The sequence below is a fragment of the Bos grunniens genome, chromosome 20, assembly GCF_055505025.1.
Source record: "Bos grunniens cultivar Pamir isolate PY7600 chromosome 20, Bosgru_T2T1.0, whole genome shotgun sequence".
NCBI classification, from domain to species: Eukaryota; Metazoa; Chordata; class Mammalia; order Artiodactyla; family Bovidae; genus Bos; species Bos grunniens.
Genome location: NC_141184.1, coordinates 47,343,567 through 47,415,655, shown reverse-complemented (window position 1 = coordinate 47,415,655; position 72,089 = coordinate 47,343,567). Strand labels below are relative to the sequence as shown.

The following is a 72,089-nucleotide window of genomic DNA, read 5'->3' as shown; positions in this document are numbered from 1 at the left end:
TTTATAATTCATGTTATCTTTTTATATGATATAAATCTCTGTATACTCTGAATGTATCCATAATGGTATTCCATATGCTTGATAGATAAATAAATAAGCTCTTACATCATCAACTATATTTATATAAGTAGAACATCATCAAGGAAACACAGAGGAAGTGTATATGCTAATAATAAATGTCCTTTGTGATAAATCATCTCAAATTCTCAAAATTCTTTTTGGAAAGAAGCAGAGCCTATAAAAGAATACATAAATTGGATAAAAACAAGATGTGTCACAAGCTTTTTTTTTTTAATCCAACAGTAACTAGGCAAATCAATGCTTAAATTAGCACAAAGTGGTGAAAATAAGACTTCCTAAATTGATTTTTCTATATATTTGCCTGGAGGCAGACACAGAGTAGGAGGAATTAGGTTGTTGCCAGACCTAAAGCACTTTTCTGAGCTCCATCAACTTCTATTAATGGGCAGTGACGCCATTCTGGCCCTGAGCCAGCCTCCCAAAGCACTTAGATTTGTTCAACAGGCTGGCTGGAGGCAGGCATTGATTGCATCAGAAACGTGGCACCATACACACACCACTGATTCAGGCCAAACACCTCCAAAGAGAACTGACTTCCTGTGACGCCAGCAGAGAACAAATGGCCATTGCCCAGGTGGCTTTGCAGCAAGGAGGGGCGAACAGCCAGAGGCCCCTCCCCAGGTCTCCACAGGGCCTCTGAGTCACAGCCGTGAACAGCCGACATAGACATTGACCCAAACAGCCTGGGTGACTTTAGTTCCATTTTATGTAGTTAATGTGTGGAACAGTGTGAACGTGTTAGCTGCTCAGTCGTGTATGACTCTTTGCGACCCCATGTAGCCCACCAGGCTCCCCTGTCATGTCCTTTCTCCAGGCAAGGATATTGGAGAAGGTAGTCATGCCCTCCTCCAGGGGATCTTCCTGACCCAGGGATCAAACCTGGGCCTCCCTCATTGCAAACAGATTCTTTACCATCTGAGCCACTAGGGAAGCCCTTAGTTAATGTGGTGAAGTCACAAATGTATTTTTAAAGGTACATTGCTTCTTCCTGAATTCCCTGCTTCCCCATCGTCCTAGACTCTGTTCAGTGGTTTGTCCCAGCATTAATTCCATCATGGCCTGTGCCTAAAGTGCTCCTAGGGTAGTGAAGGTCCCAGTGCTTCTAAGCCACCATGGTCCTGCATGCTACACATCCATATCCCATTAGGGTGTGAGAGAGAGGGAGAGAGGAAGGAGAAAGAGATGAAATAAATGCTTGATGTGCAGCAGGCTTCTTAGACCTGAAAAACTTACACATAGTCAATGAAATCGAGAGTCAAAGTCCTAAGTCCTCAAAGATTTTCAAATGCAGAGTGAAATGTATCTCTGAAAGGCTCAGGGAACAGAGAGAGGATGTTAGGGAGAAACAGAGGAAATCTGAATAAAGTATGAACTCTATAGTTAGTAATGCATCAATGCTGGTTTGTTAATTATTGCAAATATAACTTACTAGTGTAAAGTTTTAATAATAGGGGAAATTGGGTATTAAAGAAATTAAATTCTTTGGATTTAAAACTTCCAAAATAAAAGGCTCATGTAAAAATATATTTTAGAAATATAATATATGTAATATTTTATATGCTACAAATGTATTATATTTATATCTACAATAGATTTGCTTCAAAATAGTCTATAATCTAGGGATGGGGGGATATTGACAGGGGTATAGAGGAAACAAGACTGGCTATAGGGACTTCCTTGATGGTCCAGTGGTTACGAATCTGTACTCCCAGTGTAGGTGGCATGGGTTTTATCCCTGGTTGGGAACTAAGATCCCACATGCTACATGATATGGCCAAAAAAAAAAAAAAAAAAAAGATTGGCTATAACTTAATAATTGTTGAAATTGGGTGATGGATAAATGGATGGGTATATTATATTAATATTATCCTTTCTATTTTCATATATGTTTAAAACCCTCCATAATAATAAGATCAAAAATATACACCCTCATTAAATTGAGAACTTAGAAGAAGAAATATAAGGTATATGGACTTTAGTCCTGACCTCTTTTTTAAGTCCACAAGTGTATGCATAACTTGCAGCTGAAGAGTAGCATATTTTATTACTGCTAAAGAGTACGGGGTTCCTATTTTGTAGGGCAAGTCAATGGTATTGATTTGTGTCAAATCATGTGCTTCAGAGACTTCCCTTCCAGGGGGATGCATTATGTTAGGCTGACCCACCATCCCACCATCCCCTGTGAGCAATGGCAGACACTGCCTTCTCCAGACTGGTCAGAGCCAATGGAGCCATAGTTTTGGAAGGATATTTTTCTCCATGTGATGACAGAGTAGGCAGCTCAAGTTCTGAGTCTGATCTGGGTAAAAGTTCCTTAGTTATCTGTGACATGAAGTAGGAACTGATAAGTTCCTCTGCACTTTGCCTGCCACACCTCTACTGGTGCCAAAGCAGTACCATAAATAGGTGGTAGCCATTAGTAAGACAGTGCCCTGAATCCTTCCTTTGAGGGTACTGGTTAAGCTCCATCTCCTGCTCCTGCATCCCTCTTAAGTGAAAAGTACTAGCGGCTATCCAGGATCTCAAACAAGACGCCTGGGAGCCATTCATCCTTGACACCAGGATCTCCTTAATCTTCTAGAATCCAACCAGTTCCCAAGTTCTGAAGATTCCACCACCTTCTCTTCCCTCAAATCTATGCTCACCTCTCCATCCGTGCTGCCTGTTGGAAGTTCAGACTCAGTCTTGATCTCCTGAACTATTTCACGGTCTCCTACCCCATCTTCTATCCTTGCAACCTATTTTGAAGCTGCCATGAGGATGAGTACCATGACCATCTCACTCATTTTCTCGGAACCCCCTTGGTGGTGCCCCACCACCTTCAAGATAAAGATCTTGCCTCTTAGTTTGGAACACAAAATGGATTACAACTAGGCCTCTGCCTATCTCTGCTTCCTTTTATGCCCCATTCCTCCAAGTTCAACTGCTTGTAGTTCTCAGACTGTGCCAAGTGGTGCCACATCTCTTTGTGGCACAGATATAACTGTGCCATATCGCTTCAGCTTTGCTCCATGGTCATGCCTGTTTATACTTGTCCTCTCAGTAGAACTCCATATCTTTCAAGACTGAGTTTAAGCACCACCCCTAAAGAAAATTATCCTGATCAGGACCTGTCGTGGAGGCGAGTGTAGGGTAAACCCAGCCTACACTCCACTCGCCAAATTCCATGTTCTGGGGTAGGAAATACGTGATCCCAGAGGATGAGGCTCTAATTTACAAAAAGGTGTTGTATGTGCTGACTGCAACCCTCCTGCACAAGTGGAACCAACTATTCTGTCTTTCGCATTCCCCCAATACTCCCTATATAGCAGTCAACACTCACTGAACTTGTAGTTTAGTGGAGAGAGGTAAGACAGAGGTTTACCTTAGCCTACCTAGGGCAATGCCATCTCATTTCTGACTGGTAACTGCTGTACATAGCCCAGAGCCTGGCACATAATAAACAATCATTGAGTAAATGATACTATAAATAATGCACTAACTCAGAGAACTATATTGTTTTATATATTATGAGCATATTTGTTTAAGGCACAGTTTGCAAACAAGTAATGTGATAGCACATCAGAATTTTACATCTGATGAAGTGTGACCTGGTTCAGTGAGCCATGTTGGTGAATATCCAGCTCATGACTAATGATCTCAAGACCATCGTTAGCGGCATCCTCAGGAAGAGGCAGAGGCCACTGCTTGGAACCACCAGTCCCCAGCTCCCTTGCAGAAAGGCCAGTGCAGCCGGGAGGGCTCATAACAGGAGGCCTGTTGAAAACAAGCTGTGGTTTCACTCTATGTTTGGATTTCTGTACAGGGAAGGGCACTTCCTCTTGCGTTTGATAGAGCCAAATAACACATTCTGGGTGGAGAGGACTGTGGTTGTAAACCTCCTGTTGGACATAGGAAAAGGTAGCGGCATCCTCGAACTGGCTGAATACATAGCTTGGAACAAGAACTTGGGTGGCAGGCAACCAAGGAGTGCAGATGGCTTTTGCTGCATCATTTTCTGCTGGGATTGCAATATGAGGGAGGCTTTGTTGATTTGTGTATAGTCTGTTATGCTTGGCAATACCCTCTAGTTAGCACTGGTTGAATACTTGCTGGCTTGTGAATTCTTCGGGATAGAGGAGAATATAAAAATATCCCAAGGTTCTCCTTGTCTTCCCCTTGTTGCAGTTAACCTAGGGCAATGGGAAACAGAGAGCTGTGAACGCAGGCACTGTCTAGAGAAGTAGACAGACCACGAGTATGAGGGAAGCTGAGTCTTTGTCTGTTTCACTTCCATGATGGTATTTACCACCAAGGCTATTTTTGTCTATTTTAAGGAAGAAGAAAATCAGATCCTAGAAAAAAAATCCTATTTTGAAAAGCATTTCAGATTGGAAGTGGTGTCCAGGCTCTGGAGGGACAGAAACTCTGTCATAGATATGTCAGAGTTTCTGTCCCTCCAGAGCCTGGACACCACTTCCAATCTGATTCCCATTGAAGCACTACTGCAGGAAGAGGAAGAGATGGGCCTGACCAGCAGTTTCTCCAAGTGAAAGGCCCGCATGTGCTCCCCTCCTGGAACAGGCCGAGCAGGAAGCAGGAGGTGTGTGATGCGTAACATCGTGGGGGTCAGCAATTTGAAGGATGAAGAAATCTACTGTTTGTAATCCTCACCTTTCAGACGTATTTTCTTTATTCGAATCCCAGGAGCATCCATTTTTAATGAACTGATCTTTGGAAAAAACAAAACAAAAACACAAAAAAAGGCTAAGTTATAAATGAACTGTTTGGCTGCACTGTATGTCACTTTTGCTTATTGTCATGTGAACTTGGAAATTAAGGTTACTCGTATGCATAAAAATTCTAAATGAAAAAAAAAAAAAAAAAAGAAAAGCATTTCAAAAAAGCAGCAGGAAAAAAGAAAACTATTAAAGCCATATCTCTTGGAGAGAGAAATAAAAATTTGGATTTTGTTGGAAACAGTGTTCCCTCACCCAGTACTGTCAAATCCATAAAAATTGGAAGGGAAAAAAGTTTTTCTCAGTTTTTGCAAGCATAGGGCATTTATTCTCCATCTCATTTCTTAATCTGGCACTTTCTTTCTTCAAGTACCAAATCCAGTAAATGTTCTTTAAATGGAAAGAAAAAGAAAAGCATTAATGAATGCCAGAAAACAGTTTCCCAACTAGCCAGCCAAACCACAAATATCCAAAAATGTGATTTCATTTTGAATAATATAATGAAGAATATAAAAAAGAAATATAAAGAGAAGGGGGAAAATATATTCTAAACATCTAAAGGATTTCTAACTTCAGATTGTGCAGGAAAAACACATGAAGAGAAATAGCTAATCAATGATCGACAAAATTGAGATGATTACAGCAGTCAATGAATGCTAAACCCTCATAAGGGTTTAATCTGTCACCTACTCTGAGTTTCTAGAATTACATTCACATTCAGTGTCTGCATTTTCCTCAACTGTGAATGGAACCAAGGATGACAAGGAACCAACTGAGAAACTAAAGGTGGCATAATGTGAAGACATTAGTGTTAAAATCTGTGTTTTCTAAGCATCATTTCTTCCTCCAGGGAGGTGGAAAGGCTGCTGGTTATTGTTGTTTAGTTGCTCTGTCGTGTCCAACCCTTTGCGACCCCGTGGACTGTAGCCCACCAGGCTCTTCTATCCATGGGATTCTCCAGGCAAGAATACCAGAATGGATTGCTATTTCCTTCTCCAGGGGATCTTCCTGATCCAGGGATCAAACCTGCATCTCCTGCATTGGCAGGCGGATTCTTTACCACTGAGCCACCTGGGCAGCCCAAGGAGGCTGGTATAGGCTGACTTAAGTACACAAAGGATGGCCTCTACAGCCCTGAAACTGGGAACAGAAGCGAGATGATTCATAATGACTTTGGTAATTTCTCTAACCTGCTCCAGAGCCCAGGAAGGAAGGCTTAGACTCCTCATTTGTTTTCCCCAAACACCTGGGCACATCTCTCTTGTTGCCTCTAAACAGTTATTGTATTACAATGCCTTCCATATCTCCCTTGTTAGATTATGAACTTGAGAGCTAGAGTATCTTTATATCTCTGATGCCAAGTACAGTAGCTGGAACATAAGTTAATTTACACAATAGCTTCCTTTCTTTGAACTCAGGCCCCTTTAGTTCTGTCCTATGATTATATAATTATGTTTTAGTACTGGCACATAGGATGCATTATTTTTATATTTCATAACCAGAGAAACTGAGGTATGTACACCAACTACATCTAGATTGGTGTTTCTCCGACTTCAGTGTGCATGCAAAGCATCTGAGCCTCTTGTTAAATGTAGGTTCTGATTGAGCTGGACTAGGGAGGGGCCACGGAGAAAGCAATGGCATTCCACTCCAGTACTCTTGCCTGGAAAATCCCATGGATGGAGGAGCCTGGTGGGCTGCAGTCCATGGGGTCGCTAAGAGTCGGACACAACTGAGCGACTTCACTTTCACTGTTCACTTTCATGCACTGGAGAAAGGAATGGCAACCCACTTCAGTGTTCTTGCCTAGAGAATCCCAGGGACGGGGAAGCCTGGTGGACTGCCGTCTATGGGGTTGCACAGAGTCGGACACGACTGAAGCGACTTGGCAGCAGCAGCAGCAGGGAGGGGCCTGAGATCCTGCCTTTCTAGCAAGTTCTCAGGTGATGCCAATGCTCTTGGTCCACAAGATTGAGCCACGTGGAATTTACATTCTCTCCTGAAGTCCAGAAATGAGAGGCTGAGGGTGCTTTGGAAGTTCTGCTATGTTATCAGGGGCCCACGTTTCTTCCATCTGCTTTATTACCCTAGGTGTGCTTTTACAATTGATGCTTTCAAGTGGTGCTGGAGAAGACTCTTGAGAGTCCTTTGCACAGCAAGGAGATCAAACCAGTTAACCCTAAAGGAAATCAACCCTGAATATTCACCGGAAGGATTGCTACTGAAGCTGAAGCTCCAATACTTTGGCCACCTGATGCAAAGAACTGACTCATTGGAAAAGATCCTGATCCTGGGAAAGACAGAGAACTGAAGGTGAAGGGGCACCAGAGGATGAGATAGATAGCATCACTGATTCAATGGACATGAATTTGAGCAAACTCTGGGAGAAAATGGATGACAGAGGATCCTGGCGTGCTGCAGTCCATGGGGTAGCAAAGAGTCAGACATAACTTAGCAACTAAACAACAAGATGCCTTACAACCTCATGGTCTCCTCTTGTCTCAGGATGGCAGCTGCCACTCTGGCTATCATGTTAGAAGAGAAGAGGAAGAACCAAGAACCAAAAGGTGTATGGCTGGGTCAGTCCTTATATTAGAGTTTTTAGAAAGAGCCCCAATCAATAACCTTCACTGTTTAGGAAAAACTCACTTCTCCCTTGTGTTTCCCTTTCACTTTTACATTACTACCACACTCATAACACTTCTGATACAAGACATGTGAGGTTTTTTCCTCCCACATCAAGCAATTCTGTGCCACCAGCTGGGTGTCCTACAATTTAACTTGGTTTTGACACTATCTACCTGGAGATAGGGGCTTCCCAGGTGTCATTAGTTATAAAGAACCTGCCTGCCAATACAGGAGATGCAAGAAATGCAGGTTTGACCCCTGGGTTGGGAAGATCCCCTGGAGAAGGAAACAGCAACCCACTCCAGTATTCTTGCCTGGGAAATCCCATGGACAAGAGGAGCCGAGCGGGCTACAGTCCATAGGATCGCACAGAGTCGGACACAACTGAAGCAACTTAGCATGCACCTGGAGATAGCATCAAATTTTAGAAGGTAAGGGCTTGGCCCCACAAGACTGCTCATCTGCCCGATTCCCACACTTCAGATCCCAGTCCTAAGTCCAGGTTTTCACCTGTGCTTCTGACTAACTGGTTATAAATTGGAGGTTCCCATGCCCCCTTCCTCAGGTTCAGTTAATTTTCTAGAATGACTCACATGATTCAGGAAACCAATTTACTTACTAGATTATGAGTTTATTACAAAGGATCGTACTCAGAAACAGCCAGATGGAAGACGTATGTAGGACAAGATGTGGGGAAAGGGTCTTGGAATTGCTGTGCCCTCTTGAAACTGACCCAGGTTGGATTTATGTTGGTCTTTGAACAGGAAGGAAGCGGGCAGGGCACAGCCTTTAAAAGAATGACATAACCACGCACGCGTGCATGTTCAGCTACTTCAGTTGTGTTCAACTGTTTGTGTCCTTGTGGACTATATCCCGCCTTGCTCCTCTGTCCACAAGATTCTCTGGGCAAGAATACTGGAGTGGATGGCCATGCCCTCCCTCAGGGGACCTTCCTGACCCAGGGATTGACTCTGTGTTTCCTGTGTCTCCTGCATTGCTGGCAGATTCTTTACCTCCGAGCCACTGGGTAGCCATGTGTGTGTGTGTTAGTCGCTCAGTCGTGTCCAACTCTTTGTGACCCCATGGACTGTAGCCCGCCAGGCTTCTTTGTCCATGGGATTTTCCAGGCAAAAATACTGGAGTGGGTTGCCATTTCCTTCTCCACTGGGTAGCCATCAGTTCAGTTAAGTCGCTCAGTTGTGTCTGACTCTTTGCGACCCCATGAATCGCAGCACGCCAGGCCTCCCTGTCCACCACCAACTTCCAGAGTTTACTCAAATTCTTGTCCATCGGGTCAGTGATGCCATCCAGCCATCTCATCTTCTGTCATCCCCTTCTCCTCCTGCCCCCAATCCCTTCCAGCATCAAGGTCTTTTCCAATGAGTCAACTCTTTGTATGAGGTGGCCAAAGCTTCATTATTTAGGCTAAAGTTTCAGCTTTAGCATCAGTCCTTCCAATGAACACCCAGGACTTATCTCCTTTAGGATGGACTGGTTGGACCTCCTTGCAATCCAAGGGACTCTCAAGAGTCTTTGAGCATGACCAAAACTGGTTAGAACCAACTAGGTCCAAGATGGTGAAAGACTTGATTTCTAGTGGACCTTGAGCCTCATACACTCATTGTAATACATTAGCATAAGTTAAGTGACACATCCATCAACACCATGATAGTTCTGAGGCTGACCATCAAAGATCAAAAAGTGAGAGGTGGTCCAATTCCTGGAAATCTCCACCCCTTCCCCAAAATAGTTGGAATAATCCTCCTGATCATTAGTCTGTGAAATTTTGTTGTTTTCAGTCACTCAGACTCTTTGCGACCCCATGGACTGCAGCATGCCAGGCTTCCCTATGAAATTACCCAGCCCATAAAAACTAACCATGCCTTATTTCTAGGCCTTTCACTTTCTGAGCTGGTCTATGGAGTGTGTTTCTCTCTAAATAAATCCACTTCTTACCTACCACTTTGTCTCTCACTGAATTCTCTGTGAGATGAGATATCAAGAACCTAAGCTTCATTAAGTCCTAAGACCAAGTGTATGTCCTCAGTGAAAAGGCCATGGATTTGGGCTTCCTTGGTGGTCTAGTGATTAAGAATCTGCCTTGCAATGCAGGAGACATGGGTTCAATCCCTGATCCAGGAAGATCCCACATGCCACGAGGCAAATAACCCTGTGCACCACAACTACAGAGCCTATGTTCCACAACTACTGAGCTCATGTGCTCATGGTCTGCAACAAGAGAAGCCACTGCAGTGAGAAGCCCACGCACTGCAACTAGAGAGCAGCTCTCACTCTCTACAATTAGAAAGTAGCTCCCGCTCTCTGCAACTAGAGAAGCCCATGTGCAGCAACCAAGACCCAACACAGCAAAAAAAAAAAAAAAAAAACAAACCATGGGTTCAAGTCCTAATCTGAGTTGCATGGTTTCACTCTGATTTTACCACTTCACGTGCTCACTGCACCAATAGATTTCCAAACTCCTACCTTGTGAGTTGTTGTGGAAGCTTCATTATTTAGGCATGATTGATTAAATAATTGGTTATCTGTGATGGATTCAATGGCCCAGCCTTTCTCCCCTCCCCTGAGATCAGGGTGGGACTGAAAGTTCCAACCCTCTAATCACAGGGTTGGTTCTCCTGCAACCACTTAGGTATGGTCCAAAAGTCACCTCGTTAGAATAAACTCAGGTGTCATTGAAGGGAGTTTCTTCTGAATATCAAGACACCTTTATCGCTCTCATCACGTAGGAAATTTCAGGGGTTTTAGGAACTCTGTGCCAGAAATAGTGATGAAAAGTGAAGTGAAAATGAAAGTGAAGTCGCTCAGTGTCCGACTCTTTGCGACCCCATGGACTGTAGGCCACCAGGCTCCTCTGTCCACGGGATTTCCCAGGCAAGAACCAAACATATTAACATATTTCTTTATATAAATCACAGTATCATATTCACCTACATCTCACTGGCCAAAATGGCATAGTTACCTGTGTATCACAGTATCATATTCACCTCAAAATGGCATAGTTACCTGTGTAAAGGAAGGATTGAAAATGTGGTTTTTCAGCTGGGTGCACTGCTGATAACATTCAGCTGAGATTCTGTTAGTAAGGAAGAAGGGGGAAGGGAGGCCAGGCAAACAAGTAACAGCCTCCGCATCCTGAGTGGGTACTCAGTTGAACCCAACTCTGTGACCTCATGGACTGTAACAGCCTCTTCTATGAATCAAATGAGAATATTATGGATCCTCAAGACTCTGATGCTGGGAGGGATTGGGGGCAGGAGGAGAAGGGGACGACAGAGGATGAGATGGCTGGATGGCATCACTGACTCGATGGACGTGAGTCTCAGTGAACTCCGGGAGTTGGTGATGGACAGGGAGGCCTGGCGTGCTATGATTCATGGGGTCGCAAAGAGTCAGACACGACTGAGCCACTGATCTGATCTGATCTGTTAGTCATCCATGGATTTAATCTCTGGACTTGTGGACTAAAAAGTTGCACAACATGAGAGTTTGCGAGTTAAGTTGTATTGGGGGCAAAATGAGGACTGCAGCCCAGGAGAGAGCACGTCAGATATCTCTGAGAGACTGCTCCAAAGAGGTAGTGGGGGAAGGTGAATATATAAGATTTTGGTGAAAGGGGAGTTCAATGCAATCAAGTACTTACTTTACAAAAGGTTTTCTGCTAGTCACACGGAGAAGGCAATGGCACCCCACTCCAGTACTCTTGCCTGGAAAATCCCATTGACAGAGGAGCCTGGTGGGCTGCAGTCCATGGGGTCGCTAAGAGTCAGACACGATTGAGCGACTTCCCTTTCACTTTTCACTTTCATGCATTGGAGAAGGAAATGGCAACCCACTCCAGTGTTCTTGCCTGGAGAATCCCAGGGACGGGGAAGCCTGGTGGGCTGCCGTCTATAGGGTTGCACAGAGTCGGACACGACTGAAGCAACTTAGCAGCAGCAGCAGGCACAAGGAGCTGATGTCACCATGAAGGCATTTAGTGTTTTTCTAGATATAAAGAGATGCAAGGACTGGGATCATGAAATCAGTTCCTGAAAATGTCTATCTAAAGACTTGTTCCACCAGTTTCCCTGGAGCACAGAGTGCCTCACTCTCCACCCTGAATTCCCCTCAGGGGACGTTGAAGGTCGGCAGCTGCAGCAGCACGGGGCTCAATCTCCAAAGAGGCAGATGGCAAGTGCCCTTGTTGTTGTTCAATCACTGATAAGTGCCAATTTGTAGTTGACAGCTGGACCCCATTCCTAAAGAGATCATACCGTTACCCTGTTCAGGTACAGATAAAAAGTCAGTTATCTTTGTGGCAAGTTCTGCCTTGGATATTCCCTGACTTCCCTTCTTGACAGAAGCCATCATCACACTAGGCTCTGAAACTTGAAGAAAGTTGGGGGAAATCAACTCTTCATACTTTTGCTGCTTCATCTTTGGAATAACATTAATATTAAATACTTTGTGTGGTTTGGGCTTTTTTTACACAAGTTCTCAGATGCCAGGGAAGCACTGTGACATCAGTTGAGCAGCTGGCTCACATAAACTGGCAGGCCCTCCAGCTATTTGTCCCTGAGGTTATGGCTTATAAATCAGGGAGTAAATTCAAAGGGGATGTGCTGCTTTCCAAGCTTAGTGCCAATTCAGTTTATTCCTTGAGTAGAGTGGAGTCACCCAAGGAGAAGAAATGCCAGACCATTGATTTTTGCCTGAGAAATCACATTCTTTTCCTGGCCCTTTGCCCAGGACTTCCAGGGAGAAGGCAGAGGCCAAGAAGCAATGTATATTCTTGAAAGGGAGGCCTCTTGAGTGAGTAAAATGATGGCACCTGTCGGTGGCTCAAGACAATAATAGAGGACCCGGGCGGGGTGGGGGCGGTGCTCTCTGAGATGCATGTCCTGTGTCCTTAATTATGATGGGGAAAACCAGAAAGAGAAAGGCTGTCTTTTGTTTTCCTTCCCTTCTCCTCCTATCTCAAGGAGTTTACTCCTCCAAAATTTCACTCTTAGGATAGTGAATAGCTGTAGCATGTTCATCTATTACTACTAGTATTAGAAAGTGAAAGTGAAGTCGCTCAGTCGTGTCCGACTCTTTGCTACCCCATGAACAGTAGCCTACACCAGGCTCCTCCATCCATGGGATTTTCTAGGCAAGAGTACTGGAGCGGGTTGCCATTTCTTTCTCCAGGGAATCTTCCTGGGATCGAACCCAGGTCTCCCGCATTGTAGACAGACGCTTTACCATCTGAGCCACCAGAGACTACTAGTATTGCTAAGACTTAATTCCTTAAAAATAATTTATGTAAACTAACCAAAATTAGCTGTAATTTGTAAATGTAATATAATCTATCTATATCCGCTCCACCGTAGATTTGGAGGGGATGGGAGAGGGGAAGAGGGTAGTCCACTGTGAAATGAAACTATCCCCTGCCATATTGATATACAAGAAATGTCACAGCCATCGTTGATTTCTGGCCTCCAAATGTGAATGAGGGCTCCCAAAACAGATACCGCCACCCCCACAGCGATTGCTGAGGAGCTGGGGGAATGCAAGTTAGGGTTAGAATAGCAAACAGGAGTCCAAAATGGCCGTGGCTAAAAGACAAGGAAGGGAAAAGCCTGCAAAAATAGAACAAAGGAGGACCGGAGTGAGGACCTCAGGTAGAACGAACAGCACTCCTGGCTAGCCCAATTTACTTAGGGCAGGCCCAGGGGAGGAAAAAGCATATAAAAAGAGGAACCAAAGGGCTCTCTCTCCCTCCCTCCCGCTCTCTCTCCCTCCCTCCCGCTCTCTCTCCCATGCGCTGGCACGCTCCCCCTCTCTCTTCTCCCCGCATCTTTAGGTCGGCATGCCCTCACACCTCAAGGATGGATTTTCCTGCTATTTTCTAAATAAAATAGAGCTGTGACACGAAGCTGTAACACTGATCTGTCTAAGTGCTGTAACACGTCTGTTTGAGACCTGAGAGCCATAACGTAGTCTGTCCAAGACTCGAGAGCTGGGATGCACTGAGGGCTTTAATGTCCGTCACTCCAAATCTTTGTTGTGACGAGACAGAACCGAGGAGAATACACTCGCCTGACGCAAGAATCAGCCATCTGCCGTATCTACCACCCTTAAAGTGAACGAGGAAACAGGACTCGGCCCCATATACCTGAGGTACATATGAAAGGAATAAACTCAGTGAGCCCAGAGGCTTGCAACTTCCCATACACTGAAATTCCTTAACTTAATATCTGATTTTTCTTACCTCACTATAATCTTTGATGTTCAGACTGCCTGTTCCCTTCGTTGCAAACTGATATATATATATATATATATATATATATATATATATATATATATATAGCCTGATTCACCCTTTTACCTCCTTTTAGCCATTTTCCCAGAGCTACTGAAATGCCGTCTCCTGGGTTCTGAGTCCTAAACATTCCCACCAAATAAAATAACTCTCTACTTTAAGGTTGTGACTATATATTTTAGTCAACACCATGGATCTATATACATGTCAAGCATTATTACAAATCAAATGTTTTTCATATATACTACTCTTTTTCAAGTGCTATTGGTGTAGTCTTAATTATTAAATGCAAATTTTTTTTAACTGTGATTTAATTTTTAATTGAGAAAATATGGCAAAAGCAATCACTGGATATTAAAAATACAACAACCATTATGTGACAATGTGCAAAACTTTGAATATTAAGCAGACATATTTATACTTGGACACTGAGACCCTCTATTCCATACTATCCGGGAATGAACATTTCTATTGAGTTTTGGGATTTTTTGTGTTTTTTTGTATTGAGTTCGATCTAGAAGTTGGTCTTTGTGTCCTGTTTATGTCAAAGAATGTGGAATAGATGGGTAAATGTATCTACAGCTAAGAAAAAAAATGTTTAAAGTTTGGAAAGTCAAAGAAGTTGATACCTGATTCCTTTTGGCCCATGGGCCTGAATTTCACAAAGGCTTTTGCAGAGTAGCATGCTTCATACTTTCATAAACTAGTTATTGAGTGTGTACCATTTACAAGGTGTTGTTCTAGGTGCCTAGAATACAACAGCAAATAAAAGAGACAAAAATGCCTACATTCCTGGAGCATAAAATCCTTTATATGATTTGGTGGGTGAGGAAAAAATGCCAACCAAACACTCCTCATATGAGGTTACCCAGCTAAATCACCACTCCAGCTTTGGCAGTAAGACCAAGAAAATACTTACACATAACTGAAGGATTCTGCAAGCCCACTGATAAATCTTACCATGCTGTAAACTGGTTTCATCTTATTCATTTATTTCTCAGAAACTAGTAAAACTAACTCTGAACACCTAGAATCAATGCAAATCTCATCACACCCCTTCAGAATGCTACTGCTGCTGCTGCTGCTGTCACTTCAGTCGTGTCTGACTCTGTGCGACCCCATAGACGGAAGCCCACCAGGCTCCCCTGTCCCTGGGATTCTCCAGGCAAGAACACTGGAGTGGGTTGCCATTTCCTTCTCCAATGCATGAAAGTGAAAAGTGAAAAGGAAGTCGCTCAGCTAGATACCATCAAATGAAATATTCGTTTCTGAAGACAATAATTTTTAAAAGTTCACCTTTATTTCTCAGAAACTTGCTACAGACAGTTTACTTTAAAAATACGTCATGATGAACAGCGAATAAATGTTCCTCCCCAGACGGGACCCAGACCAGTCCGTGAGGCTGGTGAGCAAGGTGATATGGAACCCCGAAGAATTGTGAGACACCCTGACAGTCACCAGCTCTCCATTGGCAACCTGCCTCATGAGGTGGATAAATCAGAGCTTAAAGACTTTTTTCAAAATTATGGGAATGTGGTAGAACTGCGCATTAACAGTGGTGGGAAATTATCCAATTTTGGGTTTGTTGTGTTTGATGATTCTGAGCCTGTTCAGAAGGTGCTTAGCAACAGGCCCATCATGTTCAGAGGAGAGGTCCATCTGAATGTGGAAGAAAAGAAGACTCGAGCTGCCCGTGAAGGGGACCGCTGGGATAACCGCCTGCGGGGGCCTGGAGGCCCTCGAGGTGGGCTGGGTGGTGGCATGAGAGGCCCACCTTGTGGAGGCATGGTGCAGAAACCAGGATTTGGAGTGGGCAGGAGCATTGCTCCAAGGCAGTGAATTGCTCTTCACCAGTCTTCAGGCAGCAGTACAAACTAGCTCCCACAGAATGATGAATTTCTTCAGCCAACCTTGGTATCTTGGAATATGATCCTAGTCTATCATAAACTGCTTAAGTTTGTACAATTTTACTTTTTGTGTTAATGGTGTGTGCTCCTTCTCTCCCCTGCCCCCCACCTTTTAGTCCTTCACTTCCAATTTTGTGGAATATTTTAGGAAAAATGGATCTTTAAAGAAGAAAAAAAAGACTGAATTTCTTTGCTTTATTTGCATATAAGACTGGATTTTTTTTTTTTTTTAACAGTTTCCCCAAAGGAATGTGTCTTGCTTCTTACTGACATTTGGTATGTTTCATTCATTGGACTATTTCTTACTTACTTTCTATGTATTTCAAAAGCCTGTGAGAACTACAGGATTTGATAAACATTTTGAAGACCGGAGAAACCCAAATTGTTTTCCTCTTTCAGAGTCATGACTATCTTCTGGTGTGGAGAAATTGCCATTGGAAAAATTGACAATTTTGATTCTCGTTGATGTGGTTAAAAACTGAATAAAGGTGTTCAAGTTTTCTTTTAAAACATGATCACAAAACAGTTCTAAAATCTACTGTTTTTGACATTGGAATTTAAGTTGTGAGATAGGTTTAAATGTCTAGAATGCAACTGATAAGCTTTTCTTGAACTGTTTTTTTTTTTTTTTTGAAGTAGAGTTTTTTTCATGTTTAATTTGTATTTGTAAAAAAAGAAAAAAGAACAAAAAAAATTTCCAAATCTAAGTAACACAAAACCAGAGCAAAACTGTTGTGCCTTCTATTTATCTTTGATTCCAGTCTTGGCAATTGTTTAATGAAAAAAAAAAAAAAAAAGACCCCTAGATTTGTTCTATCAGGTTCAGAGAATGTTGGGAATTATGACCCCATTTTTTACTCTGTATGTCTTGTGTTCATTTGTTATGCCTTATTCTGAAACTGAGTTTCAAACTGGAATGCCTTTGAGTACAGATGCTTCTGTAGAGTCCTTTGACCTGAATAGTTCAGCATTTGTATTATTTCAGTGTCTATTCAGAATCCTAATCATAGCCCGTAAGAAAGAATGTGACATTAATGTTGGACTTTGATGGTGTGCTTGAGTGAGTGCTAGGTTTTTTGTTTTTTTTTTCTTTTAATCATAGCCATATGGTAAATTTTCTGTTTTGTTATGGTTCCCTTTCCCTGGTGGGCATGCAGTAGGTATTTCTTGGAAATGGCCAATTTTTATTAAAATGTTTCTGGAAGATCTGGCAAAAAAAAAAAAATACCTCATGAGGGGGTGGGGAATGCCTCATAGGGTCTTGTGAGGATTTCATCAGAGCATTTCAAAGGGTGCGGTGACTTGGAACAGCTACCCTGCATTCTTCTCATGGGACTCCTGGCAGGAATTCCAAGAGGCATTTTGGGATGGTGAAGGATCCAGAGAGCTGGTTCTCAAAAGAAAGAAGAAAGGGAGGAGAGAAGGAAGGAGGCGGGAGAGAGAGGAAAGAAAGAGAAAGGTCAGAGAAGAAAAGAAAAAGGAAAGAAGAAAAGAAAAACTTGAGGCTCAGGGACAAATACTTGCACAGATGACCAGTTGATGAACATCAGTACAGTTATCAGCAACAGAAGGAAGAATAACAAACAGTGGATAGAAAATGGGTTTTGTTACCTGCCCACTGGCTTCTCCCATTCTTTAACTCATTCTTCATGCCCACCCTGAAGCCCCTGCCCTATTGCCAGTGAACAGTGTGGCTGCCCCTGTTTCTTCCTTCTTCCCCACTTTATTCAACAAGTACTGAACAAGCCAGGTCTTGGGCTAGGCCTGAGGATACAGGGCGGGAGTCCAAAACAAAGGATGAGACTTCCCTCAGAGAATTTTCATTCTCCGTTGTCATTTCAGGGGTGCCCCTCCTGGGATGTCACCAGTTCCAGCCCTGCCTATTACTCCCTTCTCCCCAGCTCACCTGACCCCTGACCTGTGCTTCAAGAGAACTCCCTTTTACTTTCTGTGTTGAGGTCCCAGACATGATTTCATTCAGGAAAAATAGTTCTGCTTTTTAAAAAATAGTACTGAAAGCCTCTGGTCTCTTTTATGCCCACTGGATTTGAGGGATATATACATATATAATGCTGCTGCTGCTGCTGCTAAGTCGCTTCAGTCGTGTCCGACTCTGTGCGACCCCATAGATGGCAGCCCACCAGGCTCCCCTGTCCCTGGGATTCTCCAGGCAAGAACACTGGAGTGGGTTGCCATTTCCTTCTCCAATGCATGAAAGTGAAAAGTGAAAGTGAAGTCGCTCAGTCGTGTCTGACTCCTAGCAACCCCATGGACTGCAGCCTACCAGGCTCCTCCGTCCATGGGATTTTCCAGGCAAGAGTACTGGAGTGGGGTACCATTGCCTTCTCCGATATACATATATAATATTATATATAATATTTTATACTTTGTAAATTTAATAAAATTATATATATATTATTTCATAGATAACATATTATAATATATAATGCTGTTTAGTGGCTCAGTTGTGTCTGACTCTTTTGCACCCCATGGACTATAGTCCACCAGCTCCTCTGTCCATGGAATTCTCCAGGCAAGAATACTGGAATAGATAGCGATTTCCTTCTCTAGGGAATCTTCCCAACCCAGGGATTGAACCTATGTCTCCTGTATTGCAGGCGGATTCTTTACCATGGAGCCACAGGGGACATCCCAGTATATAATAATAATATTATTTATAATTATATATCAGGACATAACAGTAATTCTGAGCCAAAGGGGACTCTGTGCAGGCCATACCTGTGGCAGGGCTCACCGGCGCTGCCCTGCTCTGACATTGATGAGGAGAAAGGTGGTGTTGAACTCCTGGATAAAGTCTCACGACAAAAAGCAGAGTGGTGGATACACATTGGACTCTGGAACTCTTTTTATTTTTGCCTGATTTTTAAAAACATAAACCTGATTCTGATGGACCGATTTCTATGTTTTAATTACACGTCCCCATCCCACACCATCCCAGAGGGCTTGGGGAGCACCCTCGCTTGGGTTGTCAACACTAGTTCCTTTCTGCCATTATGACAGTCAAGGAGAAACTAGGAGACTTTATGAATCTTTTTAAAAGTTCATCCAGACAGTTCCCTGCTGGCAGGTACCTTGTCAGGATTGTTATGGGCAATCCAGGACCTCCCAGAGGGCCAGGACCTAAGAGAAGAGACCTTACTTCTACTGACATTAGTGACCCTCTTCTCCCAAGGCTGGGCCTTATAATTCAAGGAGATGCTTGAGGTTGGGCTTCTTTTACCTCTGCTCATTCTACCAGGGTACATGTTGGACCTCGTATTGAATTTAGATTCTGAAAACTGAGACCTATCATCACCATATTCCCAATTTCATTCACTATTAAAGGCTTATTTCCAATCGGACTCCCTAGGAGCTCTGCCAAAGGAGCACCACCTCCTTCAGCCGCAGGAAATGACAACTCCCTTAGTCCTCAGCCTGGCCCCCAGCCCATTCTCACTCATTGCTCAGCGTCATCTTGCCCTTACATAACCTCATTGGTCAGCCTCATCATTAACCTCTGAGAGGCCCCTCAAAAAATCCTGCTGACTACTTCTCCTCTGGGAGTGACTAAGCAAAACTAAATAAGGCCCAGATTAACTTTGTTTCTTGGGAGGTGGGCGTGGGGGGCAGTCTTGGTGGATCTCAGGATAGGCCCCAGGCCATTGGGCCCAAGTTTAAATCTTGGGTGTATAATTTACTTTGTGTGAGTTGTGAAATATCTCCGGTTCCTGTATTCTCATCTGCAAAATTGAAATAAAAGTAACCCTTATTTCCAAGGGTTGCTTGAAAGTTTGAATGAATGAGGTGTGCTATATATTTAAGCTACTTGCTACATAGTAAGTCATCAGTAAATATTAGAAATTACTATTTTGGCCAATGCTGGTATTGACATCAGCTTTGCCAAATTCATTCATCCATCTGCTCATTTAAAGTGTATTTACTGAGCACCTATGATACATCAGCAATAAGTCACAAATTAAGGGCAGATATTTTACATAAAATATAAATATATATATATAGATTCTAATGTGTTAGTTTTTCTGAATGTTTGTTTGGGGGGTTTTTTGTTTCATTTTTTTTTTTTAAGATGATAAGGCCTGCAAAAAAAAACTGGAGTTTTAAAATGTTCACCTACCACTTTCCTGGTTTTAAAGTTTTATTTCCCCCCTTAAGAAAGCTTCTGGTGGCCAACCCATCATGACTCCTGGGAGCAAATTTTCACTGTCACCCTCAAGAGGTCCAAGTTAGGAAACTCATGTCAGGACTTTAAAATTTTCACTTTCCAGTTAGATTTTCCAAGATGTAAACATGATTTTTCTCCACATTATATTCCCCTCTATTGAGATACTGTTTAAAATGAGTCTTACAAAAATAAATAAAAGGCAAAAAGATATTTGAAGAGCAGACCTTATGTCTGGGCAGATTTCCTGCTCTGATAGCTGACCCCAGGTAGGGAGGGGAGGCCACACTTCAGACCCTCAAGAGATGAGTGATGTGAAGTGACAATTACTCAGTCATGTCCAACTCTTTGCAATCCATGGACAGTAGCCCTCCAGACTCCTCCGTCTATGTAGTTCTCCAGGCAAGAATAATGGAGTGAGTTGCCATTTCCTTCCCCAGGGGATCTTCCCAAGCCAGGGGTAGAACCCGGGTCTCTTGCACTGTAGGCAGACTCCTTACCGTCTGAGCCACCAGGGTAGGTATTATGCTAAGTGAAATAAGTCAGACAGAGAAAGGTAAATATTGTATGATGTCACTTATCATGTGAAATCTTAAAAATGCAAAAACTAGTGATTATAACAGAAAAAAGAAACAGACTCACAGATATAAAGAATATATAAGTTAGTGGTTACCAGTGGGGAGGGGACAATAAAGGGGTAGGGGATTAAGAGGCACAAACTATTATGTGTAAAATAAACTACAAGGATATATTGTACAACACAAAGAATAAAGCCAGTATTCTACGTAAGATTTTTAAAAGCATGAGCAATTAAATATTCAAAATGTAAAAAAAAAAAAGAAAAGAGAAGGATTGTCAAGAGCTGAGGCCAGGGTTCAAATCCCAGCTCCTATCATTCTTTCTGGGTGACTTTAGGCAAGTTGCTGACTCTATCTACATTTCTATTTTTCTGATCTATAATGGTGGGCAATAAAAATACCTATTCTGCAACACTTATTCATTTAGATAAATGACGTGATTCATCTAGAACATCAGTAAGTACATATAAATTTTAGCTGTCAGTGCCAGTCATCGATCAATAATTTTTACCCCAAGAGTCAGTCTTACAGATACAGCTTTCCTCCTAAAAGGAAAATTTTTCACCACACTTTAAAGATGTCATATACTACTATTGAACTGACCTATGTGTCATTAAATATGAGGAGTAAAATCATATCCATCTTTAGACATGAAAACTGAGGCTTCAAGAGTGGTTCTGTAAGTTTATAAAACTTATTGGTATGTCAGAAAAATAACACCACACAAACTCAGATTGTCTGACCCCAATGCCAAGGCTTTTTATTTTAAACCTTCCTATACCATGGGCCAGGTGGGTGGGGGGAATGACAGTTTTTGCAAAATCCATAAGCCTTTCAGAAGGCATCACTGACTTTATCTGAAAATACACCCTGGCAGGGATATTTTTAGGTCATTTAAGTCAACATACTATCTATCCAGCAGCCATTCTTCAAAAAAGCTTCATGTAGAGTTAGAATATCAATAGGTACTGAATGTCAAAAATTGTAAAGAGAGCCTGTCTTGCTGATGAATGGACAATCACATCAAGTGTAAGAATCATAAAGCCAGTTTTGTCAGAATTTGTGAAATAGGGAACTACATCAGTTTGTCTCTCCAATCCAGCAGTTTGAAAACTGGAATAAGTCTTGCAGAAACTGGAGAGCAGTCCAGGATTTCCTGCTGGATAAGGTAAAGCAGCAGACCAATCAGAACAAGCCTCTCACCTCTGAGTTGGGTTGGCTCTGCAGATAGCTGTAGAATAGAAGATGTTAAAAAAGTTATGTAGGTGTGGAGAAAAGGGAACCCTCTTACACTGTTGGTGGGAATGCAAACTAGTATAGCCACTATGGAGAATAGTATGGAGAGTCCTTAAAAAACTGGAAATTGAACTGCCATATGACCCAGCAATTCCACTTGTGGGCATACAACACCGAGGAAACCAGAATTGAAGGAGACACATGTACCCCAATGTTCATCGCAGTACTGTTTATAATAGCCAGGACATGGAAGCAACCTAGATGTCCATCAGCAGATGAATGGATAAGAAAGCTGTGGTACATATACACAATGGAGTGTTACTCAGCCATTAAAAAGAATACATTTGAATCAGTTCTACTGAGGTGGATGAAACTGGAGCCTATTATACAGAGTGAAGTAAGCCAGAAAGAAAAACACCAATACAGTATACTAATGCATATATATGGAATTTAGAAAGATGGTAATGATAACCCTGTATGCGAGACAGCAAAAGAGACACAGATGTATAGAACAGTCTTTTGGACTCTGTGGGAGAGGGCGAGGGTGGGATGATTTGGGAGAATGGCATTGAAACATGTACATTATCATATGCGAAACGAATCACCAGTCCAGGTTTGATGCATGATACAGGATGCTTGGGGCTGATGCACTGGGATGACCCAGAGGGATGGGATGGGGAGGGAGGTGGGAGTGGGGTTCAGGAGGGGGAACACATGTACACCCGTGGCGGATTCATGTTGATGTATGGCAAAACCAATACAATATTGTAAAATAATTAGCCTCCAATTAAAATAAATAAATTTATATTAAAAAAAAAAAAGTTATGTAGGGACTTTGCTGGTAGTCCAGTGGTTAAGAATCTGCCTTCCAATGCCTCAAGCCAATGTGTGTTCTTTCCCTGGTAGGGGAACTAAGATCCCACATGCCGCAGGGCAACTAAGCCCGAGTGACAAAGCAGAAGACCCAGTGCAGCCAAAAAACTAAAAAGGTTTATGTAGAATGTGGAGACCCTCCAGAGGGCCAGGGATCATGCTAGGCACTTTACACAATAACCGCACATAATTCTGTAATTAGAGGGACCAGAGCCAAAGAACAGTGTTTCCACAAGGCTGTTTTGACACAGATTTACTTTTTTACAAAGATGACTCAGTTCAGTTCAGTCGCTCAGTCATGTCCGACTCTTTGCAACCCCATGAACCGCAGCACGCCAGGCCTCCCTGTCCATCACCAACTCCAGGAGTTTACTCAAACTCTTGTGCATTGAATCGGTGATGCCACCCAACCATCTCATCCTCTGTTATCCCCTTCTCCTCCTGCCCTCAATCTTTCCCAGCATCAGGGTCTTTTCAAATGAGTCAGCTCTTCGCATCAGGTGGCCAAAGTATTGGAGTTTCAGCTTCAACATCAGTCCTTCCAATGAACACTGAGGACTGATCTCCTTTAGGATGGACTGGTTGGATCTCCTTGAGGTCCAAGGGACTCTCAGGAGTCTTCTCCAACACCACAGTTCAAAAGCATCAATTCTTCGGTGCTCAGCTTTCTTTATAGTCCAAATCTCACATCCATACATGACCACTGGAAAAACCATAGCCTTGACTAGATGGACTTCTGTTGATAAAGTTATGTCTCTGCTTTTTAATGTGCTGTCTAGGTTGGTCATAACTTTCCTTCCAAGGAGTAAGCGTCTTTTAATTTTGTGGCTGCAATCACCATCTGCAGTGATTTTGGAGCCCAGAAAAATAAAGTCAGCCACTGTTTCCACTGTTTCCCCATCTATTTGCCATGAAGTGATGGGACCAGATGCCATGATCTTTGTTTTCTGAATGTTGAGCTTTAAGCCAACGTTTTCACTCTCCACTTTCACTTTCATCAAGAGGCTCTGTAGTTCTTCACTTTCTGCCATAAGGGTGGTGTCATCTGCATATCTGAGGTTATTGATATTTCTCCCGGATGTCAACTATCCTGACCCTTATTCTACCCCTGCATATCTCTTCATTTACCATTTTCATTGAAACCTGTTGTCTGTTATGCACTGTTTGTACTAAAGCTTTTATCTACCCTTATTCCTGAACCTAGCCCATCTCACCCCACCCCACTCCATTCCTCATTGCTGGTATCAACCAGCAAAATCTAAATTTATAAGCACACTTCTTTCAATTAGGAATCTGAATCCACTCTTCTGGACCCGAGCAACATTTGATTAAAGAGGGTTCTGGTATCAACACTTTATTCAAGGATTTCCCTGGTGGTCCAGTGGTTAAGACTCCATGCTCTCAATGCAGGGGGCATGGGTCCAATCACTGGTCAGGGAATTAAGATCCCACTTGCCACATGGTGCGGCCAAAAAGAAAGCTTTTTTTATGATCAACTCATAAGAAAATTATTATGAAAAGATTCCTCTCTGATAGTTGTGACTTTGTATTTCATTTCCGGGCTCAAAAGTCTCAAAATTCTTCTCTCAGTCCTCGAACATGTAGGTATTCCTATGGTGTTTCTTCTTCACAGATGTTTTGCTCATTTCTTAGTCTTTTCCAGATTGGACAAAGTGAATTTATTAATTGCCACATGTCAGCTGCTCCACAATGAATTCTATTTACATCTGTCAATTAGTAGGTTTAATCAAGTGCATTATTTATTTATTTATTTAATTTTGGCTGTTCTGGGTCTTCACTGCTGCTCAGGCTGTTGTCTAATAGCAGAGTAGGGGCTACTCTCCAGCTGCAGCGCGTGAGTTTCTCATTGTGGTGCCTTCTCGTTGTGGATCTGGGGCTCCAGAGCACAGGCTCAGGAGTTGTGGTGCTCAGGCTTAGTTGTTCCAAGGGATGTGGGACCTCCCAGGATCAGGGATCAAACCTGTGTCTCCTGCATTGGCAGACAGATTCGTTACCACTGAGTCATCAAGGAAGTGCCTGTGTAACCTCTTTGTACCAATTTATTGATACCAATATGTTGTGAAGGTTAACTGAGTAATTATATGTAAATATATTACATATCATTTATAATGCATACAAATATGTTATACATGCTTATTACACATGTCAGGTATTCTCTCAAGTGATTATATAATTTTAATTATATAATTATGATTTAATTTCTAAATTAATTAATTTATTTTTGATTGCTCTGGATCTTTGTTGCTGCCTGTGGGCTTTCTCTAGTTGTGATAAGCCAGGGCTACTCTTCGTTGCAGTGCATAGGCTTCTCATGTTGGTGGCTTCTCTCGTTGCGGAGCACAGGCTCTAGGTACATGAACTTTAGTAGCTGCAGCAACTGGGCTCAGAAGCAGCACAGGGGCTCATTTGTTGCAGCTTGTGGGCTCTAGAGCACAGGCTCAGTAGTCACGGTTCACAGGCTTACTTGCTCACGGCATGTGGAATCTTCCTGGACCAGGGATCAAACCCAGGTCCCTGGATTGGCAGGCAGATTCTTATCTGCTGTACCACCAGGGATGTCCTAGACTTTAAATTATATAATTATATATAATTTAAAATTATATATATATAATATATTTATATATTTAATAAATATATAATTATATATTTATATATATTTTGCCAGTTTAAAATTAGATGTGTTGTCTGTTTAGATGGACACTTCACTCAGTAGTAATAAGCTGTTGTTCTAATTTTTGTGTCTTTATTTTTGATGCAACTCCAAGAGTAAAGATTGTGGTTGGGAAGGGAGGCAGGTTTGGGATGAGAACCAGAGTAGAGATGGGGAAAGGTAGGGCCTTGAGATATGAACAAGGGACATATTTATTTAGTCATTTTGTCAAATTGCTACTAGAAAAGAAAACGAGAGATGACCTGATGCTTCTGTCTCGCACATTACTCAGGGCTTTTTTCACTGAATGTTTAATTACTGAAATTAATTTCAGTTCCCCAAGCTGAAAAGTCCCAGAGTCAAAATGGCTGCACTAAGACGATCTCATCAGAATGTCATGTGTCCAGTTCTTCAACAGGTGAGGCATGATTCTGTTGTGAAAGTGTAATGTTGAAATGGGTAGACTTAGAAACACACATCCTAGTGCAGGCCCGTGTGTGAGTGTGCCTGCTGGTGAAAAAGGCTGGGGAGAAGAGCATAGCCCCAGACTGAGCTGTGATCAAAAGCTAGAAGACCTAGAAAGCCTAAAACCAGGCTTCCCTTGGACCAGAGAAGAGAAATAAGTGAGCGGTCAGAGAGGACCGAAACGCTCAGCTAAGTCCCTCGCTTGGCTAGGATTTGCTCAGTAAATCAGGGGCAGAAAGCAGTTAGTGCCAACACAGCTCCTTCCTCTCCTGAGACCCACGGTGACACAGCCCATCCGTCATAGAGTTCACTCCCACGGAGCCCAGGAACACTGCAGATTCCCTCTCAACATAACTGCTCCAGGTAGATTTTCCCTTGAACACCGTCACTGGGACAGGATACATAATTTGCAGGGCCCAGTGCGTGAAAATGTAGGGGCCAATATTCAAAAATTGCTGAGTTTCAAGATGACTGGAGGAGAGTATTAAGCCAGTGTGAGGCCCTTCTGAGCATGGGGCTGTGATCTTAAACCCACAAAGTCAGCCTTGTCTGCCACAGGTCAGATGGTCTGCATGCAGGCAGCTTACTGTGGAGAACTACTGGAAACCCATCTGTAAGGGATGAGGCAGCAGGACAGGGCAAGGGGAGAAGTAGCAGGCTTTTCACATCAGGTGGCCAAAGTATTGGAGCTTCAGCTTCAGCATCAGTCCTTTCAATGAAAATTCAGGGTTTATTTTCTTTGGGATTGACTGGTTTGAGCTCCTTGCTGTCCAAGGGACTCTCAAGAATCTTCTCCAACACCACAGTTCAAAAGCATCAATTCTCGGCACCCAGCCTTCTTTATGGCTCAGCTCTTACATCCTTACATGACTACTGGAAAAACCATAGCTTTGACAATTTGGACTTTTGTTGGAAAAGTAATCTTTCTGCTTTTCAATACGCCGTCTAGGTTTGTCATAACTTTTCTTCCAAGGAGCAAGCAACGTTGCAGTCGCCATCTGCAGTGATTTTGGAGCCTAAGAAAACAAAGTCTTTCACTGTTTCCACTGTTTCCTCATCTGTTTGCCATGAAGTGGTGGGACCAGATGCCACGATCTTAGTTTTCTGAATGTTGAGTTTTAAGCCAGCTTTTCCACTCTCCTCTTTCACCTTCATCAAGAGGCTCTTTAGTTCCTTTTCACTTTCTGCCATAAGGGTAGTGGCATCTGCATATCTGAAGTTATTGGTATTTCTCCCAGCAATCTTGATTCCAGCTTGTGCTTCACCCAGCCTGGCATTTCACACGATATACTCTGTGTATAAGTTAAATAAGCAGGGTGACAACACACAGCCTTGACATACTCCTTTTCCAATTTTGAACCAGTCTGTGGTTCCATGCCCAGTTCTCACTGTTGCTTCTTGGTCTGCATAAAGGCTTCTTGGGAAGCAGGTAAGGTGGTCTGGTATTACCATCTCTTTGAGAATTTTCCACAGTTTGTTGTGATCCACACAGTCAAAGGTTTTAGAGTAGTCAGTGAAGGAGACATAGATGTTTTTTTGGAATTCTTTGCTTTTGCTGTGATCCAGCAGATGTTGGCAATTTGATTTCTGGTTTTTGGCCTTTTCTAAATCCAGCTTGTACATCTGGGAGTTCCCGGTTCATGTACTGTTGAAGCCTAGCTTGGGGAATCTTGAGCATTACTTTGCTAGCATGTGAAATGAAAGCAATTGTGTGGTAGTTTGAACATTTTTTGGCATTGCCCCTTTCTGGGATTGGAATGAAACCGACCTTTTCCAGTCCTGTGGCCACTGCTGAGTTTTCCAAATCTCTGGCATATTGAGTGCAGCACTTTCACAGCATCATCTTTCAGGATTTATAACAGTTCAGCTGGAATTCCTTCACCTCCACTAGCTTTGTTCATAGTGATGCTTCCTAAGGCCCACTTGACTTCACATTCCAGGATGTCTGGCTCTAGGTGAGTGATCACACCATCATGGTTATCTGGGTCATGAACATCTTTTTTGTATAGTTCTTCTGTGTATTCTTGCCACCTCTTAATATCTTCTGCTTCTGTTAGGTCCATACCATTTCTGTCCTTTATTGAGCCCATCTTTGCATGCAATGTTCCCTTGGTATCTCTAATTTTCTTGAAGAGATCTCTAGTCTTTCCTATTTTATTGTTTTCCTCTGTTTCTTTGCATTGCTCACTTTGGAAGGCTTTCTTATGTCTCCTTGCTATTCTTTGGAACTCTGCATTCAAATGGATATATCTTTCCTTTTCTCCTTTGCCTTTCACTTCTCTTCTTTTCTCAGCTATTTGTAAGACCTCCTCAGACAACCATTTTGCCTTTTTGCATTTCTTTTTCTTGGGGAAGATTTTGATCACTGCCTCCTGTACAATGTTACAAACCTCTGTCCATAGTTCTTTAGATACTCTGCCTAGCATATCTAATCCCTTGAATCTGTTTGTCACTTCCACTGTATAATCAAGGGATTTGATTTAGGTCATATCTGAATGGGTTAGTGCTTTTCCCTACTTTCTTCAATTTAAGTCTGACTTTTGCAATAAGGAGTTCATGATCTGAGCCACAGTCAGCTCCTGGTCTTGTTTTTGTGGCTCTCATTGGTAGAGAGTAATTCCCATAAGGACTCACTCGCCCAGTGCTTCAGCATCTAACCGTCCCAGTAGCGCCTCTTCCTGAAGGGAGATCCAGGCTGAGCACACAGCATCCATTGCATATGCCACCCTCATCAATCAATGGCGGATATTTTCCATTCCTGAAATAGATGTTGCAGTTGATGACCTTCTGAGCCCAGTGTGATGAGGTCATTTCAGTAACATAAAACAAGGCAACCACAAGAAAAGAGAATACCAGGAAAAGGGCTGGGAATATGGTGCCACTCCTCCACGTCGGGGGCAGAAGACCAGAGCACTGATTTTACCGGGAGACTTGGGAACCAAAGCAGGTGCTTTAGAGACTGTGTAGCTTTTGTGTTGTTTTATCATCTGTATTTATTTTCTGAAATTTTCCCTTTTCACATTGAACAGATGCCAGTATTTTCAAAATGAAGTCTATTAAAAACAAGAGGGAAAACAAAGGCTGGGTTTTGCTGGGCTGGCTGGATGGGGGACAGCATGTCTTCCAGGCCCACGGGGAAGTGACAGATAGACTGGAAATGTTAGAATCTCTCAGGACATTCAGAAAGGAGCAGGGACCCCTGTGCCTGTGCCTGGAGATCTCATCTACTCATACCACGAAGGCTTCTGTGTCTTGTTTAAATTAAGGAGCCTCTGCAGGGCTACATTGTCAATTTTAGATTCTAGTGCCAAGACTTCTGAGATGATGGATGTAAAAGTCTTATCCATTATTATGCTAATGATAATAATTAAGCTTTCTGATTATGATAAGCCCTACTTCCCACTTGGAGAATACTCTCCACCAAATGGCCCAAATCACCCACATGTTTTCTGAGACTCTCAAAAACACTATGACTATCAATAAGGAAGAAAATGATAATCTGGACACAAAAATTCAGAAATTCATCACTATGAAATTATTTTCTGGCTGCTCTAAAACTGCAAAATTTAAAGTGGAATAGCTTGTGATGCTATTTGTAGCAAATTTCTAAACTAAATGTAATTAGTAAATTGCCAGTGCACTGAAATGAATACACTGATAAGCAATAATTATTCTAAAAATGCTTATTTTATGAATCAGGTCAATAATTTATTTTTTCACCAACTCAGTGGACATGGGTTTGGGTGGACTCCAGGAGTTGGAAGCCTGGCGTGCTGTGGTTCATGGGATCGCAAAGAGTTGGACACAACTGAGCGACTGAACTGAACTGAACTGAAACAAAGTGTATTTGTAAAATGGGTTAAAATATATTATCTATCTTTCAGAATTGCAGTGCATTTTATTCCAGTCTGGAGTTGGATTCCCGATTCTCACCCCAGTGTTAGAAGGTTTTTACATGTGTAATTCTGAGTGGAGTTTCTGAGTGAAGTAGGTGCTCAGCAATGGCTTTATCCTCTGGAACTGTGAACTAAATTGTTTACAGGCTTAAATCTTAAAAAAAAAAAAAAAGTAAATAAAACCCAAAGGGAAGCAAATACCTTCATGAGAAAGAGCCCCGAGGCTCTGCCTCCCCTTCCTGAGTCCCAGTTCTATGCCAAGGCCATCCTCAGAAGTCCTAATTTGCAGAAAGGAGACAGATCCTGGATTTCTTCCTCCATTGCTGTTGCTGTGCTCAGTCATGTCAAACTCTTTGCGGCTCCATGGACTATAGCCCACCAGGTTCCTCTGTCCATGGAATTTTCCAGGCAAAAATACAAGAGTGGGTTGCCATTTCCTACCCCAAGGGATTTTCCCAACCCAGGGACCAAACCTGTATCTCTTGTGTCTGCTGCATTGGCAGGCAGATTCTTTACCACTGTGCCACTTGAGAATACCACCCTCTATACCCAGAAGAACTCTGATTTAATGACAACCTCCTGAGGAAGTTCAAATAGTTAGAATAGACATATACTGATTGGAAGAAGTGTGTACATGTGTACTTGGAGGAAGGGCGGGGAGACCCTTACTTTCATTTCACCTCCCTTGGCTTCTTACATTACATTACATTAAGTCGCTCAGTTGTGTCCGACTCTTTGCAACCCCGTGTACTGCAGCCCACCAGGCTCCTCTGTCCCTGGGATTCTCCAAGCAAGAATACTGGAGTGGGTTGCCATTGCCTCAAGCCACTGAGTATTGAAAAGCACTCTCCTAAACATTGCCTGCTTTGCACAGTATTGCTGTCAGGATCAAAATGAGATTCTGCCATGAAAGCAAAGTGAAAAGGATTCCAAAGACTAACAACTTCCTTTGTTCATAGTACTTTGTACGATTACTGGCAAGTAAACCAATGGTAAAATGCCTGTCTCCCATTAATGGCTGCATGAAGGCAAAGTATTTACCTTTTCTCTGCACCTTTGTACCAAGTAAAGACTTGGTAAATATTTTTTTACTCTAAAAGAATGTAGTTTACTATCCCAAGACATGTAGAAAATTTATGTTCAAGCCCCAGGGAAGCTGTCAGCTATTAAGCTGGCAGGTCTTCCAAAGGATCACTTTTAAAATGTAAAATGCACACTATGCCAACATTTGTTGAATCTTTCTACCATGCAGGTGAGATTCTAAGTGCTTAATGTGATTATAACACCTGTGAGGAATATCTTATTATTATATTCCTTTTTAGATGGGAAAATTGAGGCATAAAGATATGAAGTAACTTGCCAAATCATACAGCAAATGAGTGTCAGAGTTTGGTTTCAAACAGGAAGGTCTTGCATCAGAGCCTAGGTTCTCAGCCACTAAGCCTCAGTAGAATAAAAGCAGATGCTGTCACTTGTTCCTGAAGCTCTCGTGGGGGTCTTGTGTTCAACCCAGACAAAACCGGATGAACTCTCAGTTCCAACTGCATTCAATCAGTCCATTTTACCCTTTAGAAAATGCAGAAACGGAAGCTCAGAGATATAAAGGGTCTTGCAACAATTTATCACGCAACTAGCTGAGGTAGGCGTTCAGTGACCACTGAAGTCACTGAACTATTTAGTATCTGAAGTATCACAGGGCCTCAGCTTCAGGATCTGAATATGTTTGGGGAAGTGAGTGAATGTCTTGAATTTCATTTACGTCTTCTGAAAGCCACCACCCCTGCTTGGTATACAAAATGCAAGCTTCCCAGTCCTTCGGTTTGCAACTAGAGGCAGGATTTTACTTATCTAGGGCAAAGGACACACATGGGGCATGCATTAAACTTTGCAAACTTCCAAAATTTCCTCAGCTTCAAGTTCACCAGGTCTGAAGTTCATAGCTTCTTTAGCTAGGAAACCAAGCGATTCCTCAGTCAGAAAGACACTGCCCTGAATTTGGAAGGGATTTTTCTTATCTGCCTGAGGCTTGGCTAAATAGAAAGAACTTGTGTATTTTCTTTTTAAAGAAACCAGGACAAATCTCCTTATCCCTCCTTAGCCTGAAGCAGCCCCTCTGGTGGTCAGAGCACACAGCTCAGCTTCCTGTGTGACTCAGCCCCCTTCTCTGTGGTTTGGCTGGGCTCCTGGGAAAGGCCACACCACCGAAAGGGAACACCCATGGCACCCTGTACCCAGCTCTTGTTCACCCTCCACAGGGGCCAGGTTTGACTGCCTCCAGGCCACCAAGATACACAGACAAGCTGGGATTCAGTTTGCAAGACCCAGTTTCCATCCCCCACTGGTGCCAACAGCTTGCTGTATTCATAACCCTCTGGATTCCTTCAGAGGAAGCCAGTTATCTGCTAGACTTCCTTTGCTCTTCAAGACTCTATCTTGGCATCTCTGCCAAGGACATGTTTTGGCTGGATCCACTCCTCTGGCCTCTGCACATCTCTGGAAAGCTGAGCTACAAGAAACATAGCCCAGGAAGTAGAAAGAGAAAGGAGGGGATTGTCTGTTTAAACACAGGACCCTACAAGAGGAATGTGCTCCAGGGACCAGGTGCCCATTGGACCAGTGACCAGCATCTTCCCAAGACTGTTCTGTTGCTGCTGCTGCTGCTGCTAAATTGCTTCAGTCGTGTCCAACCCTGTGCGACCCCATAGATGGCACCCCACAAGGCTCTTCTGTCCCTGGGATTCTCCAGGCAAGAATACTGGAGTGGGTTGCCATTTCCTTCTCCAGCGCTTTAATGCATGCTAAGTTGCTTCAGTCGTGTCTGACTCTATACGACCCCATGGACAGCAGCCCACCAGGCTCCTCTGTCCATGGGATTCTCTAGGCAAGAATACTGGAGTGGGTTGCCATTTCCTTCTCCACTCTGAGCTGCACTCAGCCTTTGTAGAGACTAGAGTAAGAACATGTGAGCCTTCTTGGGATCTCTGGTTAACTCCACTCTGTGCAATAGGAGATCTGGTAGAGGTGAGAAGTTTTCTGGTCTCTGTTAATATGTTCAGTGTATCTGCGCTGGCCCTGTTCAGTGGCAGCTAAAACTTAGAGGCCACAGCATTCATTGACAATGAATAGCTACGGTGAATGTGGCTGTTTCCCCAAGTGTTATACAGTGTAATCAATCATGTACAACTCTGCTGAAGCTACTCAGGAAGGTCCTGCACATTTAAAAAAAATTTTTTTAATTGAAGTATAATTGCTTTACAATGTTGTGTTAGTTTCTGCTATGGGACAACGTGAATCAGCTATTGTTGTTGTTGCTTAATTGCTAAATCAAGTCCAATTCTTTTGCAGCCCCATGGACTGTAGCCCACCAATCTCCTCTGTCCATGGGATTTCCCAGGCAAGAATACTGGAGTGAGTTCCCATGTCCTTCTCCAGGGCATCTTCCCATGGATGATGGAACCCACGTCTCCTACATGGCAGGCAGATGCTTTTACCACTGAGCCGCCAGGAAACCTGGATCAGCAGTAAGTATACATATATCCTATCCCTCTTAAGTCCTATACATTTTTAAGTCCAGTTCAAATCTCTTCTCTCAGATTGTTTCTCTGACTCCTAGAGGTTTCTTCAACTAGTGATGATTATCACAAGGTTTGTTCAGATATTTTATATGTGGTGATATCTTCCCAATATCTTCTAGAGAGGAGAAAGATTGTCTTTCTCACCTTTCCATTTAGCATGACATCCAAAATTGAGCCTTAAATACAGTAGGGGCTCAATAAAAGTTACATTAATAATAGTCTTGTATAGAAGAGAATAGATTCAAGCTTGTGGATTATAATATTTAGCTTTTATTTTTTTGCAGAGAGAGACGTGAAAGAGGAATTGGTCACGATGCTTTATCTGGAGTCCTTTTAAGCACACACTAAGTGAAATATCCACAGAAACAATAACTTGATTTAATGATATGAACTTTGACTCTGTGATAACTGATCACCCTTAACGCCATCCTGGACTTGTTTCCCTAGAGAAGAGGAGGACACTGAGCACTGTTCTGTGAGACATTCCTTAGAGAGATTTCTCAGCACTAAATAAAAGCGTGGCTTCTCAATGCTACAAAAGACGCCCAGCTGTTAGTTTTGGCCAGGGCCACGCACTGAGCTGGCTCCAGTCAGAGATGGTAGGAAAAGATAAACATGGCTGTATGATGTCACTGAAATGGCCTTATTTTCGTCAGAAGCTAAATTCAAATACCCTCAGGGAGACGGGTTGTTTTGTTTCGCTTTGAATTACTAGTTTTCTAAATTTCATTTTTGCCTCTGTAGGTGGTGGAATTTCCCAGTGGATTCCAAGTCCCATGAAGAGAGGCTTGGGAACCTGTACTCTTCTGGGTGCCTGGAAAAAGTGCTCACCAGTGACTATGAAGCAATAGATTTGCAGTCTGAGCCCTGCTTCCTTCACCAGGTCTTGATTGGTATGTCTTTCAAAAGGCCATGAGGTTCTGCTTTCAAGGATGGTCAGTCAGAGGTGGCACTTTGCCTCCAGCAGAGTCCATGGATCCTCAGAGAACTGTTTTTTACTGATTAAAGAAATGGTAGGATTCCTTGGTGGCTCAGACAGTAAAGAATCTGCCTGCAATGCAGAAGACATGGGAGACTTAGGGTCGATCCCTAGGTTGGGAAGATCCCCTAGAGAAGGGAATGGTAACCCATTCCAGCATTCTTACCTGGAGAACCCCACACACAAAGGAGCCTGTCGGTCTACAGTCCATGAGGTCGCAAAGAGTCGGACAAGACTGAGCGACTAAGGACACAAAGAAATGGGAAGTCAGCTTTCAAAATGAGAAGAAACTCTAAGAAGAACAGTGAGGATGCAAGGTTTCCCAAACTGTCTCCCTTCCCACCCGCTACCCGCCTCCTCCCCAACCCAAACACATACTGCACCTTTCTCCAAAATTCAAATCCATCTTGTGTAAGCAGACTGGGAATGTCTAACTTCAGAGGGAGAGCTAATCCAGACTAGCGCATCAATTCTCCCAGCCATGTTCATAGAACAGGGATTAGGGGTCTTAAAGCACAGCAGAACTGGAGCAGATTTGGCAAATCATTCATCTGTCCAGGTAAGACCTGATAATGCTATCATCAGACACTGCCTAATTTACAGAGTGGGTTGACTGAGTGGAATCAGAAATCAGTTCTCTGAATTAAATTTTTTTTGCTGCCACTCCTTTGACTCTGCTTTGTGTGTGTGTGTGCTTAAGTTTCTTCCTGTATAAAATTTGATTATAAATGCTAACCTCATGGGGCTTTCTAAAGGATCAAATGAGGTATTTTAAGGTGTTTAACAGGGAAAGTTGACTGGTGTTATTTATTACTCGGTCTTAAAGGAAAGTCTACTTTTCCTCCATACAAGGATGGATTGATCTCGCAACTGAGAGTGATCTTGCCTTTCTATCCTCCTGGTTTCTAGTCTTAGCTTTCAGTAATTTGGACTAGTATTTTAGTCCTAATATATTACAAGGGTTAGATATTCACAAACTCTCTCAGAGAGAATCAAACCTTATATAACTTGGATAACACAAATCACTATAGTTGCTGTGGAAAACACACAATAAGCATTTTATCAATGTTCTTTTTGTTTGTTTGTTTGTTTTATCAATGTTCTAATCAAATTATCTCCTGGCTTCAGCAAGAAGGAGACTCACTAAAGATAAATGCAGCACCGTGGGGACAGTGGTTATAGTAATCACATTATAGATGGCTTTATCTGTGTGAAAGACTAATACAGTGACAAAAAATTCATTGGTCCTTTGGCTTTATTAAACTGTATAATTTAGTACACAAATTCATTCAAAAAAGTACAATGATAGATATTCTACACAGACAACACCTGAATCTGAGTGACTGGAAAAGTGGAAACTGAAATTTGAATTTGGTTAGTGCAAGGAGATCCAACCAGTCCATTCTGAAGGAGATCAGCCCTGGGATTTCTTTGGAAGGAATGATGCTAAAGCTGAAACTCCAGTACTTTTGCCACCTCATGTGAAGAGTTGACTCATTGGAAAAGACCCTGATGCTGGGAGGGATTGAGGGCAGGAGGAGAAGGGGATGACAGAGGATGAGATGGCTGGATGGCATCACTGACTCAATGGACGTGAGTTTGAGTGAACTCCGGGAGATGGTGATGGACAGGGAGGCCTGGCGTGCTGCAGTTCATGGGGTCTCAAAGAGTCGGACATGACTGAGTGACTGAACTGAACTGAACTAAATGGTGATATAAAGTTTTCAGTTTTGTCACAAGCACTTGCACTTGTAATTGTGCAGTTACCCACAACACAATGTAAAGGGTCATTTTTCTCTCACTTTTTTAGAGATAGCTTCAAGACAGGAAGTAGAACATGGACTTTAATTAACAAGTAAGTATGACTATATCCTGATACATAAGGGCATTAGGTTCAAAGATATTGAGGGACTTTCTCAAAAGACAGGATGCAAGTCTCAGAAAAAAAAAAAAAAGTGTTTTAGGTGAAGCAATATTTTCAAAGTGCTTTGGGAACAGCAAAGTACAAAACAGCATTCTTGTAACCCACAGGCTTTTAATAAGCAACTGCTGTGCCCAGTGGCCATTAGGACACCATGGGCTGAAGGCATCCTGGCCTTGAAAAAGTTTCCAGTGTGGAGGACACAGGTGCGCTGAAGAAGTGTATTCAGGATACAGCATGGGGCAAAGGTAAGAGTGGCCAGTCCTAGAAAAGTGAGAGCAGAAGATGTTAGCAAGAAAAACCCTCACATGAGATGATTCATAAAGCTGAAGAGCTAGATGTTCATCAGAAGCACAAGTGTGAAGAACAGAACATCAGAGGAAAGGAACAGCATGGGCTGGGGAACAGCATGATCAGATTTATAGTTTCACAGTCTTTGGGGCAGCTGCCCGGAGAAGGGATTGGAAGCAGGGCTACACTTCACTGTAAAAGACCAGCCAGCAGATGGTGACCACTAGACTAAGGCAGTGAGGTCTTGAGGTGAAAAGGCAAAGTTGGTAAAAGAGTTGTTAAAGAGGTGACAGAATTTGGTCACTCTTCAAGTCTGCAGGGGAAAGAGAAATGAGGGGCAAGGATGACATCCAGGTTTCCAGCTTGAGGACTGGGGTGGTTGGTGGTATCATTCACTAAGAAGGAAAACCCTTCTTAGTTTTCCTAAGGAGTCAAATACAATAAATAGTTGGCTTAATAATGTCCTCAAGTGCCTTTCTTAGATCTGAGTCAATACGGATGACATCACTTTTTTTTTTTTTTTAAGCTGCTCAGCCTGGCATATGGGGTCTTAGTTCCCCTAACAAGGGATCGAACCTGCACCCCTTTGTGATGGAAGCACAGAGTCTTAACCACTGGACCACCAGGGAATTCCCAGACCTCACCTTTTGATTCAGGGTGGTTTCTTCTCACTCACCTTCTTGGGATCTTAGGTAGCAATTAACTGCAGGAGGGGAATCACAATGTGTCAACTCTATTTTCCAAATGATTAACCTGCAATAAAACCAAAGGCAACATGGGCTTCAAGTCAAAAATACAGGTGCATGCTCTTAGCAAAGTGTCCATGTAATTTGTATTTCAGTATATGTCAGGGCCTAATAAGCACCTGCTATATTTTTATGGTCAGGTAGTAGGATTTAATAAGACCCTGCTGAGTTGAAAATTACACTGCCTGTGAATCCAGACTGTAGGTGTAGATAATGGAAACCTGCAATAAGGCTCAAGCTCAAGGGGCTCATGGACATCTGCATGCAGGTGGAAAAGTCTCTGTCAGACATCCTGAGGGCAACGTAGGTAGGAGTCCTCATGATGGCCACTCAATTCTGTTGAAGTCAAGGGCATTCCTCTTGGAGGAATGTAGCTCCATGGAGAACATGGCTTGGCTAATGGGCAGTGTCTTTAGTGAACACAGCTCTGGGTCAAGCACACAGTTTGGGGAGGAGGGCTTTAGCTGGATTCTAGACCCATTGGTTCACTCATGTGCACTCTGATGCTTGATACAACTAGCCACCACTGCACAAGGAAGCCCTGGGACCTTGGAAACCAGCTGTTAACCCTCCAGTCTGCAAGAGGGAGCAAGAGAACATGTTATTAGCAATTGAAGAATCCCTTATCACAAAGCACAATGTAAAGGGTATTGAATACTCACTGCGTGCTAGGCACTATGGGAAACAGGCAAACATTTATTGAATCAGTGAGTAAGCAAATAAAAGAGCGTGTCTCTATTCATGGCCATCCTACATGGGGCTTAAAACACATCCCTGGGATAGGAAGGAAGCAGAGAACCTAACCATCATCTGATCATACAAAAGCTAAATATTTTACTAGTACAAAGAATAGGATTATGTTTTTAGTCCTGGTTTTTCCATTCAAATCCTAGTGTCATAGATTAAAATACTAACTGCCCCATATTCCAGCTACGGGAAAAGGCCTTTAGTCTTTAAAATCAGGATCTTGGTATCAATTTGAATCTGTAAGCAGGATGCGGCACCAGATCCCATCAGCGATCAAAAGTAATTTTCTTTCCTTACTCAGCATTTCAGATCACCCTGGAATGGAAATCTTTCTATTAGGAAAGAACAGAGGATGTAAATACATGCCTAAGTTGACTCATTGGAAAAGACTCTGATGCTGGGAGGGATTGGGGCAGGAGGAGAAGGGGACAACAGAGGATGAGATGGCTGGATGGCATCACTGACTCGATGGACGTGAATCTGAGTGAACTCCGGGAGTTGGTGATGGACAGGGAGGCCTGGCGTGCTGTGATTCATGGAGTCGCAAAGAGTCTGACACGACTGAGCAACTGAACTGAACTGAAGGAATCCTTTTAAACAGTTTTAAAAGAAGCATTAAGAACACACTCTCTGCTGTATTACTTTTCAAGCTTTAGGGTCCACCATGGGAGGCAGGATAAAGACAGACTCTCTTCCGAGTGAGCACGTTTTGACATCTTCAAGCTTGAACCTTCTTGTAGTATTATTTAACCAGGAACAAGCTAATGCAGTCTTTCAGTGTAATTTGCTAGGTTACCCATAGATGGTTTAGAGAAGGATTTCTCAACCTCAGCACCACAGAGATTTTAGGTAAGATATTTCTTTGTTGGGGTTGTTGGGAGGTGGCAGTCCTGCGCATTGTAAAAAGCTTAGCAGCATTCCTGACCCCTCCCCTTTAGATGACAGTAGTAATCTGCCGCTTCAGTTGTGACAACCAAAAATGTCTCCAGCCTTGTTAAATCACCCTGGTTGAGAAAAATTGACTTGGAGTAGTGCTATCTCTCAAACCCAAGTTCAATCAGACACAAGGAGCCAACTGAGCATCTGAAGGGCAACAGGGAACTACTCAATCTGCTGTTGTGCTGACAAGGACTTAGGACAAATGAGTTAAAATTTTCTCATTGGTCGAGGCCCAATAAATTTAAGGTACTGAGCAAATAATTTACTACAAATACAAAAAGTGACTTGGTCTGTCATCCCTGCCCAGCTCTAAGATCTTGCTGATTCTTTTTTACCAGACAGAGAATTTTAAAAACAATTAGAGTATCTTTTCGTACTGTATGGAGCAAGTGACAGAAACTCAGTTCAAAGTGGCTTAAGCAAAAAGAGAAGATTTTCGGGACTTCCCTAGTGGCCCAGCAGATAAGATTCTGCATTCCCAACGCAGGGGGTCCAGTTTCCATCCCTGGTCAGGGAACTACTTCCCACATGCCATGCTGCACCTAGAAGATTCCCCCTACCACCTGACCCCCGTGCTTCAATTAATAGATCCTGCTTGCCGCAACTAAGATCCTGCCCAAACAAATAAATAAAAGAAGGTTTTTATTGGGTCATATAATGGAAAATCTTGGGATAAAATTGTCTTTAAATGCATCTAGATCAAGGTATTCAAACAATGACACCAAGAATATCTCACTTTTGTCTTCTGGGTTTTTTTTTTTTTTTTCTCTGTTTTGGCTTCATTTTCAAGATACTTTCCCAAGATGGTGACAGAGATAGCCATTGAAGGTCCAGGCTGATTTCTTAGAAACAACACCAGTGGAGAGAGAAGGTCTCTTTCCCAAAAGTTCTGGCCAGAATTCCAGGGTTAGTCTCATTGGCCTGACTTGGATCAAGTATCCATTGATGAACCAATCATTGCAGCCAGAGAAACAGAACATGTCACATGATTTCCCAGAATTGTCAGCACAGCCCTGTGGTACACAGCCGCTAGGGTGGCCTCCTCTGGTTCCTATCTCCTAGTTTTCCTGAATTCATGTATTCTCTCCTTCTTAAGCATACACTGGACTCACTTTTTAAAAAAAATATTTATTTATTTATTTGACTGCATAACATCTTGGGGCATGTGGGACCTTTCAGTGTGGCAATCAGGCTCAGTAGTCGGGCCCCCATGCTTAGCTGCCCTGCCACTTGTGGGATCTTAGTTCCCCAATCAGGAACTGAACCTGCGTCCCTACATTGCAAGGTGGATTCTTACCCTCTGGACCACAGGGGAAGTCCTTGGACTCACTTCTAATGGATAGAATTAAGTAAAAGTAATAGGATGTCACCTACGAGATTATGTTACTTCCATCTCACTTGCCCTGCCATATTGTGAACTGCCCTATGAAGAGGACTACTTGGCAAGAAACTGATGGCTCTGTCAAGAGCAGCAAGGACTCAACCCCTGCCAACCACCTTGTGGGTGAGTTTAGAAGCAGATCTCCCCTTAATTGAGCCTTAAGATGATTTTAACAATGACTAACAAATTATCCCGGTCTTGTGAGAGATCTTGAGGCAAAGATAGGCTACGTTCAAATTCTTGATGCTTAGAAGCTATGAGATACTGTTTATTCTTTTAATTTATTGAGTTATTTGTTATACAGCAATAGATAATTAATACACACATACATACCCCTAGGAATACAGGATGGGGAACTTTTCAACAAATATCATGGCCTCAGACTGAATGAGACATAGCTCCAAAGGAAGTCAGGTGCTCAAAAATACATATTCATTATAACATCCAATTTGGGCTGTTTTAATTGAACATATAAGCTTCTGGCACCCTAGCCTCAGAGGGAAAACTGATAGGCTTTCTCATGACTATCAGGAATCAATCTGTACTGACTTGGCTCACAAGAGACTTTGAAAAGCCACATGTCCTGGGGGTGGTGAGGGAGCTCAATGTTGACAGCTATTTTTTCCTCCATTCATCCTGGAGATGGAAACTGCTGGAGATCAAGTTTAAGTGGAATTTTTCTATTGCTTTAGACCTGTCTGCTCTGGATTTTTAGTTTCCATTATTACATAAGCCTTAAAATCTCCTTGTTGACAAAGACAGTTTTTGTTCCCATTAAACAGGAAATTGAAAAACAGCCTAAGAAGCTGACATTTCGATGAATCTTTTGCCACACTATCATAAATTTATGGTTCGATTTTGAAACAGTGGCACTGAGGTCTTGGAAATTTTCTTCCAAAATACCCTGCATGCTTGTGCTCAGTTGCTCAGTTGTGTCTGACTCTTTGCGACCCCATGGACAATAGCCCACCAGACTCCTCTATCCATGGGATTTCCCAGGCAAAAATACTGGAGTGGGTTGCCATTTTCTTCTCCAGGAGATCTTCCTGACCCAGGGATCTAATCAGCATCTTTGCCTCCTGCATTGGTAGATAGATTCTTTTATCACTGAACCACCTGAGAAGCCCCCAAAATGTCCTGGAAGCTCTAAAATAAGGTATTTGTAAGCCTCTGGATTGCTTCAGGAGCTCCAGAACACGTGATATGCAGGGTGGAATTCTTGTCTTCTCACTTCTGTATCCTAGCAGAAAATAAACCCCCTGTCTGGCATTTGATCACAGTAAGAGTGAAACTTGAGTAAAGTACTCAGGAGACGATGCCTTGCTAATGATGATCCACTGGAGCCCAAGTCTCTCTAAATCGCCCATGATGAAAAGTCACACAGTGGAGAGAATCTAGGAGATCACTTGAATACTGGGAGAACTCAACATCAAGTACCGTTAGGACCATTCAAAGTATATTATTTTACGTAGCTTCTGCAGAGTGTGGTATTTAATTGATGCTATGTAGCATGATTAATTTATTTTTAGATAGTTTGATCTAGTAAAAAGACGAGCATGACATTGATGGATGTAGTCAATGTGTTTTCAGATTAAAAGCTGCTCAATGGTCTACTAGATGGCTGTAATCCTTCCACTAACACTGAGATCTTTACTAACCATATTTCTTTATAATGAACTTTTAAAGATCTGCTTATTCATGGCTGAGGTTTAAAAACATGTCTGTATGACCTAATTTTAGTCAAAGTTCCAGATGCTAAAATCGTGGAGAAGAATAGTGTATCAGATGAGATCTTTGAAGAGCCAAGGTTTCCCTCAGAGGCCCAGGTAAGAGTGTTATTTGTCTTTCTTTGCATATTTTGCAACAACAATAACAAAAAGCTCAAAAACATTTTAAAGTTTATTTTCTTAATTTGCATTGATCTACATTTCCTAAGACCAACAGAATCTCATTAATGTCAACAGGACAGTATTTCTCTAGCTCTAAACCATTCACACATGTTTGGGGAGTCTAGTTGCCTCAATTCTCCCAAGTAGCTGAGGAAATTCCTAGGTACATGAAGTGAGTGTAGGTATGGACATGATTGGATTATGAATAGAACACACCATCCTTCCTGCAAGTTCTTTTTAAAAAATTCATTAATTTTATTGAAGTGTGTGTGGGGTTGGGGGAGGGTTGGGGTGGGTGGCTGGGAGATCAGTTGTGTACAACTCTTTTTCGACCCCATGAACTGTAGCCCGCCAGCCTCCTCTGTCCCATGGGAATCTCCAGGCAAGAATACTGGAATGGGTTGCCATTTCCTCCTCCAGAGCATCTTCTTGACCCAGGGATTGATCCGAGTCTCCTGCACTGGCAGGCAGAGTTTTTACCACTGCACCATCAGAGAAGCCCTTATTGAAGTATAGTTGATTTAAAATAAGTTAGTTTTGGGTGGACAGCACAGTGATTCAGACAGATAGGTAGATAAAGAGAGATTCCTTTCCAGATTCTTTTCCCTTATAAGTTACTACAAAATGTTAAGTATAGTTCCCTGTGCTCTACAGTAGGGTCCTTGTTGGTTAATCCTGCAAGTTTTTGTAGCTGCAGTGTGTAACCTGCTGATTCCTTCTCTACTAGGGAGACTGCTCCCTCAGTGTTAGCTCTAGAACAGATCCCACCTGCCCCATTCCAGAGACATGCCAGCCTCTGTGTCATAGGCCCCAACAATCCCGTCACTGAAGTACAGCACTGCCTTTTGCTTTCAAGCTCCTACAGAGATGAGTAAAAAGGCCCCTGGTTCTTTACATTTTATCACTTCATCTCCCAAGGACTCTGGCACATATTCTGGGGGATCTGGAAAATGAGCAGATCTCAAAACTTGTAATTGAGCTTTCTCCTGATGTTGGTTTCTCATCCTTGAGCCAAGTTTGTGTAGAGAACTCTCTCTGCCCTAAAGGATGAGTCTTGCCACCCCACTGACCATCTAGACTTATCTGCAAACCTGTGATACACAGTTGAGGCCCTCAATTTAGATATCTCAAGTTCTCACAACAGGAGGTGAGCACTGCAGATATGAATTAAGTAATACTGAGCCCACGTGTGAAATATAACACAATGTGTTTGGGATGATCCAAAATCATTTTTTTTTTTTTTATCTCTTGTATTGATCTTGATGAAAGAAAAGTCAAGGAACAATTACTATTGACTATGATAATGCAGGAGAGGTAAGAGACACAGGTTCCATCCCCAGGTTGGGAAGATCCTCTGGAGGAGAGCATGGCAACATACTCCAGTATTCTTGCTTGGAGATTCCCATGAACAGAGAAGCCTGGCAGTCTACAGTCCATGGGGTTGCAAAGAGTCAGACATGACTAAAGGGACTTACACACACACACACAAAGTGAAAAAGCAAATTAATGATAGAATTTAATACTTACTTTTGTCTGCTACAAACATGGCCTAACTGTAAAGTATTTCAGCTTATTAGGAAGAACCAGGCTCTGAAATCAAACCACCACTTAGAAGCTATTAATATGTAAATTCACCTCATCACATAATCTCCTAGAGGCTCAGTTTTCTAAATTGCAAAATGGGGATAACACAGCCATTATCTCATGGTATTATTGTCAGGATTAAAAGAGCTGCTGAACTTAAACAGAGCACAGTATGTGACACAGAATAAGCACCAGCCAAGCTTTCAACCATTATGTATATGGCTTGTGTATGGACATCAAACTTTCTTTATATTATAATACAGATGTTCAAGAGCAGTTTCATAGTCCCACTAGACGATGGTGAAGCATTTATGAAAAGGCTTACTGCTAGTTTAGAAAACTGACCTCCAATCTTGATGAAGGGTGACCCTTCTAATTTTTCCTATTACTATGTAAATAGCACAAGATTCTCACCAATAAATATCCTCATTTTGTATAAACAGATTCCTAGCTTTCTCAGTAGTGGAGGGCCGATCTTCATAAATTCTTTTGAGAATGCTCTGGCTTGTCCCCACATCAATCCATGCTGAGTTTACTATTCAGATCAGATTATTACCAGGCAGTTGGAGTGGTCAAATTCCCACAACCAATTTTCTATTAAAAATCCCAAGTAATTGAAATGGGAGGAAGGTATCCAGTAAAAGTCAGTGTGAATAATTTAGCAGAGTAGCTGTCTGCAGCCTCCAAGGCAACAAATTCAAGGCATTTTATTAGAGGATTGACAAAGCCAGTTTTCTCCAGAGCCTCTGGCTGCAACCCACCCATCTCATCAAGAACAAGGAGAGTGGGGAAACAAGCCAGCCTGGGGGATTGAGGATTAATCCTTGCCTGATACCTAAGTGATCCTGTGAATGCCAAATGTGAACAGTGATGCTGTACTTGATATTTTTGTAAAAGTCCATGTTGAGATACATCATAACTGACTGCAGAGATCACTAAACAGGGGCCCTGTGTTCCTCCCTGGCTCTATCAGTCTCTTCAAGGGGTAGACCCATCTGCTAGTGATAGAGATAGGCTGATTGCTGTTTTATTAAACTCACCTCAAATCTCAATTGAGTGACATTTCTAATTTTTTTTTTTTTTCCTGCTTCTAGTTAACTAGAACAAAATTCTCACAAATAAATGCCCTCTATCCCTAGTCAGGACTAGTCAGAAGTTGGGGACACAAATGACAGAAACCCAACTCAAATTAAATCCAGTAAAAAGAGAACTTGTTTATGCATGCTGCTGTTTAAGAATTGAAAACTATAAGGCTGAATGAGGCTGCAGATTAGATTGAAGTTCACTGGATAAGATATCTGGAAGTCAACAACCCAGGTCAGAATCTCCATGACTCAAGGGCCCTATTGTCAGAGGGGTAGAGATGGACATCCAATACCAGAAAAAGATGTCTGGAAGAATAATGTGATGCGTAATAAAATCAAAATGAGAGGTTCTGGATGTTCAGTGAGCTATTCCAATTACCTATATGTTCATAGAAGTCATTTAAAGTTGCTGTGAACACTATGGCCAACTGTTATGGATTAAATTATGCCCCCCAACCCACCACAAAGTTCATATATCAAAGTTTTACCTTCTTCTATCCTTGTAAGTTCTTGGCTGAGACCCTTGTTCAGTTCAGTTCAGTCGCTCAGTTGTGTTCCACTCTTTGCAACCCCATGGACCGCATGCAGCACACCAGGCTTCCCTGTCCATTACCAACTCCTGGAGTTTACTCAAACTCATGCCCATTGAGTTGGTGATGCCATCCAGCCATCTCATCCTCTGTCATCCCCTTCTCTGCCTGCCTTGTAATAAAAGACAGATTAACAAATAAGAGAAGAAACAAACAGAAGTTTAATAACTTGTATACATCATGTTGGAGAAGGCAATGGCACCCCACTCTTATGAGAGTACCCAGTGAAAGAGGAATAACTCTCCAAGGTGGCTTAGAACTCCAGCTTAAATTGCATCTTCAGTTAAAGACAAAAGAAAGAAAGATGTGGGAGGAGGCCAGTCCTGGGAGGTTACCTAGAAAAATAAGGTCAGCAGAGTATAGTTTGTTATACAGATTTAAGCAGGTACTTTCTCCATTATGATTCAGAATCATCCATCTCTTCCTATTTCAGAGAGACAGGGAGATACCCTTACAATGGAGAGTTCCTTCATAAATGCAAATATTCCTTACAAAAGGATAACTCCTACTTCTGTGTCTGCTGTTTCTCAAGACAATCAGCTCAAAATAAACCTTATGACAAAGAGGCATATTCTGCTCCCCTTCAGTATTTGTTCCCCTGGCTCTTCTCCTGCAAGGTCACCTCTGGCAGACTATCCCTTAACTAAGATTACATCTTCTCTCAAGGCAGTTCACTACTCCCACGACTCTCTTCCTCCCCCAGAGTCACAGGCCTAGAGATGGAAAGAGAGCTGCTGGTGGCCACCCTGGGCCACTGTACTATCTCTTCTGCTTCTTTATGACCACACTTCTGCAAATAAGCCCTTTCCAAATCATCCTAATTTGGGTGTGACATCTGCTTCTCAGACTGATAGAGCTCTCTATAAAACAGTGATGGAAAAACTGAAAGACTAAGCCTTCTTTTCTCCTCCACCTGGAAAAAGAGTCATATATAGTGTCCATAGTACACTGGACCCTAACATGAAAAGCCCATGTCAGATGATAGAGTCTTTCAAATGTGCCATTTGTCCTTAGAAATCACTCACTTAAATAATAATGTAGGCATTGCTATTGCTTTGGGGGGGTCTTTTTCATCTTTGCTTCCTAATTAAATCTTAGAATCTGCAGCCACAGAATAGAAGTCAGCTTATTAATTGAAACCTGTCTTTGTCCGTAATTTTGACTGCTCTGTATTTCCACCTGTGCCATGGTGAGCAATGTGTCATGCTTTTGTTTTTATTTTTTCAGAGTTTAATATCTGAAAAGTAAAAAAAGGCTACAGTGGTATGGATTTAATCCCCTGGGAAAACACTACAATGTTTAAACATTTGGGGTTTATGGGGTTCCCTTTACTTTTTCCAGTGACCTCAGCTCCTTCTCTCATTTCACCAGTTCCACATTTAATCATTTGCTACTTCAAAGGCTAATTGCCTATTTATTTAATGTCTATTAGCTACTTGGCATAGCATGTTATTTTCCTTCTCAAGGCCACTGACCCTATGAGGCAGATCTAGTAGTCCCATTTTTAGAACCAAGGAGACAAGCTCAGGAAGGTCATCCCTTCAATGTGGCCCAGCTGGTGAGTGGCAAAGGATGGGAAGGCACCAGGTCAAGGTGCCCCCCAGAGCATAATCCACGCCACCGCTGCCTGCTGCCCTTTGACCTGCTCACTCTTCCCACCTTGTCAGTTCAGTTCAGACCTTCACCTGAACCTGTAATGCTCCACCTGGAATGTGTTCCCACCGTGATCCTTCTCTCTGCCTGATATAGACCTCATCTCGAGCATTTCCTCCATGGCTGACTTTACCTAGCTGTGCATGCTCAGTCACTCAGTCATGTCCCACTCTTTGTGACCCCGCAATGGCCTGTAGCGCACCAGGCTCCTCTGTCCATGGGATTTTCCAGGCAAGATTACTCCAGTGAGTTGCCATTTCCTATCCAACTGTGTGGCAGAGTTATTAGCAGATTAATACACAGCTGCTGCTGCTGCTAAGTCACTTCAGTCATGTCCGACTCTGTGTGACCCCAGAGATGGCAGCCCACCAGGCTCCCCCGCCCCTGGGATTCTCCAGGCAAGAACACTGGAGTGGGTTGCCGTTTCCTTCTCCAATGCATGAAAGTGTAAAGTGAAAGTGAAGTCACTCAGTTGTGTCCGACTTTTAGCGACCGAATGGACTGCAGTCTACCAGGCTCATCCGTCCATGGGATTTTCCAGGCAACAGTACTGGAGTGGGGTGCCATTGCCTTCTCTGAAGTTAACACACAGAAATAAGAACAAATGTTTTCCAGAATTTCACTCAGAGATATAATCATCTTGCTTGTGGGATGTTTTTGTCTCCTAAGCTAGAACTTCTGTTTCTTAAGCGTGAGGCAATATTATCTATATATTTCTTTAGCACCCCCATCCCATCCACCCTCCCCACAGTCTATTTTGGTCTTTTGCACATAGGACATCCTCAACACATGCTACTGACTGACTGGAAGACTTAAAACACTGGAAATTTCGAAAAGTTTTGCTTGTGAAGGGGAAGTACACCATTCCTCCCGTCCATTTTTTTTTATTTAGTTTTTTTATTGAAGAATAATTGCTTTACAGAATTTTGTTGTCTTCTGTCACACCTCAACATGAATCAGTCATAGGTATACATATACCCCTTCCCTTTTGAACCTCCCTCCCATCTCCCTCCCCATCCCACCACTCTAGGTTGATACAGAGCCCCTGTTTGAGTTCCCTGAACCATACAGCAAATTCCCATTGGCTATTTTACACATGGCCTTCCGTCCTTTTTAAAGAAATATTTTCTAAAGAATACTATATTTTCCCTTGTGATATTTTCCCTTGTGATTTCCCTGAGGAACTAAACAGGAGATGTCAGAATGACAGGTGGATAGATTCATCTGCACTCCATGCTCTGCTCTGTTCTGTCTGTCACGCCTTTATGAATTTTAAAGGAACGGAAAGGGAATCTTTAGGTCAGGTACTCATCTGTTGAAAGGCTCTGTAGGACAGCCTACGGGAAAGAGAGGCCTTGCGGTTTCATCAAGAGTCGGAACACTGCTTATATGTTTTGCTTGACCACTGACTTTCTTAGAAGGGGGCTTTGGTTGTTACTCACATTCTATGCCTCAATATTAAATCTCAAAATGAAGGAAACTCCTTCTTGTCTAAGGACATGGGGTGCAGGGTAAAGGGACACTGCAATTCAAAGATACAACTAGCTCAATGTGATGTGAAGGACCCTGGAGAGACTCCTCACCCCTCAAATATCTCCTGTTGGTCTGCTCGAGGACAGAAAAAGACGACTCATCTTCGTTAAGGCGGCAAGGGCCTGGTTAAAATACAAATGTATTATCTAGGAAGACATGATACTACTTTGCTTTTATTCCGAGATCACATTTCACCCACATTTTAATGTTTCTGAACCAAGCAAAATGCGTTTTTATAATCAATGTGACTCATCAATGTAGTAGTGCTTATTTCTCATGAACAGCTAAGTTCATTATTATTAAATAGATAAGAATCTCTGTAAAATTTGCTAAAACTTGAGACACCTGGACCCCATAGGAACAGGTGCCTATTCAAGAGGCCTGGAAAGTGACGAGGAATTTGCATTTGCAACAAGGACCCCAGGAGATTCTGAGCTGGAAGCCCTGCTTCAAGAATCTCCCAGTCATTTTTTGGGTTCAGGGAATATGATCTTTATGGATCTTAATAGTCAGTTTGTAAGTTGTGTCCTATGGAAGCTGCTTGGGTCCTCAGTCACTGGGTGTGCAATTCATAACCAGGCACTGGGGAGAGAGTTGCCCTTTAAGTATGGCAATCATGGGTCCTGTGTTTTCTCAGTTCAACTGTGCTCTGCCATTTTTCCCTGCTGCTGCTAGGTCGCTTCAGTCATGTCTGACTCTGTGCGACCCCATAGAAGGCAGCCCACCAGGCTCCCCCGTCCCTGGGATTCTCCAGGCAAGAATACAGGAGTGGGTTGCCATTTCCTTCTCCAATGCATGAAAGTGAAAAGTGAAGTCGCTCAGTCATGTCTACTCCTAGAGACCCCATGGACTGCAGCCTACCAGGCTCCTCCATCCATGGGATCTTCCAGGCAAGAGTACTGGAGTGGGTTGCCATTGCCTTCTCCGATTTTCCCCTGAAATGCTCTTATTTTGGCATCTAAACTCCATCTCCCAGATGCCTTTCATTTTCAAACATTTCAGATACTTAAGTAAATTAGGTGAGTTTCTGTCCTTGAGAAACTTACTCTAGTGAGTAGGTCTTGCAAACTGACCTGAGCAGGATTACTGGTATTAAAATGTGAGCCACCTAGGAATTGTTAAACCAAGAATGTCAGCTACTCTCCTCTACAACTTTGTTACCTGGTTATGATCAAAGCAAGCCACCGGCAAAATTCTGCTGCTCTTATAGACACTTATTAATAAGAAGTTTCTATAACCGTGTGTGCAAGATTCTCTCAAAACAATTGCCAGTATTTGAGGCAGAAATCTACCACCAGTATAGCCATCATGGGGCAACCAGAATCCTCCAAAATTCATGACAGGACCCAAGACAAAGTAAAGGCTTTCCTGAGGATCATTCTAAGGGTGCAGATTGTAATTTTAGCTGAATATGTATGTCCTGCTCAGGCAAGAGTGGAAGGTTTCTAAAGTATTTGAACTTATGGGCTTATCTTGAATATCTTTTTATTTTCAAGGAGATTCCATTTCTAACTTTCATCATGTTAATCAAATGCCACCAATTTCACCAAAAAAAAAAAAAATTCTGACATGAACTATGCTAATTGGCAAAGTACCCATATTGATGGAGATGTGAATAACAGAAGCTCTTTGCCTTTGGATTTTGCATTCTTGATTAAAGTCCAGAAATATTTGGTTAGAGCCTAAACTAGGTAGCACCGGTACAAGACAGCACTGTATATTCAGAAGAATTTAGTAACAACAGATCCCTTAGGACTAGTGGCTCTGGCAGAAGCATGCAACCAGGCTCTGAGGACACAGACAAGGGAGGGACTAATTCTGTCTGGCAGATGGGAAGTGACGGGGTAAGGACAGAATATCTTCATAGAAAAGATGGCCCAAGCTGTCTGTGTTTAAATGGGTAGAAATGTATCAATCAGGCAGATCCAGGGTATCATAGCTTTGACTAGGTCCATCTAGTCAAAGCTATGGTTTTTCCAGTAGTCATGTATGGAGGTGAGAGTTGGACTATAAAGAAAGCTGAGCACCAAAGAATTCATGGTTTTGAACTGTGGAGTTGGAGAAGACTTGAGAGTCCCTTGGACTGCAAGGAGATCCAATTAGTCAATCCTAAAGAAAATCAGTCCTGAATATTCATTGGAAAGACTGATGCTGAAGATGAAACTCCAGAACTCTGGCCACCTGATGCAAAGAACTGACTCCTTGGAAAAGACTGTGATGCTGGGAAAGATTAAAGGCAGGAGGAGAAGGGGACGACAGAAGATGAGATGGTTGGATGGCATCATCTACTTGATGGACATGAGTTGAGCAAGCTCCAGGAACTGGTGATGGACAGGGAAGCCTGGCTGCAGTCCGTGGGGTCACAAAGAGTCAGAAACAACTGAGCGACTGAACTAAACCAAACTGAGCAAAGGGAAACAATGTCAGCCTAACACAAAGTCTTGAGAAACTACATACCTCACTAGGGGTGGGTAAACATGATGGGGAAGATGGGTTAGAACCATAACCAAGAACTAGACAACAAAGAACCATCTAGACTCTGCTCTAGGGTTTGTTCTTTATCTGGTGGGCATCCAGATGTGAGACAACAATCTCTTACCTAGTTCAACTTTGGTTCAGAACATAGATCATCAAACTGTGAGACCAACATAGATCTAGACTAGGTCAGCCTTCTTCCCAAGCCTTTCTAACTGAAGTCCCCAGAGCCCTGAATATCCACTCCATCCATATTGTTTCTTTCCATAAAAAATCCAAGTAGTAAGACCAGGGTTCATAGAGCCATTTACTGGTTGGTTGAAAGGGTGATTTGGACAAGTTTCTTTATCTCTCTGACCCTCAGTGTCCTCAATCTGTAAAATAGAGACAATTATATCTTATTCTAAGGATTGTTATGAAGATCAACACTGTGCTTGGTACAGGGGAAATGGTCAGTTAATTTTATTTTTAGTGTCTATGTCTTTTAAACCTGTATCATTATTTTTCCTTATTTATGAATTCTTAGAATGAATGAGATCTATGTTATACAAGTGGTAACTTATCTCACTATAACTAGAGATTACCATTCATTGACCACATGCCAAAACTCTTACTCTAAACCCTTTATCTAAAGGTTTAGTCCCTGAGGCTCCCCAACCCTACTAAATTCCACAAATCTCTCTTATCTGTCTATTGGTCTCATCAGTGTGAGGCTCTCTTGTCTCCAGAGAAAACTACAAGAAATATTTTCTATTTCTATTCCCAGAAGCAGCAAGAAAATCACAGATAACAGCTCAAAAGCTCTTTTTCCTTCCTGTTTTTTTTTTTTTTAATTTTCATATTAATATATATAACAGTTCTAAGCTTTGAAAATCATGATGGCCAGTGGGCTGGCAGGGCTGCCTTCCACTATCTTAGTCAGAACAAATCTAACGTTAGTGCCCTTGGCAACTGTTTCCTGCAGGAGAAACATCTCTTTTTCTAAGGAAACTACATTAACCCTAGCAGGATTTTCAAAGGAAGGCCAGAAATTTCCCCCACCCAATAACTTCAGATATGCAGATGACACCACCCTTTTGGCAGAAAGCAAAGAGGAACTAAAGAGCCTCTTGATGAATGTGAAACAGGAGAGTGAAAAAGTTGGCTTAAAACTCAACATTCAAGAAACGAAGATCATGGCATCTGGTCCCATCACTTCATGGCCAATAGATGGGGAAACAATGGAAACAGTGACAGACTTTATTTTCTTGGGCTCCAACATCACTGCAGATGGTGACTGCAGCCATGAAATTAAAAGATGCTTGCTCCTTGGAAGAAAAGCTCTGACAAACCTAGAACAGTATATTAAAACGCAGAGACATTACTTTACCGACAAAGCTCCATAGTGTCAAACCTATGGTTTTTCCAGTAGTCATGTATCAGTATGAGAGTTGGACTATAAAGAAGGCTGAGCACTGAAGAATTGATACTTTTGAACCGTGGTGTTGAAGAAGACTCTTGAGAGTCACTTGGACTGCAAGGAGATCAAACCAGTCGATCCTAAAGGAAATCAATCCTTAGTATTCATTGGAAGGACTGATGCTGAAGCTGAAGCTCCAATATTCTGGCTACCTGAAGCAAAGACCTGACTCATTAGAAAAAACGCTGATGCTGGGAAAGATTGAAGACAGGAGGAGACGGGGACAACAGAGAGCGAGATGGTTGGACGGCATCACCAACTCAATGGACTTGAGTCTGAACAAGCTCCAGGAGATGGTGAAGGAAAGGGAAGCCTGGCATGCTGCAGTCCATGGGGTTGCAAAGAGTCTGACACCACTGAGTGCCTGAACAACAACTCCCAAGCCTTCCCAATTCTGTACAGCCCCTGCATGACACACTGTAGCCCATCTGCCCTTGAAGGCATCTGGGTAACCCCCATCAAAAGCTCCAGTCATTGTAACAATTTCCACATTACCCCAATAACTAGTTGGCAAGGCCAGGAATGTTGAATCTGAAACCAGGAGGGGCCTTGTGTGGTTCCCAGGTGGGAGACTTTCTGTCCCCTGTTTCTTGTGGACAGGACTCCAGCCTCCATGACCTTCCCTGAGGTCCACAGTTACTAATCAAGGGAGGGGCAGCCGAGAAACCACCTGAGGCAAGATTAAAGGACCCAGGGAAGCTCATAAAGATTTGGAGACTTACCACCTGAGGGGAATGCAAGCATCTTATCAGAGACCCCATCTTTGAATCACTGTTGTTAAACGCCACCAAATTCTCCCTAGGGAGACACATAGTTTTCAAGGCCCTCTGTGTCTCCCTTTGCCTGGCAAAGCAATAAAGCTGTCCTTTCTACTTGACCTAAAACTCTGAGATTTAATTTGGCATCAGCGTCAGAGAGGCCAGGCTTTCGGTAACAAATCCATAAGGGAAGATTTGCAGTGGGGTGAGATGACCAAAGGGAGAGCAAAGTTCTCTGACCATATGCTGAGACCAGGAGTCCTAGGTTTGGAAAACCAGTGGCTGGGGCCAGTGTGTGGAATGTCACTGACCGAGCAAAATGTTGTCAGACTGCTTCCATCACTTTCCCCAGAGTCAGTGTCTGCCCTGGTGAAAACTGTAACAAAGACAGCCTTTGTCACAGCCAGTGCCATGGGACAGAAGGAAGAGGGCCCATGGCACACGTCTCTGGGAAAACAGAAATAGGCTTCACCATTTCTTGCACCCTTGAAATTAAGTGGATGTTGCGTTCCCATATTTATGACAAACATAAAGCCCAGTGCATTTGCTAATAAACCCAAGTTTAAAATCTCAGCTGGCAAGAGGAAAACTTAGAAAAAAAATCCTCTCATCAATTGCTCTTTCACCAAGACGATAACCTGAATGGTCCTTATTAGAAATATCTCACTACAGGCAATAATAACAATAATCACAATGTTAAGTAATGACTAAATAATAAGTATAAGCAGACTTCTTGTTCATAGTGGCTCCTGGTGGTAAATGTGTCTGATAAAGCTTAGAATCCATATTTCATGGTAGGATGCTCCAGAGACTCGGCCTTATACCTGGCATTGTAACAACCCATAGTCAAGCCTCTTGAGTTTGATACTTGTGTAGATTGGGGCAGACAGAGGGAATGTGATGCTCTTTCAGTCTTTTATGGAAATTAATATCATCACAGAGGTTGTGAGACATATCACCACACACCAATCAGAATGGGTAAAATGAAAAATAGTGACACCCTCAAATGCTGGTGAGGATGCAGACATTTGTATATTGCTGGTGGGAATGTAAAATGGCAACAATCACTTTGGAAAATAGTTGGGCAATTTCTTAAAAAAATAAAATAAACATGTAAATATCATATGAAAGATCGGTTGTATTCCCGGGCATTTATTCTAGAGGAATAAAATTTATGTTCACACAGAAACACACACTTGAAGTTTAAAGCAACTTTATAATAGCTAAGAACTATAAAAACCAATATAGGTTTGGCCACCTAATGCGAAGAGACTACTCAATGGAAAAGATGCTGTTGCTGGGAAAGATTGAAGGCAAAAGCAGGAGAAGGAGGTAGCAGAGGATGAGATGGTTGGCTGGCATCACCAACTCAATGGACGTGAATCTGAACAAACTCCAGGAGATAGTGGAAGACAGAGGAGCCTGGTGTGCTGCAGTCCTTGGGGTCACAAAGAGTTGGACACAACTTAGCAACTGAACAACAACATAAAACCAAACAATGTCCTTCAACACATTGAGGTACATCCAGACTGTGGAAAGCTACTCAGCCATAAAAAGGGATGAACTATTGATACATGCAACCACTTGGATGAATGTCCAGGAAATTATGCTGCGGTAGCCATCCTGCAGAAACAAGATGGACTGCCATCCAAAATGCAGTTCAAACGTTGATACTAATGACTCTACACACACATCAAGAGGGTATGAAAGATTTATGACTCACATAATATGGTTATCAAGAGTCAGCTAGATGGGCTTACCAAGCAGCCCAAAAATGACTTGAGAAGGCCCGGAAAGAAGACTGGCTTGGGGTTTTTTATTGTGGTTATTATCTATAAGGGTGGAGCTGGAGTGAGGGATCCCCCACACAGTAGGGGTCACATGGTCGGAATCTCCCACCAGCACCAAAGGAAAGAATTTGGGCTTTCTAATCAGCTTGCCTAGTTTCAGGATGTAAGGGGCAGAGGGAAGGGTGAGGTAGGAAACTGTCAGCAAACATCCAAAAATGGAGTTCGGTTCAGTCGCTCAGTCGTGTCCGACTCTTTTTGACCCCATGGACTGCAGCACGTCAGGCCTCCCTGTCCATCACCAACTCCTGGAGCTCGCTCAGACTCATGTCCATAGCATCAGTGATGCCATCCAACCATCTCATCCTCTGTCATCCCCCTCTTCTCCTGCCTTCTATCTTTCCCAGCATCAGGGTCTTTTCCAATGAGTCAGTTCTTCCCATTAAGTGCCAAAGCATTGGAGTTTCAGTTTCAGCATCAGTTCTTCCAATGAATATTCAGGACTGATTTCATTTAGGATTGATGGGTTGGATCTCCTTGCAGTCCAAGGGACTCTCAAGAGTTTTCTCCAACACCACAGTTCAAAAGCATCAATTCTTCAGTGTTTGGCTTTCTTTACAGTCCAACTCTCACATCTATACATGACTACTGGAAAAACCATAGCCATGACTAGATGGACCTTTGTCGGCAAAGTAATGTCTCTGCTTTTTAATATGCTGTCTAGATTTGTCATAGCTTTTCTTCCAAGGAGCAAGTGTCTTTTAATTTCATGGCTGGAGTCACCATCGGCAATGACTTTGGAGCACCCCTCAACCCCCGCCAAAAAAAAAATGGAGTTAAGACTCTTTATTATGTGTGGTTACCAGGTAACTCAGTGGTAAAGAATCTGCCTGCCAATGCAGGAGATGAAGGAGAGGCAGATTTGATCCCTGGGTCAAGACGATCCCCTGGAGGAGGAGATGATGACCTAGTCTAGTATTCTTGCCTGAGAAATCCCATAGACAGAGGAGCCTGGCGGGCTACAGTCCATGGGGTTGCAAGGAGTTGAACACAACTTAGAGACTGAGAACACGGCATGCAAAGAAAAAAAGCCAGTCTCAGAAGATTACTCACTGTCTCCTTTTATTTAGATAACATTTTTGAAATGACGCAGTTTCAGAAAGGGAAGAGATTTGTTAGTGGTTGCCAGGACAGAGGGGTGGAGGTAGGGTTGAGGGAGGTGGCATGGTGGTTGCACATGGCAACATGAGGGATCCTTGTGGTGCTGGAGCTGTCAGTATCCCCACTGTGATGGTGAATACACAAACCAGCATGGGTGAAAAAATTGCATAGAACAAATGAAAGCATGGAAATGTGAAAAGTATGGATGGCTTGCATCAATGTCAGCACTCTGGTTGTGATGTCATACAATAGCTTTGCAAAATGTTACCATTAGGAGAAAGTGACTCGATGGACTTGAGTTTGAGTGAACTCCAGGAGTTGGTGATGGACAGGGAGGCCTGGCGTGCTGCGATTCATGGGGTCGCAAAGAGTCGGACGTGACTGAGCGACTGAACTGACTGAACTGACTGAGGAGTGGGTACAAAGGAGCTCTCTGTGTTGAGTCTTAAAACTGCATGTGAATACACAATTATCTCAAAACAGTATTTCAATTTTAGAAATGCTTAAATTGCAAATTCCCTGGCAGTCCAGCAGTTAAGACTCTGCATTTCCACTGCTGTGGGCCTGGGTTCAATCCCTGGTGGAGAAACTAAGATCCCACAAACCACATGGCACAGCCAAAATAAGGAAAGCTTGTGTGACGGATGGGGAGTCTATGTGGATTATAGGACTCTCCTGGTTGGGAGAAAGAGCATGACTGAGTGAATGTCTCTGAACTGAGCCAACACACCCACTGCCACTATCGGGTCCTTATAAATTTATCTTCAACAATGCAAAGGCTAGCCATGGGTCAGACTCCATGATTATCATTGGAACCAAATACTGGATAAACTTTTAGAGGAACTGAATTAGAGGTACAGAGAAAGAAAGACAAGACAAAACTGAGAGGGGGACCTTTTAGCAATCATATTTACAATACGTGAATTAATAACAGAAAAATGTTCATGAAGAAATAATTAACTGATAACTATCTACGTAAGGGTATCACCTACAATTCAGTCATTCTCTAACTTTTTCAATGAAATATTCCATAAAAATAGAGGAAAGTAGATATTTACATACACATGGATAAAAGTCTTGTGTGCAGCCAGACAGCCATCTCAAACCTGAAATACCTGTAAAATTTATGTAAATATCCCATTACATTCCATAACACATCTATGCTTACTGTGACGTAACAGTAGCTTTTCAATTAAAAAATTTCAAATTTTAAAATTGTTAGGGGAAGTACACTGACTGAAACTGCCCACCCTGGCCAAGTACCATAGTTATCATTTGCATGAGTTGTTTTACAACAGGAGGTGCTGGTAAGGAACACAGAACCAGCAAGCTACCACCAACTAAAGATTTTGGGAAAGGTCGAAACGTGACACCATGTGCCCAACCACCTCCCAGAATCCTCGCTGACATCCATCTTGGCTAAGCAATGCATGTGCCACCAGGAAGGACTCTGAATCAGAATGACTGGCCAAAAAGAACCTGAAAACTAATCCCATCACCATAAAACCCGAGACTGTGAGCCACGTGGCAGAGCAGTTCTGGTTTCCCTTACTCTACTGCTCTCTCTCTGGGCACCCCGTCCCAATAAAATCTCTTGCTTTGTCAGCACATGTGTCTCCTCAGACAATTCATTTCCAAGTGTTAGACAAGAGCCCACTTTCGGGCCCCCCTTTCTGCAACAAAACTGTATGAAAAATTAAGTAGTTTGAGCAATATTGGCCTCTAGGAGTATGACTGCTGCATGGCTCATACATGCTTGCATTTCAGGTACACAGCCTCTGTTGCAAAAAAGCACAGCTCTACATTTTTCTGAAGGCTTTAAATGAAATTTTTCTTTAAAAAAAAAAGAGTCTAGGCTGCACTCGCCCTCTGCAATGGCCCACACTCTGTCTGTAGGGCGTGTTTCTCTCTCTATCTGAATAAATCCACTTCTTACCTAAAAAAAAGTCTAAACTTCAACTTTGCGTCTTTGCCCATACTCCTCCTTCCATCTAGAACACTTTCCTCAGCCTTTCTCCCCATGAATCTCTGTCTATGACTTAAGTCCCAAGTAAAACGCTGTGTCCATGAATCCACCTCAAACTTTCTGAGGCAGAATGCATTTCCTCCTTCTCTGTACAGTATTCTTTTTTTCTTTGTACAGTATTCCTAAACCCACTTCTATTTTAGTCATTGTCCTCCCACTTCAGTTCAGTTGCTCAGTCGTGTCTGACTCTTTGCGACCCCATGGACTGCAGCACGCCAGGCTTCCCCGTCCATCACCAGTCCCACAGCTTGCTCAAACTCACGTCCATTAAGGAGGTGATGCCAACCAACCATCTCATCCTCTGTCGTCCCCTTCTCCTCCTGCCTTCAATCTTTCCCAGCATCAGGGTCTTTTCCAAGGAGTCAGTTCTTCGCATCAGGTGGCCAAAGTATTGGAGCCTCAGCATCAGTCCTTCCAATGAATATTCAGGACTGATTTCCTCCCTCTTAGGTACACAAGTTACTCTCAGAAGGGACGTGTGTACATGTCTAACAGGTTGTTTCTATCTTCTAGGTATGCTATTCCTTCTGATTGACCATTGCTTTCTTTCTATTCTTGATGTTCAAATCTTAGCTCAGATGGCACCTCCTTGGATCGGGTGGTACTGGTAGACTGGTACCTCCAGGTTGGGTGGCCACCCAACCTGAAGTCAATATCTAGTCACCTTCATGTCCTCCTTAATTTATCAACATGGCATTTTTTTGTTTCTCTGTTAGTTTACATACTGTAAAATATACATAATATATAATTTACCATTTCAACTATTTTTAACTATACAATTCAGTGGCATTAGGCACATTCATAGTGTTGTGCAAGGATCAACACTATCCATTGCCAACACTTTATTCATCTTCCCAAACAGAACCTCTGTACTAATTAAACAGTAACTCCCCATTACCCCTCTCCTCCCACCCCTGGCAATCCCTATTACACACTCTGTCTCTACTAATTTACCTAATCTATGTTATCTCATATAAAGTGGAATCATTATACAACATTTACTCTTTTGTGTCTGGGTTATTTTCAATTAGCATAATGTTTTTCAAGTTTTTCCATGTTGTAGCATGTGTCAGAACTTCATTCCTTTTAAAGATTGAATAATATTCTATTGTATATATATATTATACCACATTCATGCATTCATGCAGCAAAAGGCATTGTTGTTTCCACCATTTGACTATTGTGAATAATGTTGCTATGAAGATAGCTGCATAAATATCTGTTTAAATCTCTGCTTTTAATACTTTGGGGCATATACCCAGAAGTGAAATTGCTGGATCATATGGTAATTTTTGACAGACGACTCATTGGAAAAGTCCCTGATGCTGGGAAAGATTGAGGACAGAAGGAGAAGAGGGCATCAGAAGATGAGATGGCTGGACAGCATCACAGATGCAATGAATATGAACTTGGGCAAACTCTGGGAGATGGTGAGGGACAGGGAAGTGTGGCATGCTGCAGTCCATAGGGTCACAAAGAGTCGGAAATGACTGAGCAACTGAACAACAATGACAACATGGTAATTCTATGTTTAACTTTTTGAAAAACTGTCATACTGTCAGCATTCAGTTCAGTTCAGTTCAGTCTCTCAGTCGTGTCTAACTCTGTGACACTGTGAACTGCAGCATGCCAGGCCTCCCTGTGCATTACCAACTACCAGAGCTTACTCAGACTCACGTCCATCAAGTCAGTGATGCCATCCAACCATCTCATCCTCTGTCGTCCCCTTTTCTTCCTGCCTTCAATCTTTCCCAGCATCAGGGTCTTTTCCAGTGAGTCAGTTCTTCGCATTAGGTGGCCAAATATTGGAGTTTCAGCTTCAGCATCAGTCCTTCCAATGAATATTCAAGACTGATTTCCTTTAGGATTGACTGGTTGGATCTCTTTACAGTCCAAGGAACTCTCAAGTGTCCTCAACACCACAGTTCAAAAGCATCAATTATTAGGCGCTCAGCTTTCTTTGTAGTCCAACTCTCACATCCATACATGACTACTGGAAAAACCAGAGCTTTGACTAGATGGACCTTTGTTGGGAAAGTAATGTCTCTGCTTTATAATATGCTATCTAGCTTGGTCATAGCTTTTCTTCCAAGGAGCAAGCATCTTTTAATTTCAAGGCTGCAGTCACCATCTGCAATGATTTTGGAACCCCAAAAAATAACATCTCTCACTGTTTCCGCATCTATTTGCCATGAAGTGATGGGACCAGATCTTCGTTTTCTGAATATTGAGTTTTAAGCCAACTTTTTCACTCTCCTGTTTCACTTTCATCAAGAGGCTCTTTAGTTCTTCTTTGCTTTCTGCCATAAGGGTGATGTCATCTGCATAGGTTATTGACATTTCTCCTGGCAACCTGATTCCAGCTTGTGCTTCTTCCAGCCCAGCATTTCTCGTGATGTACTCTGCACATAAGTTAAATAAGCAGAGTGACAATACACAGCCTTGATGTACTCCTTTCCTGATTTGGATCCAGTCTGTTATTCCATGTCCAGTTCTAACTGTTGCTTCTTGACCTGCATTCAGATTTCTCAGGAGGCAGGTCAGGTGGTCTGGTATTCCCGTCTTTTTCAGAATTTTCCACAGTTTGTTGGATCCACACAGTCAAAGGCTGTGATCAGTGTGTGATCAGTGTGTTCAATGAGCCAACAGATGTTGGCAATTTGATCTCTGGTTTCTCTACCTTTTCTAAAACCAGGTTGAACATCTAAAAGTCCATGGTTCACATACTGTTGAAGCCTGGCTTGGAGAATTTTGAGCATTAATTTACTAGGGTGTGAAATAAGTGCAATTGTGCGGTAGTTTGGGCATTCCTTGGCATTGCCTTTCTTTGGGATTGGAATGAAAACTAACCTTTTCCAGTCCTGTGGTTACTGCTGAGTTTTCCATATTTGCTGGCATATTGAGTGCAGCACTTTCACTCAGGACTAAGGTGCCTCTCCCACCACCTCTAGAACACTCCCAGTCAACTAGAGGATCTTTCTGGGGAATGCAAACCTAAAAAGGAAGATGCCTACAAATGCTGTAACTTGAGGGTTGATAACAAAAAGGTCAGCTCAGTTGGAATTCCATCACCTCCACTAGCTTTGTTCATAGTGATGCTTCCTAAGGCCCATTTGACTTCACATTCCAGGATGTCTGGCTCTGGGTGAGTGATCACACCATCATGGTTATCTGGGTCGTGATGATCTTTTTTGTATAGTTCTTCTGTGTATTCTTGCCACCTCTTCATAATATCTTCTGCTTCAGTTAGGTCCATACCATTTCTGTCCTTTATTGTGCCCATCTTTGCATGAAATGTTCCCTTGGTAGCTCTAATTTTCTTGAAGAGATCTCTATAAGCATGGCATTTTGAAAATGCATTTGTTTGTCTGCTCCACTGGAATAAAACCTTCAGGATAGGAAGGACCTGTCAATGCACAACGTGAGAGTCACAAGTTAACCTCAGATAGCTCTGAGAGACTGCTCCAAACAGGCAGTGGAGGAAGATCAATACATAAGATTTTGATGAAGGGGGGAGTTCAATGCAATCAAGTACTCATTTTACAAAAGGTTTTCTGCTAGTCACTGATGTCACCCTGAAGGGATTTAGTGCTTTTCTAGATATGAAGAGATGTGAGGACTGGGATCATGAAATCAGTTCCTGAAAATTTCTATCTAAAGACTTGTTCCACCAGTTTCCCTGGAGTACAGAGTGCCTCACTCTCCACCCTGAATTCCCCTCAGGGGACGTTGAAGGTCGGCAGCTGCAGCAGCACGGGGCTCAATCTCCAAAGAGGCAGATGGCAAGTGCCCTTGTTCTTGCTGTTGTTCAGTCCCTGGCCAAGTGCTCTTGGCAAGTGCCAATATGTAGTTGATAGACCACATCTATCTTTTCTTTCCCTGTGTCTCTAGTGCCTAGGACAAGCACACAGTGGACACTCAGAAGTTTTTGTTAAATAAATGAATGAAGTAGGTCCTCAGCAACTGTTCTGTCTGCTTTACTCTCTACTCCTCTTAAATCAAGGAGCCTCCCTGGTGGCTCAGTTAGTAAAGAATCTGTCTGCAATGCAGGAGACCCAGGTTCGATCCCTGGGTTGGGAAGATCACCTGGAGAAGGAAATGGCACCTACCGCAATATTCTTGCCTGGGAAATCCTATGGGAGAAGAGCCTGGTGGGCTACAGTGCATGGCCTCATAAGAGTCAGATGGGACTTAGTTTCTAAACCACCACCATATCCCTTAAATCAATGACAAATTACCTGAGGGCAGGGCTAGGTCTCATCATGTAACCTTAGCACTTAGCAACAGACTTAAATCCCCAAGATTTGCTTACAGCTTGATTTTCTCAGTTGCGTTCTCTAGATTCAGCCTGATGATTATGGATTAGTAAGAAAGGAAGACTTTTCTCTGGCTTTTTAGGAAGCAAAAGAAAAGGCCCACTGAGGCCAGTTGCCCCCTAGGCATCTCTGCCTTGCTTCTTCTCTCATCCTTTTCCCTTTGATTTCTGGGCTGAAGCACTTGCCAGAGCTAGGACTAAAGGCAGCAGAACAGCTGAAACTCTGTTAAATTACATCATCTGCCTCTGAGAATTGAGGCCTGCTGGCGGAGTCTTTGGTTCAGATAAAATACAAGTTCTGATATCCCAAGACTTCTCAAAATTTCAAACAACAGTCTTTGGAATAAAAAATTTAATGACTTTTAAGTAGTTCTCAGCCTGGTAATTCTGATCACACGTGCCACATGCAGGTAAATAATGTATTTTACTACTCCATACTGTATATAATAAATTACACATGCACACTACATATTGTACTTTATGTATAATAATGGGTTACTAAATGAGAATGGCACCAGGAACCATTTCCATGGATTTTCTCTCCAAATCCTGCCAGCTCCCTTTACTATTAGAACACTTTTTATTTCAGCCAGCAGAATTTGAGACAAAAGAGGATAAGAAAAACCTCCTGGAATCTCAATATCAGCAGGCTCCAGAAGCCTGCCAGATCACAACCACTTCCGCAGGGGCCCCACCACCTTCCCTGCTCCTCCCACCCTCTGTATTGGAGCCGCTGGCCTTCACCTGGGCCCAGCCTCCACAGTCTACTGCCTATATGATTCCCAGACAGGTAGCCTCAAGTCAACCTTTGTCTTTAGATTGACCTATAGGTTGACGCCTCAATCGCCTCTCCAATTCTGCATCTCCCTGTATTAAAAGATCTCTTAAGGCTTTATCACTGCCAGGGCTCTGCCTCAGGTGATGGCCATTCTAGTGGGGCGAGCTTTGCTCACTCAGGGAGCACTGAGTCTTGGGTGTGAGAAGAGTAAGATTACTGTCTATCAAATGGAAATGCTAGTTTCAGAAACTTGGTTAACAAACAAAGAATAGGGAGTTTTATAAAACTCCAATTATGCCTTACAGCCACACCCAAAATCTGTCTCCAAATTCCTAGTTCCTAATATGTTTTTGTTTTTTTCCTAAAAAAAAAAAAAAGTAATTTGCAGAGAATTCCCTGACAGTCCAGTGGTTAGGGCTTAGGGCTTTCACTACTGGGGCCCAGGTTTGATCCTTGGTTGGGAGACTAAGATCTCACAAGCCAGCAATGTGGCAAAAAAAAATTTGCAATTTTTTCCCAATCGTGTGTCATTCTTATTATCTCATGTTGGAGCAGGCAGAAGAGGGAATAGGGAAGTGGACCACATCTCAGCTGACAGATCAGTGAGAAGGAAATAAGCAGACTGAGGAGATCAAGGTCAAGAGGGACAGAAGGCAGAGGTGGAAACCAGGTGGCAGGATGGCCCCAGGTGAAATTCATCTGCCGGCTCCCCTCCCCTGCCAGTCCTGAGTACTCCTCCCCTTTCTGGTGCTGCTGCCAGTTACTAGTCACTAACGGTCCTGGTGGAGAAGGCGATGGCACCCCACTCCAGTACTCATCCTGGAAAATCCATGGACCGAGGAGCCTGGTGGGCTGCAGTCCATGGGGTCATGAAGAGTCGGACACAACTGAGCGACTTCACCTTCACTTTTCACTTTCATGCATTGGAGAAGGAAATGGCAACCCACTCCAGTGTTCTTGCCTGGAGAATCCCAGGGATGGGGGATCCTGGTGGGCTGCTGTCTCTGGGGTCGCACAGAGTCAGACACGACTAAAGCGACTTAGCAGCAGCAGCAACGGTCCTGGAGCAAGGCTACCTCATAGGAGCAGGACAGGAGGGTGGTCAAAACTCTCCTGCCCGGCCAGGCTTCTTCCTGTCCCCAGGCCACATGTAGTGTCTGGTCTAATTATAAGGACAGAAAAGTCTGCCAGAATGTCCTGAAGGAAAAGGTAAAACAAAGACTGTCCTCATACTCTTAGCACTGCTACAGTGTAGCAAACAGGCCCAGAGCAGAGATACAAAGGGACTCAGGGTACCTGGGGTGTCCTGGGTATGCGCTTCATATGTGTCAAACGAATGCATTGATACATACATTGACAGATACAGCAATGATGAATGGATACTGGGATGTTTCCATTGTTGTTGTTCAGTCACTCAGTTGTGCCCAACTCTTTGGGACTCCATGGACTGCAGCATGCCAGGCTTCCCTCTCCTTTGCCATCTCCCAGAGTTTGCTGAAACTCATGTCCATTGAGTTGGTGATGTCATCCAATCATCTCATCCTTAGTTACCCTCTTTTCCTACTGCCCTCAATCTTTTCCAGCATCAGGGTCTTTTCCAAGGAGTCAGCTCTTCGCATCAGGTGGCTAAAGTATTGGAGCTTTAGCTTCAGTATCAGTCCTTCCAATGAATATTCAGAGTTGATTTCCTTTAGGGTTGACTGGTTTGATCTCCTTGCAGTCCAAGGGACTTTCAAGAGTCTTCTCCAACACCTCAGTTCAAAAGTGTCAATGCTTTGGCAATTAGCCTTCCTTATGGTCCAACTCTCAACTCTCACATCTGTACATGACTACTGGAAAAACCATAGCTTTGACTATACAGATGTTTCCATGGTTCACCCCTTTGCAATCTACTCATCTGGGTCTGATCTGTGGCTGTTTCCAGTCACCAGTTCCTACGATTCACTCATACTGCTGAGTAGTACACACTACTCAGGACACACTGCAGAAACAGGAGGGGAAGGAGCACAGATGTCCCTATTACACTTCCTCACTATGATGGTTGCAGTCCCATAAAAATCTGTACAGAGGATAGAGTAGATGCTATCTGTTCCAATTACAGATAAAACAGATGTACAAAGTAGATTGTAACTTGCTAAGACCATAAAACAGGCAGTTGGTGGCTGTGAAAGGTCTGAGGACCCAGGACATCTGGTCCCTAAGTTGGAGCACTCTCCCACAGCTGGCTTACACTGCCATGGGACAGAGCAAGCAGAAAATGTGACCTTGACTTCTTAATCAACCAGACTCCATCATCTCTCACTGTTGAAGGAAGAGCTCTTTCCTACTTGCTGTCCTGAGGAGGGCAAACAACAACCAAATTAGCCAAACAGGCCAGTCCTGAACAAAGTTCCAAAGGAAAGGCCTTTTGTTTGTTTGTTTTCTTGCTGGCTTTGAACCTCTCCCAGGACCTTTTAAGTCCATCAGAAATGCTTTCTTAATTCCTGAAAGGTCTTTTTGGTAGAGATAGTGGAGGAAAGAAAGGGTACTGGCCCTCAGGCAGATATGCCTCTAATGACCTCATTCATCTTGCTACAGTTTTTCTTTTTTTTTTAAATAGGATTATATCCTAAAAAATATATATGTTGAAGAAGACTCTTGAGAGTCTCTTGGACTGCAAGGAGATCAAATCAGTCAATTCTAAAGGAAATCAACACTGAATACTCATTGGAAGGAATAATGCTAAAGCTGAAACTCCCAATACTTTGGCCACCTGATGCGAAGAACTGACTCATTGGAAAAGACCCTGATGCTGGGAAAGATTGAAGGTAGGAGAAGGGGATGACAGAGGATGAGATGGTTGGATGGCATCACTGACTCAATGGACATGAGTTTCAGCAAACTCTGGGAGATGGTGAAGGAGAGGGAGGCCTGGCGGGCTGCAGTCCATGGAGTCACAAAGAGTTGGACAGGACTGAGTGGATAACAACAATATCCTAAGAGAAGTCTTAAAATGGGTAAATGATTTTATCCTCTTTTTCACAGGCATTTGCATTTTAAAAGAGGAAGACCAAGATTCTGGAATTGGCTTCGCCAGTTGCAGTACTATTTGCATTACCCAAGAAAGAGAAGGGACTGTAGAGGTCAGAGACCTTCCCAGCTAATGGTCACCCCCTATTTTGACCACAGGCCAGTCCAGCAGCCAAGAAGAGCTTTGGGAAGCAGGAAGGGAAGACAGACCCCACTGTAGAAACACCACATTGGGGAATGCCACCCTCTTGGTTTAATCTCTCTGACAAGCATACTGGTGGGGGTGGGAGGTAGGTTAAGAGGAGCAAAAACACTTCAAGAGAAGTCTGAGGATCTATCTTGCTTTTTGAAATCAAAACCAAAGTTGACATCCTACTGTATAGCACATGGAACTTTGCTCAATGTTATGTGGCAGCCTGGATGGGAGGGAAGTTTGGAGGAGAATGAATTCTTGTATGGCTGAATCCCTTCGCTGTTCACCTGAAACTATCACAACATTGTTAATCAGCTATATTGGAATATAAAATAAAAAGTTCAAAATAAAGTTAACATTCAAAAGGAAAAACAAAAAACGGAACATGGCGGTGACTCGCTGATTTCTTCTGAACATTGATGAATGACAGTTTCCCTCTCACTCCTCCTCACCTTCAGTTTTCTGGAGATTGTTTGTTTGTGTCTTAACTCTTCTCGCTGCATCCAGAGACAGCAGTTGCTTTGCACAATTCTTGACTCTTGAACAAAGCTGAATACATGGTGGACTGAGGATGAGGCCTTGCACCGGGACATGGGCTCCCCTCCCCTACTACCCTCCACCCAAGCCTGAGACAACAGGGCAGCTGCTCAGGAGGTGAGGTCAGCCTGACTGTCCCTTGTTGCCTTCTCTTTGCTCTTTCTTCCAACTGCCTCAAGAGATTTCTTGTTAAACTATCCCTGATTTTAGTACCACCTGCTGCCAATAAACATGAGACAGGAATAAAGTTGACCAACAGTTCAGTCTTTGTCAGTGAATCTCAACCAGGAGTTGGTCTCAAGCCTAGTCACAGGTGTCCTTATAAAAGACATGCAGAGGAAAGAAAGAGAGGAGGAGGAAATGTGACCACAGGCAGAGATCAGGGTGATACAACTTCCAGCTCAGGAAAGCACCAGATGCTGTCAGAGACAAGGAGCAGAATTCCCCCAGAGCCTCTGCAGGGAACGTCACCCTGCTTCTTCCATATTTTCAACTTCTGGCTTCAGGACTAGAAGAGAATAAATCTCTGTTGTTTGAAGCCACCTGAATGGTGGTAATTTGTTGAGCTGATAAATACAAGTAAAAGACAGTACCGGTGCCCAAACTGAATTCAAGGTTTGAGAAGTCGTGTGGTGTCCCACAGGGGCACACATCTCACTAGTAAGTGATGGTGGTTATTTAAGAACCAAATAACATGGGTTTTTTTTGTTTGTTTGGGCTTCCCCAGTGGCTCAGATGGTAAAGAATCGCCCTGCAATGCAGGAGACCCCTGTTCAATTCCTGGGTGAGAAAGAACCCCTGGAGAAGGGAATGGCTACCCACTCCGGTATTCTTGCCTGGAGAATCCGATGGACAGGGGAGCCTGGCGGGCTACAGTCCATAGGGTCACAAAGAGTCGGACATGACTGAGCGACTAACACTTACTTTGTTTGTTTTTGCTTTGGCCACACTGCATGTGGCTTGTGGGATCTTAGTTCCCCTACCACAGGGATGGAACCCTGGCCCACAGCAGCGAAAGTGCTGAGTCTTAACCACTGGACTGCCAGGGAATTCCCAAGAACATTTTTTTTCGTTGAATTTATTTGTATTGGTTTTTCAAATGGTGTACATGTTGCTAGAACCTAAGTACACACTAAACTGTTTGCATATCATTACTTAATAAATAGAATTTTTATTTTTAGGCCTTTCTTTTTGGCCTAGGGACGCTGTGAAGGAATTCCTGAGACAGTGTGCTGTGAAACAAGGAAGTGCGGGAAATTCTGACACTGGATGCTGGTGTCAGAAGCCCAGGTTCCCTGGCTTTTGCTGCATTTCATCCCTAACAGACTACCTTCTTACACGTGGTCCAAGGGGGCCCACTACCATGAAAGGAGAAGAGGAAAAGGGAGGCATACTCCTTCCCTTAGGGTACATCCTGGTAGATGGACTCATCACATTTGTTCCCAATCCACTGGCCAGAAGGAAGTCGTGTGGCCATGCCTAACTGGAAGGGAGGCAGGGACACGCAAACTGTCCCTTAGGTGGCTGTGTGCCAGATAACAGCGGGGGTTATCAGTGTGCACAAGAACTAGAGGATGGTTATAAGGGATGAGCTTGTTGTCTCTGGCTATGAGATGAATGGAAAGCACGGAGCTGTATTCCTTCTTTCTTGATAAGTGGTGATGTTACCCACAGTAATATTCATCACTAAACGGACTGAAAGAGAGCACAATAAAATCGGTTGGAATACTGACGAAACCAACACAAAAGGCCCACAGAGTCCAGTGTTTATAGTAGCACCTCACAGAGACAGCACAATAAGAGTTTTATTGTTTTAGTTTTGTTTGTGATTTTTTTGTCTTTTAGAATTTGCTGGGAAAGATTGAAGGCAGGAGAAGGGAACGACAGAGGATGAGATGGTTGGATGGCAGCACCAACTCAATGGACACGAGTTTCAGCAAACTCTGGGAGATGGTGAAGGACAGGGAAGCCTGGCATGCTGCAGTCCATGGAGTCACAATGAGTCAGACATGACTGAGTGACTGAACAACAAAGAAGTTATCAACAGTCTTCTGTCTACAGAGATGAAAATATTTTGGAGAATAGACTTTTGTTCTGATAAGAGCTACCCTCTTTTTTAAAGGCCAGACAGGTTTTATCTTTGATTTGACAAGGCTTGTTATTACCTATTAGTTGCTTCCCTAACCACTTGTTTATATGCTAATTTTAACATAAGTGTTAGTCGCTCAGTTGTGTTGGACTCTTTGTGACCCCATGGACTGCAGCCCACCAGACTCCTCTGTCCATGAAATTTTCCAGGCAAGGATACTGGAGTGGGTTGCCATTTCCTTCTCCAGGAGATCTTCCCAACCCAGGGATCAAACCCGGGTCTCCTGCACTGCAGGCAGATCCTTTAGCAACTGAGCTACAAGGGAAGCCCCTTACTCTTATTTTAACATAAGAATCAACAATTACCTTTTGTTTTTTTGAGACTAAAAATTATTAAAAATATTGCATGAATGACAATGACCTAGACCAAAAGCTGATGACAGGGTAGGGCAGTGGGTTCTCAGATTTGAGAATTACTATTTCTTTTCTTTTTATTTCTTTATTTTTGGCTGCACTGGGTCTTTGTTGCTGCATGCAGGCTTTCTCTAGTTTTGGTGCACAGGCTTCTCATTGCAATGGCTTCTCTCGTTGCAGAGCATGGGCGCCAGGCACGCATGGGCTCAGTAGTGGTGGTGCTTGGGCCTAACTGCCCCAGGGCACGTGAGATCTTCCTGGACCAGGGATGGACCCCATGACCCCTGCATTAGCAGGCAGATTCTTAACCACTGGTCCACCAGGGAAGACCCAGTTCTCAGGTTTTAAAAATTCACTATGAGAGTAGAGGTTGACTGGCTCTTCTGCCAACATTTAGATACTCAAGGGGAACATTTGCCTGAATGGGTGAGGCTTCAACCCTACCACCTGGAGTTGGGCAAATGGGCTTCCTCCCTAGAAGAGGCCCTGTGCAGAGAGAGTCAGATTAGCTCGCCATTAACCTTACAGTGTACCCTCCTTTTTCCCCAGCAAGGGGCCCTTCCTCTGCTCTACTTGTGCCACATACAGATATGTCAGTTCACATACCACACCACTGCTCTTCTCCATCATAAGCTCCTTCCCACCTTAGCTTTCCCTGGATTTGCTGCTGCCCTCACTGAGGGGTGACGTGGATGAACTTTTGACCTGCTATGTTCCTTATTTCCTTACAGCCAGACTGTAGATGTAGAAAGCTTGCTGCTGCTGCTGCTGCTGCTGCTGCTAAGTCACTTCAGTCGTGTCCGACTCTGTGCGACCCCATAGACGGCAGCCCACCAGGCTCCCCCATCCCTGGGATTCTCCAGGCAAGAACACTGGAGTGGGTTGCCATTTCCTTCTTCAATGCATGAAAGTGAAAAGTGAAAGTGAAGTCGCTCAGTCATGTCCGACTCTTTGAGACCCCATGGACTGCAGCCCACCAGGCTCCTCCATCCATGGGATTTTCCAGGCAAGAGTCCTGGAGTGGGGTGCCATTGCCTTCTCCAGTAGAAAGCTTAGGAGTGGCTAAAGCACATTGCAGTGTAAAAGAACTTATAACCTGACACTAAACTTGGCCATTTCCAGAGTCCTAGGTCATGAGACCTTTGTTTATGCTCCTGCTACAGTCACATCCTTAACATATAACGTGTCCCTCACTCTAGGAATGCTCTCCTATCAATCCTTCACAAGCCAGGCCCCATAAATTGTGCACAGTGGTCATCTATTTCAGGGCAAATCCCATGTCCCTTTATTCAAGATCACAGAAGCTAGTGTGACAGAAGACCAAGGGGATGGGACCAGGCCTCAGTGGCTCCCACCCCACCCCACCCCACCCTCTCAGCACAAAAAGATACACAATCTTTGAGCCTTTCTGCTGCCTGACCCTGTGTGGCCAACTCCCCACTCAGTTCTCCTGAGCAGAAACCAGTAAGTTTGTCAGAACATGTTCGGTTTGTTCAGTTCAGTTCAGTCAGGCAGTCGTGTCCGACTCCTTGCAACCCCATGAATCACAGCACGCCAGGCCTCCCTGTCCATCACCAACTCCCGGAGTTCACTCAGACTCACGTCCATCGAGTCAGTGATGCCATCCAGCCATCTCATCCTCTGTTGTCCCCTTCTCCTCCTGTCCCCAATCCCTCCCAGCATCAGAGTCTTTTCCAATGAGTCAACTCTTCACATGAGGTGGCCAAAGTACTGGAGTTTCAGCTTTAGCATCATTCCTTCCAAAGAAATCCCAGGGCTGATCTCCTTCAGAATGCACTGGTTGGATCTCCTTGCAGTCCAAGGGACTCTCAAGAGTCTTCTCCAACACCACAGTTCAAAAGCATCAATTCTTTGGCCCTCAGCTTTCTTCACAGTCCAACTCTCACATCCATACATGACCACAGGAAAAACCATAGCCTTGACTAGACGGACCTTTGTTGGCAAAGTAATGTCTCTGCTTTTGAATATGCTATCTAGGTTGGTTATAACTTTCCTTCCAAGGAGTAAGTATCTTTTAATTTCATGGCTGCAGTCACCATCTGTAGTGATTATGGAGCCCCAAAAAATAAAGTCTGACACTGTTTCCACTGTTTCCCCATCTATTTCCCATGAAGTGATGGGACCAGATGCCATGATCTTCGTTTTCCGAATGTTGAGTTTTAAGCCAACTTTTTCACTCTCCTCTTTCACCTTCATCAAGAGGCTTTTTAGTTCCTCATCACTTTCTGCCATAAGGGTGGTGTCATCTGCATATCTGAGGTTATTGATATTATCAGACCATGTAAGTCATCAAATTACCTTTTGACCTTCTCACATTTTATCCATGAGAAGAAAATAGCCAAGACTTCAGGTACACAGAGAAATGTGCTGGGCCCCATCTGGCCTGTCTGGTGCAGGAAATGCAGTGTCAAGTCATACTGAGGCGTTTCTACAGCATGGCCTGGGATGGGCCTTAGTACTGGGGGTTTGGTCGTCTTCCCAGACCACCCGCACATGTGAGTCAAAGCTGGGCCTCCTCATTCTGGTGGTTAGTTATTGGAACACACATACAAACCTCTCAATCCTAAAGAAGAGAAACGTCTTTCCTAAGTACCATTCAATGTATAATGATTCCCTTA

At 43.1% G+C, this 72,089-nt stretch overlaps 2 long non-coding RNA genes across 2 annotated transcripts; one reads left to right on the top strand and one right to left on the bottom strand.

The window, feature by feature from the left end:
* Nucleotides 1-21,125: 21,125 nt before the first annotated feature.
* LOC147350348 (uncharacterized) lies at nt 21,126-45,376 on the bottom strand. Its single transcript, XR_015148759.1, has 3 exons — nt 45,163-45,376; nt 36,980-37,056; nt 21,126-21,627 (listed from the first exon to the last, which is right to left on the bottom strand). It is a non-coding gene; the product is annotated as an uncharacterized LOC147350348 (long non-coding RNA).
* On the top strand, nt 32,883-34,750 carry LOC147350349 (uncharacterized). Its single transcript, XR_015148760.1, has 2 exons — nt 32,883-33,058; nt 33,857-34,750. It is a non-coding gene; the product is annotated as an uncharacterized LOC147350349 (long non-coding RNA).
* Nucleotides 45,377-72,089: the final 26,713 nt, after the last annotated feature.